Here is a 68,435-nt window from a genome sequence, read left to right on the forward strand (position 1 = left end):
TGGTGTACTGTATAACTAGAATTATAGTATATTTCTAATGTTTGAATACATAGACTATGGCTGATTGCACTGGCCAAGTAACTATGAGTATAATGACTTGGTTTTACTATTGAGTCTCCCTCCTTCCTTTCCGATCTCTCCCCCTCTCCTCTCTTTCTCCCCTCCATCGCACCCTCCCCCCTTCTCTCCACAGGTCGATGCCTGACTTACTGACTACAGGCGTGTGACTGACAGCTCGACTGTCGGCGGCATGCTCTCACGCTGTCCTGCTGTCAGTCACTCTGGAGATGGGTTCTGCGCCAAGGCGACCGGAGCAGCAACAGCGGAAAGGTAGATTTAATCAGATTTCTTCGTTTATATAATGTCTGTTTTGGGCTGTTGTTTCTGGTTTACTTTTTTTTGTCTATTTATTTGTAGGGACTATCTTTATTTTTAAAATATGTTTTAAAATCGAAGACAAGAGGCTACTTTTGGTTCGTCTCTACCTGTCTGTTTTTATTGAGCACATACTGTCATGTGAAACGTGTTTCTAGTCGCCGCTGTGTTGGACCCTGTAAACCATTCAGAGGTGCGCGTTCGGCCACGTCATTCTATTAATTTGCCATTCGGTTCACATTGCACGAAAAGTATTGATTCTTCGATTCTGCTTATTGATCAGTGGTTTGTAATTGCTTGGTTATTGTCTCGACATTCTATCTCGCGTGTAATGTAACCGGTGTGTCATCAGTGTATTCATTGTGACGTCAAAATCGATCATTTCTTTAAAGTACCTTATAGCCCTTTCCTGCACGAGGACAGAAATATATTTTTTTCATTATTGAGATACATTTTTGTTTGTCTTCTTTAATCTTTCCTGAATAAACCCAACAATTTAACCAATATTCTGTACCATTATCCATCCTGTGTTTATTAATTGAGTCAATTCAATACCTACATCATATTTGGTTTCTTATTAAAATTGGCAATTGTTTATTGGCAATGTTCTGAACATTCGCTCCACGGGACATTCCAATGTGCTCCTCTCTCCCGGTGTTGTGTGTCCTCTCTCCCGGTGTAGTGTGTCTTTCCGAACGGACGAGGCGCTGTTAAACACACACTCGATACTTAGCGCACACCGACCGTCATTCTCTCTCCCTCTCTGCTTGGAGTGTATTTGGAGACCTCCATGGCCACGGGGAGTTGAGAGGGCAAGACGGAAAGGCTTGTTGTCTTTCACGTTTTAATACTACCAAGTTGTCCTTATGCCGCGTTTCACACACTACTGTTCTCGCCACTATCCCCGATGCGGTGGAAAACGGGGTGCGGGCTTTCAGATACGGTAGGTTGTATACTTTCAGCCGCTAAAAACGGGATGTTTTGGTTTTATGTTTTTAGGTAGCTTGTTAGCCCTTTAGCCAAGCGGCGGGGGTGAAACGTGCCTTCGCTTTCTTCTTGTGTGTTTTGATCCGTGATCGAAGGGGCTGGTTGCGCTTTGATCGATCAAACGGCGTCGGGATGTTCGTATCCCGTCCGGGTTAGTTTAGTAATCTGGCTCATGTTTACTGTGTTAAAGTAGTGTGTTGCGGGCCACCTCAAGGGGCTGAGTGGAGGACTGGGAAGGCAGCAGGCCCGTCTTGTGTGGAGTTTGTTGCCTTGTACCCCCCTCTTCCACCGTCTTTCGGAGAGGCCGAGATGAATGGGATCTCACTTCAACGCGATGGGAGGGAGAGGCTTGCTACGGTATCGGAGGAAGCGAGAGGACTGGACTAACCGGCTGGCTACTGTACCGGAGGAAGCGAGATACTGTACCGGAGGAAGCGAGAGGACTGGACTAACCGGCTGGCTATTGTACCGGAGGAAGCGAGATACTGTACCGGAGGAAGCGAGAGGACTGGACTAACCGGCTGGCTATTGTACCGGAGGAAGCGAGATACTGTACCGGAGGAAGCGAGATACGGTACCGGAGGAAGCGAGAGGGCTGAACTAACCGGCTGGTTACTGTACCGGAGGATCAAGCTATGTTTTTTGTTAAACGGGCAGCGAACTAACTAACGCGTACCGGCGACGTTAATGTAACGAAGCTAACTAGCTATTAGCTAACGTTAGTTCTCCACTGTTCTCTTGTTTAATTAACCATAACTTCTGTTTTGATGAGCTATTTACGGTGCTACCAGACCAACAACTAACCGGTGGTTTATAATGACCGTATTTCCTAACCAGTCCGGTGATGATCCTTGCTGTTAGCCGTCATTGTGAAAGTTGAAAGCAGCATGGCTCTGCTAGAAGGTGCCAGGTACAACCTCTTTTTGACGAGTTAGCCAGTGTAGAAGTTATTAGCTTCAAAACATGTTCGTGTTGACCTTAATTCATTGTGTCTGTAGAAGGAAGACCAGCGGTTCCGTGTTTTACAGTATAAACATATCGCAGCTTATCGTCCTGAATCAACACGACAGGACATTCCTCCCTTGTTCCTCTTCTCTTCTGTCCTCTTTCTCTGACTCAGATAATAAGTATTCTTGTAGTTTCATAGTTTCACCTCTCCCATCCTCTTGTCTCTGTGCTCTTCCCTCTTTTCTCCCAGAGGGTCAATCTGTGGTCAGTATGTTCATTCTTTAGTTCAGCTCTGACCCTCTCAGGACCATCCCCCTCTCCTCTCTCTTCTGTCAGGTAGGACCATCCCCCTCCCCTCTCTCTTCTGTCAGGTAGGACCATCCCCCTCTTCTCCCCTCTCTCTTCTGTCAGGTAGGACCATCCCCCTCTTCTCCCCTCTCTCTTCTGTCAGGTAGGACCACCCCCCTCTTCTCTCCTCTCTCTTCTGTCAGGTAGGACCATCCCCCTCTTCTCTCCTCTCTCTTCTGTCAGGTAGGACCATCCCCCTCTTCTCTCCTCTCTCTTCTGTCAGGTAGGACCATCCCCCTCTTCTCTCCTCTCTCTTCTGTCAGGTAGGACCATCCCCCTCTTCTCTCCTCTCTCTTCTGTCAGGTAGGACCATCCCCCTCTTCTCTCCTCTCTCTTCTGTCAGGTAGGACCATTCCTCTCTAACTCATCCCCCTCTCCTCTCTCTTCTGTCAGGTAGGACCACCCCCCTCTTCTCTCCTCTCTCTTCTGTCAGGTAGGACCATCCCCCTCTTCTCTCCTCTCTCTTCTGTCAGGTAGGACCATTCCTCTCTAACTCATCCCCCTCTTCTCTCTCTTCTGTCAGGTAGGACCATTCCTCTCTAACTCATCCCCCTCTCCTCTCTCTTCTGTCAGGTAGGACCATTCCTCTCTAACTCATCCCCCTCTCCTCTCTCTTCTGTCAGGTAGGACCATCCCCCTCTTCTCTCCTCTCTCTTCTGTCAGGTAGGACCATCCCCCTCCCCTCTCTCTTCTGTCAGGTAGGACCATCCCCCTCTTCTCCCCTCTCTCTTCTGTCAGGTAGGACCATCCCCCTCTTCTCTCCTCTCTCTTCTGTCAGGTAGGACCATCCCCCTCTTCTCTCCTCTCTCCTCTGTCAGGTAGGACCATCCCCCTCTTCTCTCCTCTCTCTTCTGTCAGGTAGGACCATCCCCCTCTTCTCTCCTCTCTCTTCTGTCAGGTAGGACCATCCCCCTCTTCTCTCCTCTCTCTTCTGTCAGGTAGGACCATCCCCCTCTTCTCTCCTCTCTCTTCTGTCAGGTAGGACCATCCCCCTCTTCTCTCTCTCTCTTCTGTCAGGTAGGACCATCCCCCTCTTCTCTCCTCTCTCTTCTGTCAGGTAGGACCACCCCCTCTTCTCTCTCTCTCTTCTGTCAGGTAGGACCATCCCCCTCTTCTCTCCTCTCTCTTCTGTCAGGTAGGACCATCCCCCTCTTCTCTCCTCTCTCTTCTGTCAGGTAGGACCATCCCCCTCTTCTCTCTCTCTCTTCTGTCAGGTAGGACCATCCCCCTCTTCTCTCCTCTCTCTTCTGTCAGGTAGGACCATCCCCCTCTTCTCTCCTCTCTCTTCTGTCAGGTAGGACCATCCCCCTCTTCTCTCCTCTCTCTTCTGTCAGGTAGGACCATCCCCCTCTTCTCTCCTCTCTCTTCTGTCAGGTAGGACCATCCCCCTCTTCTCTCCTCTCTTCTGTCAGGTAGGACCAGCCCCCTCTTCTCTCCTCTCTCTTCTGTCAGGTAGGACCATTCCTCTCTTCTCTCCTCTCTCTTCTGTCAGGTAGGACCATTCCTCTCTTCTCTCCTCTCTCTTCTGTCAGGTAGGACCATCCCCCTCTTCTCTCCTCTCTTCTGTCAGGTAGGACCATCCCCCTCTTCTCTCCTCTCTCTTCTGTCAGGTAGGACCATCCCCCTCTTCTCTCCTCTCTCTTCTGTCAGGTAGGACCATCCCCCTCTTCTCCCCTCTCTCTTCTGTCAGGTAGGACCATCCCCCTCTTCTCTCCTCTCTCTTCTGTCAGGTAGGACCATCCCCCTCTTCTCTCCTCTCTCTTCTGTCAGGTAGGACCATTCCTCTCTAACTCATCCCCCTCTTCTCTCCTCTCTCTTCTGTCAGGTAGGACCATCCCCCTCTTCTCTCCTCTCTCTTCTGTCAGGTAGGACCATCCCCCTCTCCTCTCCTCTCTCTTCTGTCAGGTAGGACCATCCCCCTCTTCTCTCCTCTCTCTTCTGTCAGGTAGGACCATCCCCCTCTTCTCCTCTCTCTTCTGTCAGGTAGGACCATTCCTCTCTAACTCATCCCCCTCTCTCTTCTGTCAGGTAGGACCATTCCTCTCTAACTCATCCCCCTCTCCTCTCTCTTCTGTCAGGTAGGACCATTCCTCTCTAACTCACCCCCCTCTCCTCTTCTGTCAGGTAGGACCATTCGTCTCTAACTCATCCCCCTCTCCTCTTCTGTCAGGTAGGACCATTCCTCTCTAACTCATCCCCCTCTCCTCTCTCTCTCTTCTGTCAGGTAGGACCATTCCTCTCTTACTCATCCCCCTCTCCTCTCTCTTCTGTCAGGTAGGACCATTCCTCTCTAACTCATCCCCCTCTCCTCTCTCTCTCTTCTGTCAGGTAGGACCATTCCTCTCTAACTCATCCCCCTCTCCTCTCTCTCTCTTCTGTCAGGTAGGACCATTCCTCTCTAACTCATCCCCCTCTCCTCTCTCTTCTGTCAGGTAGGACCATTCCTCTCTTACTCATCCCCCTCTCCTCTCTCTTCTGTCAGGTAGGACCATTCCTCTCTAACTCATCCCCCTCTCCTCTCTCTTCTGTCAGGTAGGACCATTCCTCTCTTACTCATCCCCCTCTCCTCTCTCTTCTGTCAGGTAGGACCATTCCTCTCTAACTCATCCCCCTCTCCTCTCTCTTCTGTCAGGTAGGACCATTCCTCTCTAACTCATCCCCCTCTCCTCTCTCTTCTGTCAGGTAGGACCATTCCTCTCTAACTCATCCCCCTCTCCTCTCTCTTCTGTCAGGTAGGACCATTCCTCTCTAACTCATCCCCCTCTCCTCTCCCACTACAGGAAGAATCTCTCATCTTCAGCTGTTCTAGAGGTGTGGGTGTGACCGGTGCCCGACCCAGTGGTCCCCGACCAGAGACATGAGTGTGGTCCGAGACCCACAGGGGGCCTACAGGGGGGTGGGAGGGGGCGACCATCTGGGGGGTCTAGGGGTGGGGATGGGGGTGGACCCCCACAGCCACTTCACAGAGCACGCCCCTCGACCCCCTGTCCCTGGAGAAGAGGGGGACAACCGTGACCCCCACCAACTCCCCTCCAGCCATGGAGGCCGCGCCCCCACCCAGTCCACCTGCTACCCCCCCTCCAAAACAGACCCCTCCTTCCGTAGTAGCGAGTCCCCTTCCTCGGCCACCCCCAGGCGGCCGGACCTGGACCTAGGGTACGAGCCTGAGGGCAGCGCCTCCCCCACGCCTCCCTACCTGAAGTGGGCGGAGTCGCTCCACTCTCTCCTGGATGACCAGGAGGGCATCCAGCTGTTCAGGGGCTTCCTGAGACAGGAGGGCTGTGGGGACCAGCTGGACTTCTGGTTCGCCTGCTCCGGATTCAGGAAGAGCAGCCAGGAGAAGAGGCCCAAGCTGGCCAAGGCCATTTACAGGTAGGGATGACTCTTCTCTCTCTCATCTCGAGTCTTTCTTTCTCTCCTATTCTCTCTTTCTCTCTATTCTCTCTATTCTCTCTTTCTCTCTATTCTCTCTTTCTCTCTATTCTCTTTCTCTCTATTCTCTCTTTCTCTCTATTCTCTCTATTCTCTCTTTCTTTCTCTCTATTCTCTCTCATCTCTCTATTCTCTCTCATCTCTCTATTCTCTCTCATCTCTCTATTCTCTCATCTCTCTATTCTCTCATCTCTCTATTCTCTCATCTCTCTATTCTCTCATCTCTCTATTCTCTCATATCTCTCTATTCTCTCATCTCTCTATTCTCTAATCTCTCTATTCTCTCATCTCTATTCTCTCTGTTTCTCTCTATTCTCTCTTTCTCTCTATTCTCTCTCTCTATTCTCTCTCTCTCTATTCTCCCCCTCTCTCTCTCTCTCTCTCTATTCTCCCTCTCTCTCTCTCTATTCTCCCGCTCTCTCTCTATTCTCCCTCTCTCTCTCTCTCTATTCTCTCTCTCTCTCTCTATTCTCTCTCTCTCTCTCTCTCTCTATTCTCCCTCTCTCTCTCTCTATTCTCCCTCTCTCTCTCTCTTTCTCTCTTTCTCTCTATTCTCCCTCTTTCTCTCCTCTATTCTCTCTCTCATCTCTCTTCTCTCTCATCTCTATTCTCTCTCTCTATTTATCTCTATTCTCTCTATTCTCTCTCTCTCTTTCTCTCTATTCTCTCTCTCTTTCTCTCTATTCTCTCATCTCTTTATTCTCTCTCCCTTCTCCTCTCATCTCTCTTTTTTTCTATTCTCTCTCTTTCTATTCTCTCTCTTTCTTTCTATTCTCTCTCTCCCTCTTTCTCTCTCTCTATTCTCTCATCTCTATTATCTCTCTCTCTTTCTCTCTATTCTCTCTCATCTCAATTTGCTCTCTTTCTCTCTATTCTCTCTCTCTTTCTTCTCTCATCTCTCTATTCTCCATCATCTCTATTCTCTCTCTTTCTCTATTCTCTCTCTCTTTCTTCTTTCTCTCTTCTCTCTCTCTTTCTCTCTTTCTCTCTTCTCTCTTTCTCTCCTCTTTCTCTCTTCTCTCTTTCTCTCTCTCTCTTTCTCTCCTCTCTCTCTTTCTCTCTATTCTCTCTATTCTCTCTCTTCTCTCTATTCTCTCTCTTTCCCTCTTTCTCTCTATTCTCTCTCTCATCTCTGTATTCTCTCTCCTTCCAGGAAGTATATCCAGGATAGTAACGGCATCGTGTCGAGGCAGATTAAACCAGCTACTAAGAGCTTCATCAGAGACTGTGTGGTTCGACTGCATCTGGACCCTGCCATGTTCCAACAGGTAGCAATGCATCAACCAATCATTATGTGGTATTGGAATAGGTAGCAATGCATCAACCAATCATTATGTGATGTTGGAATAGGTAGCAATGCATCAAACTCTCTCTGTGTTTCTGCTGGTAGTGAACCCAGCTTCCCTCTCTCTGTGTTGCTGCTGGTGTGGAACCCAGCTTCCCTCTCTCTGTGTTCTGCTGGTGTAGAACCCAGCTTCCCTCTCTCTGTGTTGCTGCAGGTGAAGAACCCAGCTTCCCTCTCTCTGTGTTGCTGCTGGTGAAGAACCCAGCTTCCCTCTCTGGGATGTGTGTTGCTGCTGGTAGAGAACCCAGCTTCCCTCTCTGGGATGTGTGTTGCTGCTGGTGAAGAACCCAGCTTCCCTCTCTCTGTGTTGCTGCAGGTGTAGAACCCAGCTTCCCTCTCTCTGTGTTGCTGCAGGTGTAGAACCCAGCTTCCCTCTCTCTGTGTTGCTGCAGGAGTAGAACCCAGCTTCCCTCTCTGGGATGTGTGTTGCTGCAGGTGAAGAACCCAGCTTCCCTCTCTCTGTGTTGCTGCAGGTGTAGAACCCAGCTTCCCTCTCTGTGTTGCTGCAGGTGTAGAACCCAGCTTCCCCCTCTCTGTGTTGCTGCAGGTGTAGAACCCAGCTTCCCTCTCTCTGTGTTGCTGCTGGTGTAGAACCCAGCTTCCCTCTCTGTGTTGCTGCAGGTGTAGAACCCAGCTTCCCTCTCTCTGTGTTGCTGCAGGTGAAGAACCCAGCTTCCCTCTCTCTGTGTTGCTGCAGGTGTAGAACCCAGCTTCCCTCTCTCTGTGTTGCTGCTGGTGTAGAACCCAGCTTCCCTCTCTCTGTATTGCTGCAGGTGTAGAACCCAGCTTCCCTCTCTCTGTATTGCTGCAGGTGTAGAACCCAGCTTCCCTCTCTCTGTATTGCCGCAGGTGTAGAACCCAGCTTCCCTCTCTCTGTGTTGCTGCTGGTGTAGAACCCAGCTTCCCTCTCTCTGTATTGCTGCAGGTGTAGAACCCAGCTTCCCTCTCTGTGTTGCTGCAGGTGTAGAACCCAGCTTCCCTCTCTCTGTGTTGCTGCAGGTGTAGAACCCAGCTTCCCCTCATTTTTAGTCTCACTTTCGTTTTTTTTTTGTTTTCGTTTTTATAGCCCGAATGAACAATAAAGTTTTTGAAACTTTGTACTGAAGCGAAGTTGTCCCTGTCTTCCAGGCCCAGACGGAGATCCAGAGCACCATGGAGGAGAACACCTACCCTCTGTTTCTGAAGTCAGACACCTACCTGGATTACACCCAGACAGGGGAGGAGAGCCCCAAACCACCCAGCCACCACAGCTCCTCATCGGGTCCCGGGCAGCCTGGCTACCTGCCCACCCTCACAGAGGACGTAGAGTGGAGGTGTGTGTCTAGAGTGTATTGTGTTGTTGTCGTCAGCACCATGTCACCAGGTTAAACTCCTGGTCCATGTGACTGTAACTTGGTGAATTAAGGTGGTTGTGTTTCAGGTGCCGGGAGGAGGAAGAGGAGGAGGAGGAGGAAGAAGAGGAGAGCAGGGATACGCAGGCCAGCAGGCTGACCCAGAGGTTACTAATGGAGACGGCTCCTCACAGAGTGTCGACCAATCGGAGAGCAGGGGAAAGCCGAGAGTACAGGTAGGAGTCCAGAGAGAGTGTTTATGGATGTGTGTGTGTGTGTGTGTGTGTTTGGATGTGGATGTGTGTGTGTGTGTGTGTGTGTTTGGATGTGGATGTGTGTGTTTATGGATGTGTGTGTGTGTGTGTGTGGGGGGGGGTGTGTGTGTGTGGATGTGTGTGTGTTTGGATGTGGATGTGTGTGTTTATGGATGTGTGTGTGTGTGTGGGGGTGGGGGTGTGTGTGTTTGGATGTGGATGTGTGTGTTTGGATGTGGATGTGTGTGTTTATGGATGTGTGTGTGTTTGGATGTGGATGTGTGTGTGTGTGTGTGTGTGTGGATGTGTGTGTTTTTGGATGTGTGTGTTTGTTTGCGCCTGATTGTGTGAAATTCATGACTGTGTTTAGTATTTGTCCGAGTGGTTGCTATGCAGTTGTGCCTGTAGAGAATCTCTGTGTGTTTGTACGCGTCCTACGCCGGGATGATGCCCGTATCGCCGGGAGGACGCCCGTATCGCCGGGAGGATCCCCGTATCGCCGGGAGGTCGCCCGTATCGCCGGGAGGACGCCCGTATCGCCGGGAGGACGCCCGTATCGCCGGGAGGACGCCCGTATCGCCGGGAGGACGCCCGTATCGCCGGGAGGACGCCCGTATCGCCGCGAGGACGCCCGTATCGCCGCGAGGACGCCCGTATCGCCGCGAGGACGCCCGTATCGCCGCGAGGACGCCCGTATCGCCGCGAGGACGCCCGTATCGCCGGGAGGACGCCCGTATCGCCGGGAGGACGCCCGTATCGCCGGGAGGACGCCCGTATCGCCGGGAGGACGCCCGTATCGCCGGCAAGGCGAACAGCCATCATGTTGGAAACGGACATCATCACGCTGTCGTCCAGAGTCACGTTCATCTTCCAAGATTTAGCTTCAATAATTAACATACAACGAGTTTGATCTGCTTCCTGTTTTGATTTTTACCCTGGAAAAAAATATAGAGATACTGGTATCATCATAGCTGTAGTGTTGTCTGATGAGGGAATATATATATATATATATAACACACAATACTCTATAATGTAAAACAAAAACAGTTATTTATTTGACATTTATTAAAAATAAAAGACTGACATTTACGTAAGTATTCAAACCCTTTACTCAGCACTTTGTAGAAGTACTTTTGGCAGTGATTACAGCCTCAAGTCTTCTTGGGTATGACGCTACAAGCTTGGCACATCTGTATTTGGGGAGTTTCTCCCATTCTTCTCTGCAGTTCCTCTCAAGCTCTGTCAGGTTGGATGGGGAGCGTTGCTGCACAGCTATTTTCAGGTCTCTCCAGAGATGTTCGATTGGGTTTAAGTCCGGGCTCTGGCTGGGCCACTCAAGGACATTCAGAGACTTGTCCTGAAGCCACTCCTGCGTTGTCTTGGCTGTGTGCTTTAGGGTCGTTATCCTGTTGGAAGGTGAACCTTCGCCCCAGTCTGAGGTCCTGAGCATTCTGGAGAAGTTTTTCATCAAGGATCTCTCTGTACTTTGCTCTGTTCATCTTTCCCTCGATCCTGACTAGTCTCCCAGTCCCTGAAAAACATCCCCACAGCATGATGCTGCCACCACCATGCTTCACCGTAGGGATGCTGCCACCACCATGCTTCACCGTAGGGATGCTGCCAGATTATCTCCACACGCTTTGCATTCAGGCCAAAGAGTTCAGTCTTGGTTTCATCAGACCAGAGAACCTTGTTTCTCATGGTCTGAGAGTCTTTAGGTGCCTTTTGGCAAACTCCAAGCGGGCTGTCATGTTCCTTTTACTGAGGAGTGACTTCCGTCTGGCCACTCCACCATAAAGGCCTGATTGGTGGACTGCTGCAGAGATGGTTGTCCTTCTGGAAGGTTCTCCCATCTCCACAGAGGACCTCTGGAGCGCTGTCAGAGTGATCATCAGGTTCTTGGTTACCTCCCAGACCATGCCCCTTCTCCCCCGATTGCTCAGTTTGGCCGGGCGACCAGCTCTAGGAAGAGTCTTGGTGGTTCCAAACTTCTTCCATTTAAGAATGATGGAGGCCACTGTGTTCTTGGGGACCTTCAATGCTGCAGACATTGTTTGGTTCCCTTCCCTAGATCTGTGCCTTGACACAATCCTGTTTCGGAGATCTACAGACAATTCCTTCGACCTCATGTCTTGGTTTTTGCTCTGACATGCACTGTCAACTGTGGGACCAACACTATAGACAGGAGTGTGCCTTTCCAAATCATGTCCAATAGATTGATTTTACCACAGGTAAAATGTAGAAACATGTCAAAGCAAAGGGTCTGAATACAGTATTTATCTTTCTATAAAATCCTGTTTTCGCTTTTGTCATTGTGGGGCATTATGTGTTGATTGATGAGAATTGTGTTATTTAATCCATTTTAGAACAAGTAATGAAACGTAATAAAATGTGGAAAATGTGAAGGGGTCTGAATACATTCTGTGTGTGTGACCTCAGACCATGCAGAGAGCCAGTGGTTAACCCCTACTACATTCTGTGTGTGACCTCAGACCATGCAGAGAGCCGGTGGTTAACCCCTACTACATTCTGTGTGTGACCTCAGACCATGCAGAGAGCCAGCGGTTAACCCCTACTACATTCTGTGTGTGACCTCAGACCATGCAGAGAGCCAGCGGTTAACCCCTACTACATTCTGTGTGTGACCTCAGACCATGCAGAGAGCCGGTGGTTAACCCCTACTACATTCTGTGTGTGACCTCAGACCATGCAGAGAGCCGGTGGTTAACCCCTACTACATTCTGTGTGTGACCTCAGACCATGCAGAGAGCCAGTGGTTAACCCCTACTACATTCTGTGTGTGTGACCTCAGACCATGCAGAGGGCCAGTGGTTAACCTCTACTACATTCTGTGTGTGTGACCTCAGACCATGCAGAGGGCCAGTGGTTAACCCCTACTACATTCTGTGTGTGTGACCTCAGACCATGCAGAGGGCCAGTGGTTAACCTCTACTACATTATGTGTGTGTCCTCAGACCATGCAGAGGGCCGGTGGTTAACCCCTACTACATTCTGTGTGTGACCTCAGACCATGCAGAGAGCCGGTGGTTAACCTCTACTACATTCTGTGTGTGACCTCAGACCATGCAGAGAGCCAGTGGTTAACCCCTACTACATTCTGTGTGTGACCTCAGACCATGCAGAGGGCCAGTGGTTAACCCCTACTACATTCTGTGTGTGACCTCAGACCATGCAGAGAGCCGGTGGTTAACCTCTACTACATTCTGTGTGTGACCTCAGACCATGCAGAGGGCCGGTGGTTAACCTCTACTACATTCTGTGTGTGACCTCAGACCATGCAGAGGGCCAGTGGTTAACCTCTACTACATTCTGTGTGTGACCTCAGACCATGCAGAGGGCCAGTGGTTAACCTCTACTACATTCTGTGTGTGACCTCAGACCATGCAGAGGGCCAGTGGTTAACCCCTACTACATTCTGTGTGTGTGTGTGTGTGTGTGACCTCAGACCATGCAGAGGGCCAGTGGTTAACCCCTACTACATTCTGTGTGTGTGACCTCAGACCATGCAGAGGGCCAGTGGTTAACCCCTACTACATTCTGTGTGTGACCTCAGACCATGCAGAGGGCCAGTGGTTAACCCCTACTACATTCTGTGTGTGTGTGTGTGTGTGTGTGACCTCAGACCATGCAGAGAGCCAGTGGTTAACCCCTACTACATTCTGTGTGTGTGACCTCAGACCATGCAGAGGGCCAGTGGTTAACCCCTACTACATTCTGTGTGTGACCTCAGACCATGCAGAGGGCCAGTGGTTAACCCCTACTACATTCTGTGTGTGTGTGACCTCAGACCATGCAGAGAGCCGGTGGTTAACCCCTACTACATTCTGTGTGTGACCTCAGACCATGCAGAGAGCCAGTGGTTAACCCCTACTACATTCTGTGTGTGACCTCAGACCATGCAGAGAGCCAGTGGTTAACCCCTACTACATTCTGTGTGTGTGTGTGTGTGTGTGTGTGTGTGTGACCTCAGACCTTGCAGAGAGCCGGTGGTTAACCTCTACTACATTCTGTGTGTGTGTGTGTGTGTGTGTGACCTCAGACCATGCAGAGGGCCAGTGGTTAACCTCTACTACATTCTGTGTGTGTGTGTGTGTGTGTGTGTGTGTGTGTGTGTGTGTGTGTGTGTGTGTGTGTGTGTGTGACCTCAGACCTTGCAGAGAGCCGGTGGTTAACCCCTACTACATTCTGTGTGTGTGTGTGTGTGTGTGTGTGTGTGTGTGTGTGTGTGTCTGTGTGTGACCTCAGACCATGCAGGGAGCCAGTGGTTAACCCCTACTACATTCTGTGTGTGTGTGTCTGTGTGTGTGACCTCAGACCATGCAGGGAGCCAGTGGTTAACCTCTACTACATTCTGTGTGTGTGTGTGTGTGTGACCTCAGACCATGCAGAGAGCCAGTGGTTAACCCCTACTACGTGAACATGGGTTGTGCTCGCGCCCCGGCAACCAGCGCTAACGACAGTGAACAGCAGAGCATGTCCAGCGTCTCCGACGGCGACACACTCTCACTGACCGACAGCAGTGTGTGAGTACACACACACACACACACACACACACACACACACACACACACACACACACACACACACACACTCTCACTGACCGACAGCAGTGTGTGAGTACACACACACACACACACACACTCTCACTGACCGACAGCAGAAGCACACACACTGAAATACACACACGGAAATACACACGCTGAACTACACACGCTGAAATACACACACACACACACACACACACTCTCACTGAACGACAGCAGAAGCACACACACTGAAATACACACACTGAACTACACACACTGAAATACACACGCTGAAATACACACACACACACACACACACACTGAAAACACACACTGAAATACACACACTGAACTACACACGCTGAACTACACACGCTGAAATACACACGCTGAAATACACACACTGAAATACACACACTGAACTACACACACACTGAAAACACACACTGAAATACACACACACACACACACACACTGAAAACACACACTGAACTACACACACTGAACTACACACGCTGAACTACACACGCTGAACTACACACGCTGAAATACACACACACACACACACACTGAAAACACACACTGAAATACACACACACTGAAAACACACACTGAAATACACACACACACACACACACACTGAAAACACACACTGAAAACACACACTGAAATACACACACTGAAAACACACACTGAAATACACACACACACACATACACACTGAAATACACACACTGAAATACACACACTGAAATACACACACTGAAATACACACACACTGAAATACACACACACACACATACACACTGAAATACACACACACACACTGAAATACACACACTGAAATACACACACTGAAATACACACACACACACTGAAATACACACACACTGAAATACACACACACTGAAATACACACACTGAAATACACACACTGAAATACACACACACTGAAATACACACACACTGAAATACACACACACACACTGAAATACACACACACACACTGAAATACACACACACTGAAATACACACACACACACACTGAAATACACACACACACACTGAAATACACACACACACACTGAAATACACACACACACACTGAAATACACACACACTGAAATACACACACTGAAATACACACACACTGAAATACACACAGATCCTCTATCTCTCACACACTGTCATGGACTTTTTGCACAAATACACTGAAAGACATTCTTCTGAATACTAACGTGTGTGTGTGTGCGTGTGCGTGTGTGTGTTGCAGGGATGGTGTTCCACCCTACCGGTATCGTAAACAGCATCGTAGAGAGATGCATGAAAGTGCCAAAGCCAACGGACGTGTGCCCCTACCTCACATACCTGTAAGTAGAGTACACACTACACCCTACCTCACATACCTGTAAGTAGAGTACACACTACCCCCTACCTCACACTCTACCTCACACCCTACCTCACATACCTGTAAGTAGAGTACACACTACCCCCTACCTCACACTCTACCTCACACCCTACCTCACATACCTGTAAGTAGAGTACACACTACACCCTACCTCACCCCCTACCTCACATACCTGTAAGTAGAGTACACACTACACACTACACCCTACCTCACCCCCTACCTCACATACCTGTAAGTAGAGTACACACTACACCCTACCTCACACCCTACCTCACCCCCTACCTCACATACCTGTAAGTAGAGTACACACTACACCCTACCTCACACCCTACCTCATACCCTACCTCACACCCTACCTCACACCCTACCTCACACCCTACCTCACATACCTGTAAGTAGAGTACACACTACACCCTACCTCATACCCTACCTCACACCCTACCTCACACCCTACCTCACATACCTGTAAGTAAAGTACACACTACACCCTACCTCACATACCTGTAAGTAGAGTACACACTACACCCTACCTCACACCCTACCTCACATACCTGTAAGTAGAGTACACACTACACCCTACCTCACACCCTACCTCACATACCTGTAAGTAGAGTACACACTGCACCCTACCTCACACCCTACCTCACACCCTACCTCACATACCTGAAAGTAGAGTACACACTACACCCTACCTCACACCCTACCTCACACCCTACCTCACACCCTACCTCACATACCTGTAAGTAAAGTACACACTACACCCTACCTCACATACCTGTAAGTAGAGTACACACTACACCCTACCTCACACCCTACCTCACACCCTACCTCACATACCTGTAAGTAGAGTACACACTACACCCTACCTCACACCCTACCTCACACCCTACCTCACATACCTGTAAGTAGAGTACACACTACACTCTACCTCACATACCTGTAAGTAGAGTACACACTACACCCTACCTCACACCCTACCTCACATACCTGTAAGTAGAGTACACACTACACCCTACCTCACATACCTGTAAGTAGAGTACACACTACACCCTACCTCATACCCTACCTCACATACCTGTAAGTAGAGTACACACTATACCCTACCTCACACCCTACCGCATACCCTACCTCACATACCTGTAAGTAGAGTACACACTACACCCTACCTCACATACCTGTAAGTAGAGTACACACTACACCCTACCTCACACCCTACCTCACATACCTGTAAGTAGAGTACACACTATACCCTACCTCATACCCTACCTCACACCCTACCTCATACCCTACCTCACATACCTGTAAGTAGAGTACACACTATACCCTACCTCACACCCTACCTCACATACCTGTAAGTAGAGTACACATATACCTCGTACCCTACCTCACATACCTGTAAGTAGAGTACACACTACACCCTACCTCACACCCTACCTCACACCCTACCTCACATACCTGTAATTAGAGTACACCCTACCTCACACCCTACCTCACACCCTACCTCACACCCTACCTCACATACCTGTAATTAGAGTACACACTACACCCTACCTCACACACTACCTCACACCCTACCTCATACCCTACCTCATACCCTACCTCACATACCTGTAAGTAGAGTACACACTACACCCTACCTCACACCCTACCTCACACCCTACCTCACATACCTGTAAGTAGTATACACACTACACCCTACCTCACACCCTACCTCACATACCTGTAAGTAGTATACACACTACCTCACACCCTACCTCACATACCTGTAAGTAGTATACACACTACACCCTACCTCACACCCTACCTCACATTACTTTATACCCTAACTCATACCCTCTGATAGATGTTCTGTGGTCCTGGTAGATGTTCTGTGGTCCTGGTAGATGTTCTGTGGTCCTGGTAGATGTTCTGTGGTCCTGGTAGATGTTCTGTGGTCCTGGTAGATGTTCTGTGGTCCTGGTAGATGTTCTGTGGTCCTGGTAGATGTTCTGTGGTCCTGGTAGATGTTCTGTGGTCCTGGTAGATGTTCTGTGGTCCTTAACGGTAGACTCTGTGAATGATGTTGATCTGGTAGATGTTCTGTGTCTAGCGTGCGTACTGTGTACCAAAGGATGTCCACGTTGAGCCGGAGAGGTTTGCTGTTGACCTCATCAGTCGACTGGAGGCAGTTCTGAGAGAGAGAGAAGCACAGGAGAGACTGGAGGAGAGACTGAAGAGGGTCAGACGGGTACGTACTGGGAGGGGTGTGGCGTATCTGTGGCCTGTGCGTGGTTTGGATATGTGTGTGTGTGACGTATCTGTGACGTGTGCCTGGTTTGGATGTGAGTGTGTGTGTGTGTGACGTGTGCGTGGTTTGGATGTGTGTGTGTGTGCGTGGTTTGGATGGTAATCATCACACACATACACTAACCTGCTTCTCCTCTAACCCCGCCCCTTCTTTCCTCTCCTGCTCTGTGATAGGAGGAGGAGGGTGACGACGCCGACGTCTCCATGGTAAACTCCCTCCCCCCCTACGGCAACAAGCCCCTCCCCCCCTCCACCTCGTCCCTCTACCCCCACTACGGGTCCCGTTATTCAGAGACCTCGTACAACGGCGTTCTGGCGCTACAGGACGCGCACGAGGAGAACCCGGAGGCCATCTTGGACGAACACGTGCAGAGAGTGATGGAGACGCCGGGGTGTCAGTCACCAGGCACCGGGAGACACTCGCCCAAGTCCCGCTCCCCCGACGGAGGGGTGTACCCTCCACCTCACTCTGGAAGAACCCAGTGGCCTCCAGGGGTGAAAGGTCACAAGCCAGGAGCCAAGGGAGGGGACCCAACGGGGATGGGAGCAGGTATGTTGTTGTTGTCTTTATTTATCCAGGTTGGTCTCCATGATAAACATCTTCTAGTGTTGATGTTGTCTTTATTTATCCAGGTTGGTCTCAATGATAAACAGCTAGTGTTGTCTTTATTTAACCAGGTTGGTCTCAATGATAAACATCTTCTAGTGTTGATGTTGTCTTTATTTATCCAGGTTAGTCTCAATGATAAACATCTAGTGTTGTTGTCTTTATTTAACCAGGTTGGTCTCAATGATAAACATCTTCTAGTGTTGATGTTGTCTTTATTTATCCAGGTTAGACTCAATGATAAACATCTTCTCGTGTTGATGTTGTCTTTATTTATCCAGGTTGGTCTCAATGATAAACATCTTCTAGTGTTGATGTCGTCTTTATTTATCCAGGTTAGACTCAATTAGGGCAAACCCCATTTAGTCGACTGGTCGATAGGTTGTTGGTCGACCAAGATATTTTTTTTAGTCGAGCAGTGACAAATATATATATAAAAAATAAAATGTATGGCACACAAGACACCTGTCTGATTCACACCTGTCTGATTCACACCTGTCTGATTCACACCCGTCTGATTCACACCAGTCTGATTCACACCCGTCTGATTCACACCCGTCTGATTCACACCCGTCTGATTCACACCCGTCTGATTCACACCCGTCTGATTCACACCCGTCTGATTCACACCCGTCTGATTCACACCCGTCTGATTCACACCCGTCTGATTCACACCTGTCTGATTCACACCCGTCGGATTCACACCCGTCTGATTCACACCCGTCGGATTCACACCCGTCTGATTCACACCCGTCGGATTCACACCCGTCTGATTCACACCCGTCTGATTCACACCTGTCTGAGTGGACTGAAGAGGACTGGCCACCCCACATAGCCTGGTTCCTCTCTAGGTTTCTTTCTAGGTTCTGGCCTTTTTAGGGAGTTTTTGCCTAGCCACCGTGCTTCTACATCTGCATTGCTGTATGGGGTTTTAGGCTGGGTTTCTGTACAGCACTTTGAGTTATCAGCTGATGTAAGAAGGGCTTCATGAATAAATTTGATTGATTGACTAGTCCATTGCGGAGGCCCGTCTGGGTGGACTAGTCCATTGCGGAGGCCCGTCTGGGTGGACTAGTCCATTGCGGAGGCCCGTCTGGGTGGACTAGTCCATTGCGGAGGCCCGTCTGGGTGGACTAGTCCATTGCGGAGGCCCGTCTGGGTGGACTAGTCCATTGCGGAGGCCCGTCTGGGTGGACTAGTCCATTGAGGAGGCCCGTCTGGGTGGACTAGTCCATTGCGGAGGCCCGTCTGGGTGGACTAGTCCATTGCGGAGGCCCGTCTGGGTGGACTAGTCCATTGCGGAGGCCCGTCTGGGTGGACTAGACCATTGGCGGAGTCCCGTCTGGGTGGACTAGTCCATTGAGGAGGCCCGTCTGGGTGGACTAGACCATTGGCGAGGCCCGTCTGGGTGGACTAGACCATTGGCGGAGGCCCGTCTGGGTGGACTAGTCCAATGAGGAGGCCCGTCTGGGTGGACTAGACCAATGAGGAGGCCCGTCTGGGTGGACTAGTCCATTGGCGGAGGCCTGTCTGGGTGGACTAGTCCATTGGCGGAGGCCCGTCTGGGTGGACTAGTCCATTGAGGAGGCCCGTCTGGGTGGACTAGACTATTGGCGGAGGCCCGTCTGGGTGGACTAGTCCATTGAGGAGGCCTGTCTGGGTGGACTAGCCCATTGCGGAGGCCTGTCTGGGTGGACTAGTCCATTGTGGAGGCCTGTCTGGGTGGACTAGTCCATTCAGGAGGCCCGTCTGGGTGGACTAGCCCATTGAGGAGGCCCGTCTGGGTGGACTAGACCATTGAGGAGGCCTGTCTGGGTGGACTAGTCCATTGAGGCGGCCCGTCTGGGTGGACTAGTCCATTGAGGAGGCCCGTCTGGGTGGACTAGTCCATTGCGGAGGCCTGTCTGGGTGGACTAGTCCATTGCGGAGGCCTGTCTGGGTGGACTAGTCCATTGCGGAGGCCCGTCTGGGTGGACTAGTCCATTGAGGAGGCCTTTCTGGGTGGACTAGTCCATTGCGGAGGCCCGTCTGGGTGGACTAGTCCATTGCGGAGGCCCGTCTGGGTGGACTAGACCATTGGCGGAGTCCCGTCTGGGTGGACTAGTCCATTGAGGAGGCCCGTCTGGGTGGACTAGACCATTGGCGAGGCCCGTCTGGGTGGACTAGTCCATTGCGGAGGCCCGTCTGGGTGGACTAGTCCATTGCGGAGGCCCGTCTGGGTGGACTAGTCCATTGCGGAGGCCCGTCTGGGTGGACTAGTCCATTGCGGAGGCCCGTCTGGGTGGACTAGTCCATTGAGGAGGCCTTTCTGGGTGGACTAGTCCATTGCGGAGGCCCGTCTGGGTGGACTAGTCCATTGCGGAGGCCCGTCTGGGTGGACTAGTCCATTGCGGAGGCCCGTCTGGGTGGACTAGACCATTGGCGGAGTCCCGTCTGGGTGGACTAGTCCATTGAGGAGGCCCGTCTGGGTGGACTAGACCATTGGCGAGGCCCGTCTGGGTGGACTAGACCATTGGCGGAGGCCCGTCTGGGTGGACTAGTCCAATGAGGAGGCCCGTCTGGGTGGACTAGACCAATGAGGAGGCCCGTCTGGGTGGACTAGTCCATTGGCGGAGGCCCGTCTGGGTGGACTAGTCCATTGGCGGAGGCCCGTCTGGGTGGACTAGTCCATTGAGGAGGCCCGTCTGGGTGGACTAGACTATTGGCGGAGGCCCGTCTGGGTGGACTAGTCCATTGAGGAGGCCTGTCTGGGTGGACTAGTCCATTGAGGAGGCCTGTCTGGGTGGACTAGTCCATTGAGGAGGCCTGTCTGGGTGGACTAGTCCATTGGCGGAGGCCCGTCTGGGTGGACTAGTCCATTGAGGAGGCCCGTCTGGGTTGACTAGACCATTGGCGGAGGCCCGTCTGGGTGGACTAGACCATTGAGGAGGCCTGTCTGGGTGGACTAGACCATTGAGGAGGCCTGTCTGGGTGGACTAGTCCATTTGCGAAGGCCTATCTGGGTGGACTATTATTTCATTCCATTTACGAGTTCTCAATTAATTCATTGCCTTTTGTTTGTAGCGATCCTGTCAATCTTGAAATGACACACACCTGATTACACATAGTAGTAATCCTATAGGCTACCTGGCCTGATTAGTAGTAGTCCTATAGGCTACCTGGCCTGATTAGTAGTAGTCCTATAGGCTACCTGGCCTGATTAGTAGTAGTCCTATAGGCTACCTGGCCTGATTAGTAGTAGTCCTATAGACTACCTGGCCTGATTAGTAGTAGTCCTATAGGCTACCTGGCCTGATTACACATAGTAGTAGTCCTATAGGCTACCTGGCCTGATTAGTAGTAGTCCTATAGGCTACCTGGCCTGATTAGTAGTAATCCTATAGACTACCTGGCCTGATTACACATAGTAGTAGTCCTATAGGCTACCTGGCCTGATTAGTAGTAGTCCTATAGGCTACCTGGCCTGATTAGTAGTAGTCCTATAGACTACCTGGCCTGATTAGTAGTAGTCCTATAGGCTACCTGGCCTGATTAGTAGTAGTCCTATAGACTACCTGGCCTGATTAGTAGTAGTCCTATAGGCTACCTGGCCTGATTAGTAGTAGTCCTATAGACTACCTGGCCTGATTACACATAGTAGTAGTCCTATAGACTACCTGGCCTGATTACACATAGTAGTAGTCCTATAGGCTACCTGGCCTGATTAGTAGTAGTCCTATAGGCTACCTGGCCTGATTACACATAGTAGTAGTCCTATAGACTACCTGGCCTGATTACACATAGTAGTCCTATAGGCTACCTGGCCTGATTAGTAGTAGTCCTATAGACTACCTGGCCTGATTAGTAGTAGTCCTATAGGCTACCTGGCCTGATTAGTAGTAGTCCTGTAGGCTACCTGGCCTGATTAGTAGTAGTCCTATAGACTACCTGGCCTGATTAGTAGTAGTCCTATAGGCTACCTGGCCTGATTAGTAGTAGTCCTATAGGCTACCTGGCCTGATTAGTAGTAGTCCTATAGACTACCTGGTCTGATTACACATAGTAGTACCCCTATAGACTACCTGGCCTGATTACACATAGTAGTAGTCCTATAGGCTACCTGGCCTGATTAGTAGTAGTCCTATAGGCTACCTGGCCTGATTAGTAGTAGTCCTATAGGCTACCTGGCCTGATTACACATAGTAGTAGTCCTATAGACTACCTGGCCTGATTAGTAGTAGTCCTATAGACTACCTGGCCTGATTAGTAGTAGTCCTATAGGCTACCTGGCCTGATTAGTAGTAGTCCTATAGGCTACCTGGCCTGATTAGTAGTAGTCCTATAGACTACCTGGCCTGATTACACATAGTAGTAGTCCTATAGGCTACCTGGCCTGATTAGTAGTAGTCCTATAGGCTACCTGGCCTGATTAGTAGTAGTCCTATAGACTACCTGGCCTGATTACACATAGTAGTAGTCCTATAGGCTACCTGGCCTGATTACACATAGTAGTAGTCCTATAGGCTACCTGGCCTGATTAGTAGTAGTCCTATAGGCTACCTGGCCTGATTAGTAGTAATCCTATAGGCTACCTGGCCTGATTAGTAGTAGTCCTTTAGGCTACCTGGCCTGATTACACATAGTAGTAATCCTATAGGCTACCTGGCCTGATTAGTAGTAGTCCTATAGACTACCTGGCCTGATTAGTAGTAATCCTATAGGCTACCTGGCCTGATTAGTAGTAGTCCTATAGGCTACCTGGCCTGATTAGTAGTAGTCCTATAGGCTACCTGGCCTGATTAGTAGTAGTCCTATAGGCTACCTGGCCTGATTAGTAGTAGTCCTATAGACTACCTGGCTTATTAGTAGTAGTCCTATAGGCTACCTGGCCTGATTAGTAGTAGTCCTATAGACTACCTGGCCTGATTACACATAGTAGTAGTCCTATAGGCTACCTGGCCTGATTAGTAGTAGTCCTATAGGCTACCTGGCCTGATTAGTAGTAGTCCTATAGGCTACCTGGCCTGATTAGTAGTAGTCCTATAGACTACCTGGCCTGATTAGTAGTAGTCCTATAGACTACCTGGCCTGATTAGTAGTAGTCCTATAGACTACCTGGCCTGATTAGTAGTAGTCCTATAGACTACCTGGCCTGATTAGTAGTAGTCCTATAGGCTACCTGGCCTGATTAGTAGTAGTCCTATAGGCTACCTGGCCTGATTAGTAGTAGTCCTATAGGCTACCTGGCCTGATTAGTAGTAGTCCTATAGACTACCTGGCCTGATTAGTAGTAGTCCTATAGACTACCTGGCCTGATTAGTAGTAGTCCTATAGGCTACCTGGCCTGATTAGTAGTAGTCCTATAGACTACCTGGCCTGATTAGTAGTAATCCTATAGACTACCTGGCCTGATTAGTAGTAGTCCTATAGGCTACCTGGCCTGATTAGTAGTAGTCCTATAGGCTACCTGGCCTGATTAGTAGTAGTCCTATAGACTACCTGGCCTGATTAGTAGTAGTCCTATAGACTACCTGGCCTGATTAGTAGTAGTCCTATAGACTACCTGGCCTGATTACACATAGTAGTCCTATAGACTACCTGGCCTGATTAGTAGTAGTCCTATAGGCTACCTGGCCTGATTACACATAGTAGTCCTATAGGCTACCTGGCCTGATTAGTAGTAGTCCTATAGACTACCTGGCCTGATTACACATAGTAGTAGTCCTATAGGCTACCTGGCCTGATTAGTAGTAGTCCTATAGACTACCTGGCCTGATTACACATAGTAGTAGTCCTATAGGCTACCTGGCCTGATTACACATAGTAGTAGTCCTATAGGCTACCTGGCCTGATTAGTAGTAGTCCTATAGGCTACCTGGTCTGATTACACATAGTAGTAGTCCTATAGACTACCTGGCCTGATTAGTAGTAGTCCTATAGACTACCTGGCCTGATTAGTAGTAGTCCTATAGGCTACCTGGCCTGATTAGTAGTAGTCCTATAGGCTACCTGGCCTGATTAGTAGTAGTCCTATAGACTACCTGGCCTGATTAGTAGTAGTCCTATAGACTACCTGGCCTGATTAGTAGTAGTCCTATAGGCTACCTGGCCTGATTAGTAGTAGTCCTATAGACTACCTGGCCTGATTAGTAGTAGTCCTATAGACTACCTGGCCTGATTAGTAGTAGTCCTATAGGCTACCTGGCCTGATTAGTAGTAGTCCTATAGGCTACCTGGCCTGATTAGTAGTAGTCCTATAGGCTACCTGGCCTGATTAGTAGTAGTCCTATAGGCTACCTGGCCTGATTAGTAGTAGTCCTATAGACTACCTGGCCTGATTAGTAGTAGTCCTATAGGCTACCTGGTCTGATTAGTAGTAGTCCTATAGACTACCTGGCCTGATTAGTAGTAGTCCTGTAGCCTAGTGGTTAGAGTGTAGGGGCGGCGGGTAGCCTAGTGGTTAGAGTGTAGGGGCGGCGGGTAGCCTAGTGGTTAGAGTGTAGAGGCTTCAGGTAGCCTAGTGGTTAGAGTGTAGGGGTTTCAGGTAGCCTAGTGGTTAGAGTGTAGGGGCGGCGGGTAGCCTAGTGGTTAGAGTGTAGAGGCTTCAGGTAGCCTAGTGGTTAGAGTGTAGGGGCGGCAGGTAGCCTAGTGGTTAGAGTGTAGAGGCGGCAGGGTAGCCTAGTGGTTAGAGTGTAGGGGCGGCAGGTAGCCTAGTGGTTAGAGTGTAGGGGCGGCAGGTAGCCTAGTGGTTAGAGTGTAGGGGCGGCCTGTAGCCTAGTGGTTAGAGTGTAGGGGCGGCAGGTAGCCTAGTGGTTAGAGTGTAGGGGCGGCAGGTAGCCTAGTGGTTAGAGTGTTGGGGTGGCCTGTAGCCTAGTGGTTAGAGTGTAGGGGCGGCAGGTAGCCTAGTGGTTAGAGTGTAGAGGTGGCAGGTAGCCTAGTGGTGAGAGTGTAGGGGCGGCAGGGTAGCCTAGTGGTTAGAGTGTAGGGGCGGCAGGTAGCCTAGTGGTTAGAGTGTAGAGGTGGCAGGGTAGCCTAGTGGTTAGAGTGTAGAGGTGGCAGGGTAGCCTAGTGGTTAGAGTGTAGAGGGGGCAGGGTAGCCTAGTGGTTAGAGTGTAGAGGCGGCAGGTAGCCAAGTGGTTAGAGCGTTGGACTAGTAACCGGTAGGTTGCAAGTTCAAATCCCCGAGCTGACAAGGTACAAATCTGTCGTTCTGCCCGTGAACAGGCAGTTAACCCACTGTTCCTAGACCAGTTAACCCACTGTTCCTAGACCAGTTAACCCACTGTTCTTAGACCAGCTAACCCACTGTTCTTAGACCAGTTAACTCCACATGGAGAAGGTTTGTAGGATGACTTGGCACTCCACATGGAGAAGGTTGGTAGGATGACTTGGCACTCCACATGGAGAAGGTTGGTAGGATGACTTGGCACTCCACATGGAGAAGGTTGGTAGGATGGCTTGGCACTCCACATGGAGAAGGTTGGTAGGATAACTTGGCACTCCAACTCCACATGGAGAAGGTTGGTAGGATGACTTGGCACTCCACATGGAGAAGGTTGGTAGGATGACTTGGCACTCCACATGGAGAAGGTTGGTAGGATGACTTGGCACTCCACATGGAGAAGGTTGGTAGGATGACTTGGCACTCCACATGGAGAAGGTTGGTAGGATGACTTGGCACTCCACATGGAGAAGGTTGGTAGGATGACTTGGCACTCCACATGGAGAAGGTTGGTAGGATGACTTGGCACTCCACATGGAGAAGGTTGGTAGGATGACTTGGCACTCCACATGGAGAAGTTTGGTAGGATGACTTGGCACTCCACATGGAGAAGGTTGGTAGGATAACTTGGCACTCCAACTCCACATGGAGAAGGTTGGTAGGATGACTTGGCACTCCAACTCCACATGGAGAAGGTTGGTAGGATGACTTGGCACTCCACATGGAGAAGGTTGGTAGGATGACTTGGCACTCCAACTCCACATGGAGAAGGTTGGTAGGATGACTTGGCACTCCACATGGTGAAGGTTGGTAGGATGACTTGGCACTCCACATGGAGAAGGTTGGTAGGATGACTTGGCACTCCACATGGAGAAGGTTGGTAGGATGCCTTGGCACTCCACATGGTGAAGGTTGGTAGGATGACTTGGCACTCCACATGGAGAAGGTTGGTAGGATAACTTGGCACTCCACATGGAGAAGGTTGGTAGGATGACTTGGCACTCCAACTCCACATGGTGAAGGTTGGTAGGATAACTTGGCACTCCACATGGAGAAGGTTGGTAGGATGACTTGGCACTCCACATGGAGAAGGTTGGTAGGATAACTTGGCACTCCAACTCCACATGGTGAAGGTTGGTAGGATGACTTGGCACTCCACATGGAGAAGGTTGGTAGGATAACTTGGCACTCCACATGGAGAAGGTTGGTAGGATGACTTGGCACTCCACATGGAGAAGGTTGGTAGGATGACTTGGCACTCCACATGGAGAAGGTTGGTAGGATGGCTTGGCACTCCACATGGAGAAGGTTGGGAGGATGGCTTGGCACTCCACATGGAGAAGGTTGGTAGGATAACTTGGCACTCCAACTCCACATGGAGAAGGTTGGTAGGACGACTTGGCACTCCACATGGAGAAGGTTGGTAGGATAACTTGGCACTCCACATGGAGAAGGTTGGTAGGATGACTTGGCACTCCACATGGAGAAGGTTGGTAGGATGACTTGGCACTCCACATGGAGAAGGTTGGTAGGATGACTTGGCACTCCACATGGAGAAGGTTGGTAGGATGACTTGGCACTCCACATGGAGAAGGTTGGTAGGATGACTTGGCACTCCACATGGAGAAGGTTGGTAGGATGACTTGGCACTCCACATGGAGAAGGTTGGTAGGATGACTTGGCACTCCACATGGTGAAGGTTGGTAGGATGACTTGGCACTCCAACTCCACATGGTGAAGGTTGCCTACCGCTGGATCAGCCTGTTACCAGCAACTTCAGAATCATAATGGCTGAACCCGAGAAGACCTGCAGCGGGAGGGAACCGTTTTTTTCCCCTTCTGGTTAGGCTATGATGATCTCTAGCTCCCTCTTTAGTCATTTTTGGCGTCTTCATTAAAAACATTTATCTCCGTGCTTAAAGCATCAGACAAGCTCAGTAGTCTACGTATGTATAGTGTTGACGTTGTATAATCAATGTGATGGAGTGTATTCAACCAACAGAGCATCAGAGTAGGAGTGCTGTCCATAGAGTCATATTCTTTATGACTCTATGGATGACTTGGCACTCCACATGGTGAAGGTTGGTAGGATGACTTGGCACTCCACGTGGAGAAGGTTGGTAGGATGACTTGGCACTCCACGTGGAGAAGGTTGGTAGGATGACTTGGCACTCCACGTGGAGAAGGTTGGTAGGATAACTTGGCACTCCACGTGGAGAAGGTTGGTAGGATGACTTGGCACTCCACATGGAGAAAGTTGGTAGGATGACTTGGCACTCCACATGGAGAAGGTTGGTAGGATGATTTGGCACTCCACATGGAGAAGGTTGGTAGGATGACTTGGCACTCCACATGGAGAAGGTTGGTAGGATGACTTGGCACTCCACATGGAGAAGGTTGGTAGGATGATTTGGCACTCCACATGGAGAAGGTTGGTAGGATGACTTGGCACTCCACATGGAGAAAGTTGGTAGGATGACTTGGCACTCCAACTCCACATGGTGAAGGTTGGTAGGATGACTTGGCACTCCACATGGAGAAGGTTGGTAGGATGACTTGGCACTCCACATGGTGAAGGTTGGTAGGATGACTTGGCACTCCACATGGTGAAGGTTGGTAGGATGACTTGGCACTCCAACTCCACATGGTGAAGGTTGCCTACCGCTGGATCAGCCTGTTACCAGCTACTTCAGAATCATAATGGCTGAACCCGAGAACCTGCAGCGGGAGGGAACAGATTTTTTCCCCTTCTGGTTAGGCTATGATGATCTCTAGCTCCCTCTTTAGTCATTTTTGGCGTCTTCATTAAAAACATTTATCTCCGTGCTTAAAGCATCAGACAAGCTCAGTAGTTTACGTATGTATAGTGTTGACGTTGTATAATCAATGTGATGGAGTGTATTCAACCAACAGAGCATCAGAGTAGGAGTGCTGTCCATAGAGTCATATTCTTTATGATTTTAAAGGTCAATCTGATCCTAGATCAGCACTCCTACCCTGAGAGGCTTTATAAGTACAGGCCCAGGTACAGAGGTGAAATATACCAAAGACCAGTGCTAAACCAATCTCTTTTTGGATGTGTCCATAAAGGCTGTACCACTACCAGCATGGCTACCAGCATGGTTACCAGCATGGCTCCAAGCATGGCTACCAGCATGGCTCCAAGCATGGCTACCAGCATGGCTACCAGCATGGCTACCAGCATGGCTCCAAGCATGGCTACCAGCATGGCTCCAAGCATGGCTACCAGCATGGCTCCAAGCATGGCTACCAGCATGGCTCCAAGCATGGCTACCAGCATGGCTACAAGCATGGCTACCAGCATGGCTACCAGCATGGCTACCAGCATGGCTACAAGCATGGCTACCAGCATCTTTGTTGGGTTAAGAGGTAGAGTTCTAGTTATTTAACCTATATGTCTCTGTTCCCTCAGGTGTGTACCACCACAAGCATGGCTACCACTACCCTCCAGGGGGCACCAAGCCCAAAGAGCCCCAGATGGATGAGGTGGTGCTGGGTGGAGGAGGAGGAGGCTCCAGGACCCAGGGGAGCGGCCTGTGGAATGGGGAGGCCCACCACTACTCTACCGGGAAGGGACGCAACTACGCAGATGGGGCTGGGACCATGGACGCAATGGGTTATAGGTTAGTACCTGGGGGGTGTTTATGTGTTATCAGTGTTGTCGTACTTGAGGCTAGGACTCGAACTAGACTCGGACTCAAGTCACGATTTTCATGACTAGAACAGTGCAGCCGCACTAATGTTGAACTCTGTCCACTAGCTAGTCTTACTGATGTAGAATACTGTCCACTAGCTAGTTTTACTAATGTAGAACACTGTCCACTAGCTAGTCTTACTGATGTAGAACACTGTCCACTAGCGAGTCTCACTAATGTAGAACACTGTCCACTAGCTAGTCTCACTGATGTAGAACGCTGTCCACTAGCTAGTCTTACTAATGTAGAACACTGTCCACTAGCTAGTCTCACTGATGTAGAACGCTGTCCACTAGCTAGTCTTACTAATGTAGAACACTGTCCACTAGCTAGTTTTACTAATGTAGAACGCTGTCCACTAGCTAGTCTTACTAATGTAGAACACTGTCCACTAGCTAGTCTCACTAATGTAGAACACTGTCCACTAGCTAGTCTTACTAATGTAGAACACTGTCCACTAGCTAGTCTCACTGATGTAGAACGCTGTCCACTAGCTAGTCTTACTAATGTAGAACACTGTCCACTAGCTAGTTTTACTAATGTAGAACGCTGTCCACTAGCTAGTCTTACTGATGTAGAACACTGTCCACTAGCTAGTCTTACTGATGTAGAACACTGTCCACTAGCGAGTCTCACTAATGTAGAACACTGTCCACTAGCTAGTCTCACTGATGTAGAACGCTGTCCACTAGCTAGTCTTACTAATGTAGAACACTGTCCACTAGCTAGTCTCACTGATGTAGAACGCTGTCCACTAGCTAGTCTCACTAATGTAGAACGCTGTCCACTAGCTAGTCTTAATCATGTGGACCATTACCATTCTGACCTGTGTGTGTGTGTGTTCCCTGCACCCCAGCAGTAAGGGTAGCACCCTATCGAAGCGTGGCTCTAAGAAGGGGGCGGAGCCGACAGGTAAAGGTGATGAGGGGCGTGTCCAGGAGGCCCAGGTACCGCTGGAGGACCTGGAGAGAAACCACAAGATACTGCAGTGGATGATGGAGGGGGAGGCACTACGACACAAGAAGAACACTCACGGGTAACACACACACACATACACACACATACACATACACACACCCACACACACACACACACACACACACCGTAGGACGCACTCTCTCAGTCCCTCACTTACTCCTCTTTCTCTCTCCCCATTCCCCTCTCTTTCTCTCGCCTTCTCTTTTTTCTCTCTCCCCCCTCCCCCCTCCCCCCCTCGGTTTCTTTCTCTCTCTCTCTCTCTCTCTCTCTCTCTCTCTCTCCCCTCTAGGAGTACCACAGGCTCCAGGAAGACCCAGGGGAGTGTGGAGCTGTTGAGACCCAGCTCTGTGGAGCGTCCTGGGGCAGTGCACCCCTGGGTGAGCGCCCAGCTGCGGAACAACGTGCAGCCCTCCCACCCCTTCATCCAGGACCCCACCATGCCTCCCAATCCCGCACCCAACCCCCTCACTCAGTTAGAGGAGGCCCGGAGGAGACTGGAGGAGGAGAGGAGGAGAGCCGCCCTGCTGCAGGCTAAACAGAGGTAAGAGGAGGAAGGGTTGAGGTTGGAACGAGGGGTTAGTGTTGATTAGGATCAGGGGGGTTCGAGCAGGAGGCCTTTAAGTCTCTAAGCAGTGCTGTCTGTCTCCTCTCCTCTAGACAGAAGTCTCTAAGCAGTGCTGTCTGTCTCCTCTCCTCCAGCCAGAAGTCTCTCAGCAGTGCTGTCGGTCTCCTCTCCTCCAGACAGAAGTCTCTAAGCAGTGCTGTCTGTCTCCTCTCCTCTAGACAGAAGTCTCTAAGCAGTGCTGTCTGTCTGTCTCCTCTCCTCTAGACAGAAGTCTCTAAGCAGTGCTGTCTGTCTCCTCTCCTCCAGACAGAAGTCTCTAAGCAGTGCTGTCTGTCTCCTCTCCTCCAGACAGAAGTCTCTAAGCAGTGCTGTCTGTCTCCTCTCCTCCAGACAGAAGTCTCTAAGCAGTGCTGTCTGTCTCCTCTCCTCCAGACAGAAGTCTCTAAGCAGTGCTGTCTGTCTCCTCTCCTCTAGACAGAAGTCTCTAAGCAGTGCTGTCTGTCTCCTCTCCTCCAGACAGAAGTCTCTAAGCAGTGCTGTCTGTCTCCTCTAGACAGAAGTCTCTAAGCAGTGCTGTCTGTCTGTCTCCTCTAGACAGAAGTCTCTAAGCAGTGCTGTCTGTCTCCTCTCCTTTAGACATAAGTCTCTAAGCAGTGCTGTCTGTCTCCTCTAGACAGAAGTCTCTAAGCAGTGCTGTCTGTCTCCTCTCCTCCAGACATAAGTCTCTAAGCAGTGCTGTCTGTCTCCTCTCCTCCAGACAGAAGTCTCTAAGCAGTGCTGTCTGTCTCCTCCAGACAGAAGTCTCTAAGCAGTGCTGTCTGTCTCCTCTCCTCCAGACAGAAGTCTCTAAGCAGTGCTGTCTGTCTCCTCTCCTCTAGACAGAAGTCTCTAAGCAGTGCTGTCTGTCTCCTCTCCTCTAGACAGAAGTCTCTAAGCAGTGCGGTCTGTCTCCTCTCCTCTAGACAGAAGTCTCTAAGCAGTGCTGTCTGTCTCCTCTAGACAGAAGTCTCTAAGCAGTGCTGTCTGTCTCCTCTCCTCCAGACATAAGTCTCTAAGCAGTGCTGTCTGTCTCCTCTCCTCCAGACAGAAGTCTCTAAGCAGTGCTGTCTGTCTCCTCTCCTCTAGACAGAAGTCTCTAAGCAGTGCTGTCTGTCTCCTCTCCTCCAGACAGAAGTCTCTAAGCAGTGCTGTCTGTCTCCTCTCCTCTAGACAGAAGTCTCTAAGCAGTGCTGTCTGTCTCCTCTCCTCTAGACAGAAGTCTCTAAGCAGTGCTGTCTGTCTCCTCTCCTCTAGACAGAAGTCTCTAAGCAGTGCTGTCTGTCTCCTCTCCTCTAGACAGAAGTCTCTAAGCAGTAAGAAGCAGGGGTCACAGTGTGAGAACGTAACTGTGGCGTACTACTTCTGTGGCGAGCCAATCCCCTACCGCACCACGGCCAAAGGTCGCGTGGTGACCCTGGGACAGTTCAAGGAGCTACTCACCAAGAAGGGCTTCTACAGGTGAGAGGTCGTCGCCGTGGAGATTAAGCTCTGGAGACCATGGTGGTGTCCCACATGGCGTCCTGTTCCCTACGTAGGGCACTACTTGTGTGTTTATTCACTGTGTGTGTGTGTGTGTGTGTGTGTGTGTGTGTGTGTGTGTGTGTGTGTGTGTGTGTGTGTGTGTGTGTGTGTGTGTGTGTGTGTGTGTGTGTGTGTGTGTAGATTCACTGTGTGTGTGTGTGTGTGTGTGTGTAGATTCACTGTGTGTGTAGATTCACTGTGTGTGTGTGTAGATTCACTGTGTGTGTGTGTGTGTAGATTCACTGTGTGTGTGTGTGTGTAGATTCACTGTGTGTGTGTGTAGATTCACTGTGTGTGTGTGTGTGTGTGTGTGTGTGTGTTGATTCACTGTGTGTGTGTGTGTTGATTCACTGTGTGTGTGTGTGTGTTGATTCACTGTGTGTGTTGATTCACTGTGTGTGTGTGTGTGTTGATTCACTGTGTGTGTGTGTGTGTTGATTCACTGTGTGTGTGTGTGTGTGTGTGTGTGTGTTGATTCACTGTGTGTGTGTGTGTGTGTTGATTCACTGTGTGTGTGTCTTCTAGGTTCTACTTTAAGAAGGTGAGTGATGAGTTTGACTGTGGCGTGGTGTTTGAAGAAGTCAAAGAGGACGACGCCGTCCTGCCCATCTACGAGGAGAAGATCATCGGTAAGGTGGAGAAGGTGGACTGAAACAGGAAGTGGAGCCGGGAGGAAGTAGGAGGTGGAGGAAGGAACAATGACGCAGAGAAAAGACTGAACCGAACCGGATGAAGAGGAGGTGGAGAGAGTGGTTCTGGAAGAGGAGGGGGGGATGAAGAGGAGGTGGAGAGAGTGGTTTTGGAAGAGGAGGAGCGGAGGGGGGGTGAAGAGGAGGTGGAGAGAGTGGTTTTGGAAGAGGAGGAGCGGAGGGGGGGGGGTGAAGAGGAGGTGGAGAGAGTGGTTTTGGAAGAGGAGGAGCGGAGGGGGGGGGGTGAAGAGGAGGTGGAGAGAGTGGTTTTGGAAGAGGAGGGGGTGAAGAGGAGGTGGAGAGAGTGGTTTTGGAAGAGGAGGAGCGGAGGGGGGGTGAAGAGGAGGTGGAGAGAGTGCTTTTGGAAGAGGAGGGGGGGATGAAGAGGAGGGGGTGAAGAGGAGGTGGAGAGAGTGGTTCTGGAAGAGGAGGGGGGGATGAAGAGGAGGGGGTGAAGAGGAGGTGGAGAGAGTGCTTTTGGAAGAGGAGGAGCGGAGGGGGGGGTGAAGAGGAGGTGGAGAGAGTGCTTTTGGAAGAGGAGGAGCGGAGGGGGGGGGTGAAGAGGAGGGGGAGAGAGTGCTTTTGGAAGAGGAGGGGGGGTGAAGAGGAGGTGGAGAGAGTGCTTTTGGAAGAGGAGGAGCGGAGGGGGGGTGAAGAGGAGGTGGAGAGAGTGCTTTTGGAAGAGGAGGGGGGGTGAAGAGGAGTTGGAGAGAGTGCTTTTGGAAGAGGAGGAGCGGGTGAAGAGGAGGTGGAGAGAGTGCTTTTGGAAGAGGAGGAGCGGAGGGGGGGGGTGAAGAGGAGTTGGAGAGAGTGATTTTGGAAGAGGAGGGGGTGAAGAGGAGTTGGAGAGAGTGCTTTTGGAAGAGGAGGGGGTGAAGAGGAGTTGGAGAGAGTGCTTTTGGAAGAGGAGGAGCGGAGGGGGGGTGAAGAGGAGGTGGAGAGAGTGCTTTTGGAAGAGGAGGAGCGGAGGGGGGGTGAAGAGGAGGTGGAGAGAGTGCTTTTGGAAGAGGAGGGGGGGTGAAGAGGAGTTGGAGAGAGTGCTTTTGGAAGAGGAGGAGCGGAGGGGGGGGGTGAAGAGGAGGTGGAGAGAGTGCTTTTGGAAGAGGAGGGGGGGTGAAGAGGAGTTGGAGAGAGTGCTTTTGGAAGAGGAGGAGCGGGTGAAGAGGAGGTGGAGAGAGTGCTTTTGGAAGAGGAGGAGCGGAGGGGGGGGGGGTGAAGAGGAGTTGGAGAGAGTGATTTTGGAAGAGGAGGGGGGGTGAAGAGGAGTTGGAGAGAGTGCTTTTGGAAGAGGAGGGGGGGTGAAGAGGAGTTGGAGAGAGTGCTTTTGGAAGAGGAGGAGCGGATGGGGGGGGGTGAAGAGGAGGTGGAGAGAGTGATTTTGGAAGAGGAGGAGCGGAGGGGGGGTGAAGAGGAGTTGGAGAGAGTGCTTTTGGAAGAGGAGGGGGGGTGAAGGGGAGTTGGAGAGAGTGTTTTTGGAAAAGGAGGAGCGGAGGGGGGGGGTGAAGAGGAGTTGGAGAGAGTGCTTTTGGAAGAGGAGGGGGGGGGTGAAGAGGAGTTGGAGAGAGTGCTTTTGGAAGAGGAGGAGCGGAGGGGTGGGGGGGTGAGACAGAAGAATGGAATGGTACAGAATGTCACTGCCTCCTGGCTCCAGCGTAGAGGAACACGTGTTTGGAAACGAGGATGAGACAGAAGGATGAAGGGATGAACAAGGTGTCAAGCCGTTCTAAACAGTCTTCCTGTCCTGCTCTGGGGGAGGAGTCGTTGTTCTCCTTCCAGAACCAGCTGCTGCTAAGTTGCCATGGAGACGTCATGGTGCTCGGAACAGGATGACGGCTGAGTTCCATTCCGGAATCTCACTCCCTTCAGTCCCTAGACTCGTCACTGAGGGGGCAGAGGGGATTAATGCGGCCCAACTAGCACCCTGGACCCCAGTGATCATCATCTAGATTCAACCACAGGCGGATTTTTTAATTTTCTCGAGTGGCTGGTCAGGGGACCTGAATATAATTACATATCATTTGTGGAATGCAAATTGACTGCAACAAGCCCAAACAAAGAGAGAATTTGACTAAAACATCATAATTTCAAACCTTGCTTACATTTGTATACAATCACATATCTATACATTATGCCTGGGAATACTTATGGAATAGCGAAATTAAAATCATTTGGAGCTGAGAGACGGTGTTTTTTTTTTTTACAAGCTTTTGTGTTCCAAAATAAAAGCCCTACGGTCCCTGGTCACTATAGGGAATAGGCTGCTGTTTGGGACGTGAAACGATGAGGTGAGGATTTTCACCGTGGAGCGGGAGGCCTTCATCTCCTCAACACAATAGCATCATCATGACATCATAATGACGACATAATGACGTCATAAAGAACCTTCACGCTCCCTCCTGTGATGTCACCTAGTGATGTCAAAGCATTCTGTTCAAACAAACACGGTTGTATAAAACCTGTTTACTGCTGTATGTTTTTGACACAACGCTACGCCGACGGACATAAAAGGAGAAGTAGTCTGTTTACCTGTAGACGTTATTCGTATTTTTTTCTGGCTGGGTAATGTACAGGTACTAGTAGGTTTTAACACATGTACAGGCTGGGGGGAGAGTCCCAAATTGTACCCTATTCCCTTTCTAGTGCACTACTTTTTAACCAGAGACCTTTGGCAAATGGCACCCTATTCCCTTTCTAGTGCACTACTTTTAACCAGAGCCTATAGGGCTAATGGCACCCTATTCCCTTTCTAGTGCACTACTTTTAACCAGAGCCCTTTGGCTAATGGCACCCTATTCCCTTTCTAGCGCACTACTTTTAACCAGAGCCCTTTGGCTAATGGCACCCTATTCCCTTTCTAGTGCACTACTTTTAACCAGAGCCTATAGGGCAAATGGCATCCAATTCCCTTTCTAGTGCACTACTTTTAACCAGAGCCCTTTGGCTAATGGCACCCTATTCCCTTTCTAGTGCACTACTTTTAACCAGAGCCTATAGGGCTAATGGCACCCTATTCCCTTTCTAGTGCACTACTTTTAACCAGAGCCCTTTGGCTAATGGCACCCTATTCCCTTTCTAGTGCACTACTTTTAACCAGAGCCTATAGGGCTAATGGCACCCTATTCCCTTTCTAGTGCACTACTTTTAACCAGAGCCCTTTGGCTAATGGCACCCTATTCCCTTTCTAGTGCACTACTTTTAACCAGAGCCCTTTGGCTAATGGCACCCTATTCCCTTTCTATTGCACTACTTTTAACCAGAGCCCTTTGGCTAATGGCACCCTATTCCCTTTCTAGTGCACTACTTTTAACCAGAGCCTATAGGGCAAATGGCACTCTATTCCCTTTCTAGTGCACTACTTTTAACCAGAGGCTATAGGGCTAATGGCACCCTATTCCCTTTCTAGTGCACTACTTTTAACCAGAGCCCTTTGGCTAATGGCACCCTATTCCCTTTCTAGTGCACTACTTTTAACCAGAGCCTATAGGGCTAATGGCACCCTATTCCCTTTCTAGTGCACTACTTTTAACCAGAGCCCTTTGGCTAATGGCACCCTATTCCCTTTCTAGTGCACTACTTTTAACCAGAGCCTATAGGGCTAATGGCACCCTATTCCCTTTGTAGTGCACTACTTTTAACCAGAGCCTATAGGGCTAATGGCACCCTATTCTTTTTCTAGTGCACTACTTTTAACCAGAGCCTATAGGGCTAATGGCACCCTATTCCCTTTGTAGTGCACTACTTTTAACCAGAGCCTATAGGGCAAATGGCACCCTATTCCCTTTCTAGTGCACTACTTTTAACCAGAGCCTATAGGGCAAATGGCACCCTATTCCCTTTGTAGTGCACTACTTTTAACCAGAGCCTATAGGGCAAATGGCACCCTATTCCCTTTGTAGTGCACTACTTTTAACCAGAGCCTATAGGGCTAATGGCACCCTATTCACTTTCTAGTGCACTACTTTTAACCAGAGCCTATAGGGCTAATGGCACCCTATTCCCTTTCTAGTGCACTACTTTTAACCAGAGCCTATAGGGCTAATGGCACCCTATTCCCTTTCTAGTGCACTACTTTTAACCAGAGCCTATAGGGCTAATGGCACCCTATTCCCTTTCTAGTGCACTACTTTTAACCAGAGCCTATAGGGTAGGAGTCCACTCTGTGAAATAGGGTGCCATTTGGAATGCTGCCAGTGTGTTTCTAAACCATCAAAGCTTGGGCTTGTCCCAAATTACACCCCATTTCCCCCAGCTAGTGCACTACGTGGGGGGGGAGAGGGTGCGTTAGGGTGTGGTTTGGGACTCCTTGTGTTTTTATATGTAAAGGTAGATATTTGAAAGCCAGATGGCTGAGTCCTGTGAGGGCTGTCTTCATGTTTTTCCGGGCAGTCCAGACGTCTTCTCCAGGAGACGCTTCATGTCTATTGTCCTGTTCAACTGCCTCTGGCTGTTTGTCCCAAAGGGCACCCTATGTAGTGTGATACGTTTGAACAGGGTTCATAGAGTTCTGGTCAGAAGTAGTGCACTATATAGGGTATTGTGTGCCCTTTGGGACATAGCTTCTTACTTATGTCTAGCCCTAACCCCCAACACTCTAGGTTGAAACCCCCTACACTCTAGGTTGAAACCCCTCTACACTCTAGGTTGAACCCCCTACACTCTAGGTTGAACCCTAACCCCTACACTCTAGGTTGAATCCCCTACACTCTAGGTTGAATCCCCTACACTCTAGGTTGAATCCCCTACACTCTAGGTTGAAACCCCTACACTCTAGGTTGAAACCCCTACACTCTAGGTTGAAACCCCTACACTCTAGGTTGAAACCCCTACACTCTAGGTTGAAACCCCTACACTCTAGGTTGAAACCCCTACACTCTAGGTTGAACCCCCCCCTACACTCTAGGTTGAACCCCCCTACACTCTAGGTTGAAACCCCTACACTCTAGGTTGAAACCCCTACACTCTAGGTTGAACCCCCCCCTACACTCTAGGTTGAAACCCCTACACTCTAGGTTGAAACCCCTACACTCTAGGTTGAACCCCTCTACACTCTAGGTTGAAACCCCTACACTCTAGGTTGAACCCTAACCCCCTACACTCTAGGTTGAACCCTAACCCCCTACACTCTAGGTTGAACCCTAACCCCCTACACTCTAGGTTGAACCCTAACCCCCTACACTCTAGGTTGAACCCTAACCCCCTACACTCTAGGTTGAACCCTAACCCCCTACACCCAAGATTTGGAGTGGGGGCTAGGAATCGGTTTGGAATTTGAAAACTGTCTGTCGATCATTAATGTACTGCAGCTCTCCCCAACTTCTCCCCTCAGACACCCAGGGCCTGTATCTGTTTCAGATCGAAGCTGCTCCATAGCAGAGCACAGATCTGGGATCAGTTTACCCCTAACCCTGTCATGTGTCTCAAGTGACACCCTATTCCCTATATAGTGCACTACTTTTCACCAGGTTTCATAGGGCTGTGGTCAGAAGTAGTGCGTGATATAGGGAATAAGGTGTCACTCTCCGGAGAGGAAACTGTCTTAGGATCTGTTTTTATTTTTATTTTACTCCAAGGTTCCTGGACTATGTGTATGTGTTCTATGTACTACGTTGTATTTCTACAATGAACTGATCTACGGTGCGTGGATCTATGTAAAGCCAAAGAACATTCGTAACCTGTCTGTGTCTGGACACTGTCTGTACATCTGTCTGTACATCTGTCTCTGTCCGTACAGTTAGTCCCGTTGTGAAATATCTTGTTTTATTGTATATCTGTCTGTTTGGCAGAAATTAACTTAGTTATCCCAATGTCCCTCAATAGTCCAGTCTATAATGTGGAGTTAAATGTATTTGGTTTTAAATCAACTTCTGGAGAAACAGTGCCTGAAGGTGACTTGTACTCAGATCTGGTCGAAGAGGGTAAATACACAATAGGAATATTTCATCCCCAAAAAATCCAAGATGGTGACCCACTCTAAATCCAAGATGGTGACCCACTCTAAATCCAAGATGGTGACCCACTCTAAATCCAAGATGGTGACCCACTCTAAATTCAAGATGGTGACCCACTCTAAATTCAAGATGGTGACCCACTCTAAATCCAAGATGGTGACCCACTCTAAATCCAAGATGGTGACCCACTCTAAATCCAAGATGGTGACCCACTCTAAATTCAAGATGGTGACCCACTCTAAATTCAAGATGGTGACCCACTCTAAATCCAAGATGGTGACCCACTCTAAATTCAAGATGGTGGTTCCACTATCTCCCCCTCTGAATTATAACGTTTTAGATGAGAAAATGTTGTTTTTCTGTCCAATAAATCGGCAAGCATGTTCTCATTTTATATAAAATATATTTTACGATTATACGTTGGATTATACCTGATTTTAGTTTTAAACTACATTGCCCCTTCTGAATGGTATTTAATGCTGTGTTATTGGAAGTATTGGGGGGGGGTGTATCCTGGGTGTGTGCCTTTTTAATCCCAATCACTGATTGTCATAACCTGTCATTACATGCATTAGCCTCTCGGTGCTGTTGTTTTTTAAATCACTGTCATTTCATTTATTATTTTCAACCAACAATTACGCTGTGTCGGTCTCGACGAGCTCTTCACTATGTAAATATGTACATTGTCATATTTCCTATGTTTCAGTCGTCAACCCGCTGCCAGCCAGCCAGTCTCTGAGGTTTATAAACTACAGATGACACAGATTGCTGGATTCACTTTGTACAGTTCTTTTTAAAAAGGTACTTCGTCAATAAATACATTGAATAAAACATGACCCCTGTCCGTGTTGATGGAGTCGTAGAGCATCATTCTGTTGTCGACGAGGGCCGTCGCTATGCCGTCGACGAGGGCCGTCGCTATGCCGTCGACGAGGGCCGTCGCTATGCCGTCGACGAGGGCCGTCGCTATGCCGTCGACGAGGGCCGTCGGGATTTATGTGAAAAGGATCTAGTGACGCTCTAGAACACCTAAACATTGACTGGGAGTCACTTCTACCAATCTGTACATGGAGCCTGCTAAAGGTATCAATTAGGGAAGCGCGATATATCGGTAAGCATATCGGAATCGTCCGGGATTGGCTAAAAATGGCAACATAGGCATCGGCCCGATGTCTAGTTTAACGCTGATGTGCATACCAATATAACGTAGGTAGATGATGTAATGACGCCACAAATTATAACGCTACACGTACAACGCAGCATTCCTAACCTCGCCCACAATGTCTGCTGTGCATCGAGCAGTCAACAAGTCCAGCAGTCATTTGAAAAAGTTAGAACATTTCCGCAAGACAACTTAAAAGACTAAATCCATTAACGCCAAGATAATAGAATTCATTGCCCTTGACAATCAACCGTTCTCTGTCGTGGATGATGTTGGCTCTCAGCCGACTGGTCGAGCACCTCGAGCCCCAGTTCACACTACTAAGTAGGCACTATTTTTTTCAGATGTTGCCCTACCGGAGTTACACAGTATTGTTGAAACGCACATCCATGAGCTACTTGCTACGGGCGTCACTGCTATTAGCTTCACGACTGACATTTGGACCAGCGATGTCAACCCCATGAGCATACAGAGTCTGACAGCACAGCGGGTCGACCAGGATGTCCTATTCCACTGTGCTATGGGCGTCACGACTGACATTTGGACCAGCGATGTCAGCCCCATGAGCATACAGAGTCTGACAGCACAGCGGGTCGACCAGGATGTCCTATTCCACTGTGCTATGGGCGTCACGACTGACATTTGGACCAGCGATGTCAGCCCCATGAGCATATAGAGTCTGACAGCACAGCGGGTCGACCAGGATGTCCTACTGAGGAAAGCCGTATTGCTCCAGAATGTGCTGGTTCTCATACCGCTGCTGCCATTTCAATGGCATTTGAGAACATGTTTGAAACATGAACACCCTCCTAGCGCCATTCAAACAACTGACTGGAGAAATAAGCTCATCGCCTGTGTCTGCAGCAGACGTGATCCCCTCTGTCATGGCATTGATACGCCTGCTCAACAAAACAGCAGACGTGATCCCCTCTGTCATGGCAGTGAAGAGCCTGCTCAACAAAACAGCAGACGTGATCCCCTCTGTCATGGCAGTGAAGAGCCTGCTCAACAAAACAGCAGACGTGATCCCCTCTGTCATGGCAGTGAAGAGTCTGCTCAACAAAACAGCAGACGTGATCCCCTCTGTCATGGCAGTGAAGAGCCTGCTCAACAAAACAGCAGACGTGATCCCCTCTGTCATGGCAGTGAAACACCTGCTCAACAAAACAGCAGACGTGATCCCCTCTGTCATGGCAGTGAAGAGCCTGCTCAACAAAACAGCAGACGTGATCCCCTCTGTCATGGCAGTGAAGAGTCTGCTCAACAAAACAGCAGACGTGATCCCCTCTGTCATGGCAGTGAAGGGCCTGCTCAACAAAACAGCAGACGTGATCCCCTCTGTCATGGCAGTGAAGAGCCTGCTCAACAAAACAGCAGACGTGATCCCCTCTGTCATGGCAGTGAAGAGCCTGCTCAACAAAACAGCAGACGTGATACCCTCTGTCATGGCAGTGAAGAGCCTGCTCAACAAAACAGCAGACGTGATCCCCTCTGTCATGGCAGTGAAGAGCCTGCTCAACAAAACAGCAGACGTGATCCCCTCTGTCATGGCAGTGAAGGGCCTGCTCAACAAAACAGCAGACGTGATCCCCTCTGTCATGGCAGTGAAGGGCCTGCTCAACAAAACAGCAGACGTGATCCCCTCTGTCATGGCAGTGAAGCGCCTGCTCAACAAAACAGCCGACACAGACCGTGGGGTTAACTTGGAAAAGTACTCTACAGAGGCTGTGATACAAGCGATTCGGTGGCATTCTCTCTGAGCCTCTTTACTGTGTCGTCACCCTGCTCGATGCTAGGTACCCACTACTTCTTCAAAAGGCATTCTCTCTGAGCCTCTATACTGTGTTGCCACCCTGCTCGATGCTAGGTACAAGGACCGCTACTTCGATGCAGACGGGAAACAGGGTTTACGTGAAATGTTACAATACACAGCTGGATAACATGGAAACAGACACAGTGACATGATGAAATCCTGGTTGAGAATGAAATGACTGAACAAAACAGCACAGCAAGTGAAAGAAATAGGTTTTGATAATGTTTTACTGGTAATGGGGACATGCTTAAATGCTCCCCAAAAAATAACTTTTTTGCTGTGTGTAAACTATTTAACTTCTAGAATGTTGAAAAGGCCGCTAACATTTTTTTATATCGGTATCGGGTTTTTGGCAAGGAAAATATTGGATATCAGCCAAATATGTAATATCAGTGCATCCCTACTACCAATCTAATGCATATTAGGGCGGCAGGGTAGCCTAGTGGTTAGAGCGTTGGACTAGTAATCGGAAGGTTGCAAGTTCTAACCCCTGAGCAGACAAGGTACAAATCTGTCGTTCTGCCCCTGAACAGGCAGTTAACCCACTGTTCCTAGGCCGTCATTGAAAATAAGAATTTGTTCTTAACTGACTTGGCTAGTAAAATAAAAAACTAGTCTGCATCCCTAGGGACAGTTCCTATTGAACAATCCTCATATTTGTTTCCTTCACTTTATTTTTATTTATTTTATTTTACCTTTATTTAACCTTTTTTTTTTTACCTTTATGTAACCTTTCGGTTACAAGTCCAAATCCCCGAGCTGACAAGTCCAACGCTCTAACCACTAGGCTACCCTGCCGCCCCACTTTAAGGACAGTCCCGAGCTATTCCGCAGCATATTGTAACGACCCTGGCTCAGCCCTTTAATATCAGGAGTTGGATGCAATAACGTTTGTTGATTTCAGTTTATTGCCCTCAATGAATTGTTGTGACGATGACTATACAGTTTCCGTTTTGATGTTTACAGGTAAATGTGAGTAGGACGCCATCTTGTGGAACATTGGGAAATGTCCTCCAGGAGACTCGACGGTTCGAGTGACGCGGAATGACGTACAGCACAAGGTCAAAGTTTACACGTGCAACGTCACGATAGGAACACAGTTGGAACGTTAGCTTCCAAAGAAAACATACATTTCTGCGTGAAATGTGCTTGATTTAACGTTTAATTCAGCGGTTTTAATTAAACAGGACACAATGCAGATGCTTTGAATGCATATCGAACGGTACAGTAGTAGTTGGTCATTTTTTAAACTTTTGAGTTACGAATTTGCAGCGGAGCTAGTGAGCTAACGTTAGTTTGCTAGACATGGATCCGCTAGACATAGTAACGGACGAAGTGGCGTTGGAGGGACTGGACGGGGTTACTATCCCCTCTCTGTGGATTCGGTTGGAAAAGAGGAACCCCGCTTTCCCACGGAATCTTGACTCGTGTACTAAAGAGTTCATTTGGAAATCCTTGGTCTCGAACCACGAAGTCGACTTCTTCGAGCTGCCGCAAGAGAGAGCGGACGTCGTGCTCGTCGACCGGTAGGTTGGAGTTGTCTTCCGCGTCGATCACACGTACAGTGTCAGTACGAAAAAATGGGACGGAGCATCATCTGGATATGTGTGCAACAAAAGTTCATCATTTACCTAATGCTACCATTTCTGTCAAGCTGTTTACGCGTACAGTTTGACGCATATTTGAGATAAATCCAACGTACGTACCACACAGAACGCTCTGCAACGCTATGTTGCAAGGCAACCGTTGCGTTAAATTGGAATGAATGTACTTCTTCTGGTCGACCAAAATGCATTGACACTTGTCGGCGTGATCTAGCCGTCACTTGTCAAGCTACTTCAGTACGTTCAAAACAAATGAGAAATTGGAGAGAAAAAACTAGCTCCAACTACAAAAATTTGTTTTGAACTTGGATTTCCCAGTTCCCAACAACAGTCCTGCTATACATTTTCCCTATGTCATACATTTGTAGCGTTATGGCATTGTTTGATAGCCTATGAATTTGAAACAAAATATCTAACTAGCTAGTAAAATCATTCAGTTAGTAGTGTCACCAAAGCTGACACTACTAACTAGTTAACTAACCTTGATGGCTAAATATCTAGTGCCAAATGTTCAACTAGCTACATGCAAGTTGCCAACGCCACTGTCCCTCTCCATGCCGTATGTCTGTTCTTCAGGTTTGCAGACATAGATCCAGACACGGGGATTCAGGAAGCATCCCATTGGGACAGAGTGGACTCCTACCCTGTCCAGATCTTATTGGAGGATAAGAGTGGAATCCAGGGCTCGTGTGTCTTCTTCAAGGAGAGGAGAAACGTCACCCCAATCATCCGCACCACCAACCTGACGCCATGTGTAACGTTAGAGGACGCCTTCAAAAGGTGTGTGTCTGTGTGTGTGTGTGTGTGTGTGTGTGTGTGTGTGTGTGTGTCTGTGTGTGTGTCTGTGTCTGTGTGTGTATTGAAGATGGGGCGGCAGGGTAGCCTAGTGGTTAGAGCGCTGGAGTAGTAACCGGAAGGTTGCAAGTTCAAATCCCCGAGCTGTCGTTCTGTCGTACTGGCCCTGAACAGACAGTTAACCCACTGTTCCTCGGTAGGCCGTGATTGAAAATAAGAATTGGTTCTTAACTGACTTGCCTAGTTAAATAAAGGTAAAATAAAAAAGATATCTCTAACACATTCATATCCAGCTGGTCCCAATTCCTCCACCTCTCCTTGGCTGTTACTCAGGCTGGTATGTTTCGGCTGTAATCAAGAAGTTTGATCTTAACAAGTTAGCAAACGCATAGCTGTATCCCTGAGCTGGATCTAATTTGACACTTATAGTTATACTCCGTTATCAGCGGTGGCGGAGCGCGAAGGCGATATTGAAAATCACACCATCGGTGTTTCGAAATGCCCCCGTATGCTATATAAATGGTATATCGCCCACTTCAATGTTTGTAGATCTGTAAGGTGGAAGCAATAAACTGGTGCGTGTTGGAAACGGTGGTGTTGTAAACGGTGGTGCTGGAAACGGTGGCGCACGGTGGTGTTGGAAACGGTGGTGTTGGAAACGGTGGTGCTGGAAACGGTGGCGCACGGTGGTGTTGGAAACGATGGTGTTGTAAACGGTGGTGCACGTTGGTGTTGTAAACGGTGGTGTTGTAAATGGTGTTGTTGTAAACGGTGGTGCACGTTGGTGTTGTAAACGGTGGTGCACGTTGGTGTTGTAAACGGTGGTTTTGGAAACGGTGGTGCACGTTGGTGTTGTAAACGGTGGTGCACGTTGGTGTTGTAAACGGTGGTGCACGTTGGTGTTGTAAACGGTGGTGCACGTTGGTGTTGTAAACGGTGGTGCACGTTGGTGTTGTAAACGGTGGTGTTGTAAACGGTGGCGCACGTTGGTGTTGTAAACGGTGGTGTTGTAAATGGTGGTGTTGTAAACGGTGTTGCACGTTGGTGTTGTAAACGGTGGTGCGCGTTGGTGTTGTAAACGGTGGTGCACGTTGGTGTTGTAAACGGTGGTGCACGTTGGTGTTGTAAACGGTGGTGCACGTTGGTGTTGTAAACGGTGGTGCACGTTGGTGTTGTAAACGGTGGTGCACGTTGGTGTTGTAAACGGTGGTGCCCATTGGTGTTGTAAACGGTGGTGTTGTAAACGGTGGCGCACGTTGGTGTTGTAAACGGTGGTGTTGTAAACGGTGGGGCACGTTGGTGTTGTAAACGGTGGCGCACGGTGTTGTTGTAAACGGTGGTGTACGGTGGTGTTGTAAACGGTGGCGCACGGTGGTGTTGTAAACGGTGGCGCACGGTGGTGTTGTAAACGGTGGCGCACGGTGGTGTTGTAAACGGTGGTGTTGTAAACGGTGGTGTTGTAAACGGTGGCTCACGGTGTTGTTGTAAACGGTGGCGTTGTAAACGGTGGCGTTGTAAACGGTGGTGTTGTAAACGGTGGTGTACGGTGGTGTTGTAAACGATGGCGCACGGTGGTGTTGTAAACGGTGGCGCACGGTGGTGTTGTAAATGGTGGCGCACGTTGGTGTTGTAAACGGTGGTGTTGTAAACGGTGGCTCACGGTGTTGTTGTAAACGGTGGCGTTGTAAACGGTGGTGTTGTAAACGGTGGTGTACGGTGGTGTTGTAAACGATGGCGCACGGTGGTGTTGTAAACGGTGGCGCACGGTGTTGTTGTAAACGGTGGTGTTGTAAACGGTGGTGTTGTAAACGGTGGCGCACGTTGGTGTTGGAAACGGTGATATGCTGTTCCACTGGATGTCATAAGGTGAATTCACCAATTTGTAAGTCGCTCTGGATAAGAGCGTCTGCCAAATGACTTAAATGTAATGTAAATGTAATATGGGACCGGCTGTTAACATTACATTAGCTGATAACCTCTCCTCCAGGTAGAATCAATCCACAACTTGTCATCGACTAGTCAGGTAGATACTCAGAATGGTCCTAAAACAACCCCTAACCCATGATGACCTCTCCTCCTCCAGGTGGGGGAGGAAGCTGGTAATGGTGGCCTCCCAGAGGTTAAGGTTCAGGGTGTTAATAGGTGACGGAGGAGACCCGGACTTGAAGCTGACTGACCACTCATACTGTATCCTGGAGAGGGTGGGGAGGGCCCGCTGGCAGGGAGAGCTACAGCGAGACCTGCACTCCTGCTCATTCAAGTAGGAAAACACATTGCTACCTCTTTAGCTACTCCCGCTCATTCAAGTAGGAAAACACATTGCTACCTCTTTAGCTACTCCTGCTCATTCAAGTAGGAAAACACATTGCTACCTCTTTAGCTACTGAGAGACCTGTGCTCCTGCTCATTCAAGTAGGAAAACACATTGCTACCTCTTTAGCTACTCCTGCTCATTCAAGTAGGAAAACACATTGCTACCTCTTTAGCTACTGAGAGACCTGTGCTCCTGCTCATTCAAGTAGGAAAACACATTGCTACCTCTTTAGCTACTCCTGCTCATTCAAGTAGGAAAACACATTGCTACCTCTTTAGCTACTGAGAGACCTGCACTCCTGCTCATTCAAGTAGGAAAAAACACATCTCTACCTCTTTAGCTACTCCTGCTCATTCAAGTAGGAAAACACATTGCTACCTCTTTAGCTACTCCCGCTCATTCAAGTAGGAAAACACATTGCTACCTCTTTAGCTACTCCTGCTCATTCAAGTAGGAAAACGCATTGCTACCTCTTTAGCTACTCCTGCTCATTCAAGTAGGAAAAACACATTGCTACCTCTTTAGCTACTCCTGCTCATTCAAGTAGGAAAACACATTGCTACCTCTTTAGCTACTCCTGCTCATTCAAGTAGGAAAACACATCTCTACCTCTTTAGCTACTGAGAGACGTGTACTCCTGCTCATTCAAGTAGGAAAACACATTGCTACCTCTTTAGCTACTGAGAGACGTGTACTCCTGCTCATTCAAGTAGGATAACACATTGCTACCTCTTTAGCTACTCCTGCTCATTCAAGTAGGAGAACACATTGCTACCTCTTTAGCTACTCCTGCTCATTCAAGTAGGAAAACACATTGCTACCTCTTTAGCTACTCCTGCTCATTCAAGTAGGAAAACACATTGCTACCTCTTTAGCTACTCCTGCTCATTCAAGTAGGAAAACGCATTGCTACCTCTTTAGCTACTCCTGCTCATTCAAGTAGGAAAACACATAGCTACCTCTTTAGCTACTGAGACCTGCACTCCTGCTCATTCAAGTAGGAAAACACATTGCTACCTCTTTAGCTACTCCTGCTCATTCAAGTAGGAAAACACATCGCTACCTCTTTAGCTACTGAGAGACCTGCACTCCTGCTCATTCAAGTAGGAAACACATTGCTACCTCTTTAGCTACTGAGAGACCTGCACTCCTGCTCATTCAAGTAGGAAAACACATTGCTACCTCTTTAGCTACTCCTGCTCATTCAAGTAGGAAAACACATTGCTACCTCTTTAGCTACTCCTGCTCATTCAAGTAGGAAAGTGTTTATCTACCAGTGTTTATCTACCAGCATGCTCTCTGTCACTTTCTCATCTCTGCAAAGTATACCACTTATTGTCTGTTCTGATTGGTCACTCTATGTAATAAGCTGCGTTGTGATTGGTGCAGGACGGACCCGAGGAAGATGCACTACTTGAGGAAGTCTCTGACACAGAATGATCTGATCACCATGCAGTCTCATGTCCTCAGACTGGCCAGCGGAGCACAGCAACACTCCATACTGCTCCTGCTCAAACGCTTCCACGTCGACCGGTCAGTACACACTCTCTAACCTGATTCAGTTCTAAACCTGATTCAGTTCTAGACCTGATTCACACTCTAACCTGATTCAGTTCTAAACCTGATTCACTCTCTAACCTGATTCAGTTCTAAACCTGATTCACACTCTAACCTGATTCAGTTCTAAACCTGATTCACACTCTAACCTGATTCAGTTCTAAACCTGATTCACACTCTAACCTGATTCAGTTCTAAACCTGATTCACTCTCTAACCTGATTCAGTTCTAAACCTGATTCACTCTCTAACCTGATTCAGTTCTAAACCTGATTCAGTTCTAAACCTGATTCAGTTCTAAACCTGATTCACTCTCTAACCTGATTGCAATGTAAGGCAGGTGGTTACAGCGTTGGACTAGTTAACTGTAAGGTTGCAAGATTGAATCCCCGAGCTGACAAGGTAAAAATCTGTCGCTGTGCCCCTGAACAAGGCAGTTTAACCCACCGTTCCTAGTCCATCATTTAAAATAAGAATGTGTTCTTCACTGACTTGCCTAGTTAAATAAAGGTGTAACATTTTTTGGGGGGGCCCAAATCGGTGTCCAAAAATACCAATTGTTATGAATAATTAAGGCCGATTTCAAGTTATCTGCCATTCCGATTAATCGGTCGACCTCTAGTATTTACAATGGTGTTTGTTCTTCACTGGTTGCCCTTTTCTCGTGGCAACAGGTCACACATCTTGCTGCTGTGATGGCACACTGTGGTATTTCACCCAGTAGATATGGGAGTTTATCAAAATTGGGTTTGTTTTTGAATTCTTTGTGGGTCTGTGTAATCTGAGGGAAATATGTCTCTCTAATATGGTCATACATTGGGCAGGAGGTTAGGAAGTGCAGCTCAGTTTCCACCTCATTTTGTGGGCAGTGTGCACATAGCCTGTCTTCTCTTGAGAGCCATGTCTGCCTTCGGCGGACTTTCTCAATAGCAAGGCTATGCTCGCTGAGTCTGTACATAGTCAAAGCTTTCCTTAATTTTGGGTCAGTCACAGTGGTTAGGTATTCTGCCACTCTGTACTCTCTGTTTAGGGTCAGTCACAGTGGTCAGGTATTCTGCCACTCTGTACTCTCTGTTTAGGGTCAGTCACAGTGGTCAGGTATTCTGCCGCTGTGTACTCTCTGTTTAGGGCCAAATAGCATTCTAGTTTGCTCTGTTTTTTTGTTAATTCTTTCCAATGTGTCAAGTAATTATCTTTTTGTTTTCTCATGATTTGGTTGGGTCTCTCTGTCTCTCCAGGCGTAGTAAGTATGATATCCTGATGGAGTTGACCTCTAACCTCCTGTCAGAGGCGCCCAACCACACAGCCTCCATGATCACACTACGAGACCAACTGGTGAGACCTCTGTGTTCCAGTCAACATTGCATCGTTGAGCGGACCTTGTATGCATGTGTACCAGGACATGCAGTGTGTGGTTAGAGAGAGTGTACCAGGACATGCAGTGTGTGGTTAGAGAGTGTGTATCAGCAGTGTGTGGTTTGAGAGTGTGTATCAGCAGTGTGTGGTTAGAGAGTGTGTACCAGGACATGCAGTGTGTGGTTAGAGAGTGTGTATCAGCAGTGTGTGGTTTGAGAGTGTGTATCAGCAGTGTGTGGTTAGAGAGTGTGTATCAGGACAGTGTGTGGTTAGAGTGTACCAGGACAGTGTGTGGTTAGTGTACCAGGACAGTGTGTGGTTAGAGAGAGTGTACCAGGACATGCAGTGTGTGGTTAGAGAGTGTGTATCAGCAGTGTGTGGTTAGAGAGTGTGTATCAGCAGTGTGTGGTTAGAGAGTGTGTATCAGGACAGTGTGTGGTTAGAGAGTGTGTATCAGCAGTGTGTGGTTAGAGAGTGTGTATCAGCAGTGTGTGGTTAGAGAGTGTGCATCAGGACAGTGTGTGGTTAGAGAGTGTACCAGGACATGCAGTGTGTGGTTAGAGAGTGTGTATCAGGACAGTGTGTGGTTAGAGAGTGTACCAGGACATGCAGTGTGTGGTTAGAGAGTGTGTATCAGCAGTGTGTGGTTAGAGAGTGTGTATCAGGACAGTGTGTGGTTAGAGAGTGTGTATCAGCAGTGTGTGGTTAGAGAGTGTGTATCAGCAGTGTGTGGTTAGAGAGTGTGCATCAGGACAGTGTGTGGTTAGAGAGTGTACCAGGACATGCAGTGTGTGGTTAGAGAGTGTGTATCAGGACAGTGTGTGGTTAGAGAGTGTACCAGGACATGCAGTGTGTGGTTAGAGAGTGTGTATCAGCAGTGTGTGGTTAGAGAGTGTGTATCAGCAGTGTGTGGTTAGAGAGTGTGTATCAGGACAGTGTGTGGTTAGAGAGTGTGTATCAGCAGTGTGTGGTTAGAGAGTGTGTATCTGCAGTGTGTGGTTAGAGAGTGTGTATCAGGACAGTGTGAGGTTAGAGAGTGTGTATCAGGACAGTGTGTGGTTAGAGAGTGTGTATCAGCAGTGTGTGGTTAGAGAGTGTGTATCTGCAGTGTGTGGTTAGAGAGTGTGTATCAGGACAGTGTGAGGTTAGAGAGTGTGTATCAGGACAGTGTGTGGTTAGAGAGTGTGTATCAGGACAGTGTGTGGTTAGAGTGTGTGTATCAGGACAGTGTGTGGTTAGAGTGTGTGTATCAGGACAGTGTGTGGTTAGAGAGTGTGTATCAGGACAGTGTGTGGTTAGAGAGTGTGTATCAGCAGTGTGTGGTTAGAGAGTGTGTATCAGGACAGTGTGTGGTTAGAGAGAGTACCAGGACATGCAGTGTGTGGTTAGAGAGAGTACCAGGACATGCAGTGTGTGGTTAGAGAGAGTACCAGGACATGCAGTGTGTGGTTAGAGAGTGTACCAGGACATGCAGTGTGTGGTTAGAGAGAGTACCAGGACATGCAGTGTGAGGTTAGAGAGTGTACCAGGACATGCAGTGTGTGGTTAGAGAGTGTGTACCAGGACATGCAGTGTGTGGTTAGAGAGTGTGTATCAGGACAGTGTGTGGTTAGAGAGTGTGTATCAGGACAGTGTGTGGTTAGAGAGTGTGTATCAGGACAGTGTGTGGTTAGAGAGTGTGTATCAGGACAGTGTGTGGTTAGAGAGTGTGTATCAGGACAGTGTGTGGTTAGAGAGTGTGTATCAGGACAGTGTGTGGTTAGAGAGTGTGTATCAGGACAGTGTGTGGTTAGAGAGTGTGTATCAGGACAGTGTGTGGTTAGAGAGTGTGTATCAGGACAGTGTGTGGTTAGAGAGTGTGCATCAGGACAGTGTGTGGTTAGAGAGTGTACCAGGACATGCAGTGTGTGGTTAGAGAGTGTACCAGGACATGCAGTGTGTGGTTAGAGAGAGTACCAGGACATGCAGTGTGTGATTAGAGACTGTACCAGGACATGCAGTGTGTGGTTAGAGAGTGTGTACCAGGACATGCAGTGTGTGGTTAGAGAGTGTGTATCAGCAGTGTGTGGTTAGAGAGTGTGTATCAGCAGTGTGTGGTTAGAGAGTGTGCATCAGGACAGTGTGTGGTTAGAGAGTGTGTATCTGCAGTGTGTGGTTAGAGAGTGTGTATCAGGACAGTGTGTGGTTAGAGAGTGTACCAGGACATGCAGTGTGTGGTTAGAGAGTGTGTATCAGGACAGTGTGTGGTTAGAGAGTGTGCATCAGGACAGTGTGTGGTTAGAGAGTGTACCAGGACATGCAGTGTGTGGTTAGAGAGTGTGTATCAGGACAGTGTGTATCAGCAGTGTGTGGTTAGAGAGTGTGTATCAGGACAGTGTGTGGTTAGAGAGTGTGTATCAGGACAGTGTGTGGTTAGAGAGTGTGTATCAGGACAGTGTGTGGTTAGAGAGTGTGTATCAGGACAGTGTGTGGTTAGAGAGTGTGTATCAGGACAGTGTGTGGTTAGAGAGTGTGCATCAGGACAGTGTGTGGTTAGAGAGTGTACCAGGACATGCAGTGTGTGGTTAGAGAGTGTACCAGGACATGCAGTGTGTGGTTAGAGAGAGTACCAGGACATGCAGTGTGTGATTAGAGACTGTACCAGGACATGCAGTGTGTGGTTAGAGAGTGTGTACCAGGACATGCAGTGTGTGGTTAGAGAGTGTGTATCAGCAGTGTGTGGTTAGAGAGTGTGTATCAGCAGTGTGTGGTTAGAGAGTGTGTATCTGCAGTGTGAGGTTAGAGAGTGTACCAGGACATGCAGTGTGTGGTTAGAGAGTGTGTATCAGCAGTGTGTGGTTAGAGAGTGTGTATCAGCAGTGTGTGGTTAGAGAGTGTGCATCAGGACAGTGTGTGGTTAGAGAGTGTACCAGGACATGCAGTGTGTGGTTAGAGAGTGTGTATCAGGACAGTGTGTGGTTAGAGAGTGTGTATCAGCAGTGTGTGGTTAGAGAGTGTGTATCAGCAGTGTGTGGTTAGAGAGTGTGTATCTGCAGTGTGTGGTTAGAGTGTGTATCAGGACAGTGTGTATCAGCAGTGTGTGGTTAGAGAGTGTGTATCAGGACAGAGTGTGTATCAGGGCAGTGTGTATCAGGGCAGTGTGTGGTTAGAGAGTGTGTATCAGGACAGTGTGTGGTTAGAGAGTGTGTATCTGCAGTGTGTGGTTAGAGAGTGTGTATCAGCAGTGTGTGGTTAGAGAGTGTGTATCAGCAGTGTGTGGTTAGAGAGTGTGTATCAGGGCAGTGTGTATCAGGACAGAGTGTGTATCAGGGCAGTGTGTGGTTAGAGAGTGTGTATCAGGACAGTGTGAGGTTAGAGAGTGTGTATCAGGACAGTGTGTGGTTAGAGAGTGTGTATCAGGACAGTGTGTGGTTAGAGAGTGTGTATCTGCAGTGTGTGGTTAGAGTGTGTATCAGGACAGTGTGTATCAGCAGTGTGTGGTTAGAGAGTGTGTATCAGGACAGAGTGTGTATCAGGGCAGTGTGTATCAGGGCAGTGTGTGGTTAGAGAGTGTGTATCAGGACAGTGTGTGGTTAGAGAGTGTGTATCTGCAGTGTGTGGTTAGAGAGTGTGTATCAGCAGTGTGTGGTTAGAGAGTGTGTATCAGCAGTGTGTGGTTAGAGAGTGTGTATCAGGGCAGTGTGTATCAGGACAGAGTGTGTATCAGGGCAGTGTGTGGTTAGAGAGTGTGTATCAGGACAGTGTGAGGTTAGAGAGTGTGTATCAGGACAGTGTGTGGTTAGAGAGTGTGTATCAGGACAGTGTGTGGTTAGAGAGTGTGTATCTGCAGTGTGTGGTTAGAGAGTGTGTATCAGGACAGTGTGTGGTTAGAGTGTGTATCAGGACAGTGTGTGGTTAGAGAGTGTATCAGGACAGTGTGTGGTTAGAGTGTGTGTATCAGGACAGTGTGTGGTTAGAGAGTGTGTATCTGCAGTGTGTGGTTAGAGAGTGTGTATCAGGACAGTGTGTGGTTAGAGAGTGTGTATCAGGACAGTGTGTGGTTAGAGAGTGTGTATCAGGGCAGTGTGTGGTTAGAGAGTGTGTATCAGGACAGTGTGTGGTTAGAGAGTGTGTATCTGCAGTGTGTGGTTAGAGAGTGTGTATCAGGACAGTGTGTGGTTAGAGTGTGTATCAGGACAGTGTGTGGTTAGAGAGTGTATCAGGACAGTGTGTGGTTAGAGTGTGTGTATCAGGACAGTGTGTGGTTAGAGAGTGTGTATCAGGACAGTGTGTGGTTAGAGAGTGTGTATCAGCAGTGTGTGGTTAGAGAGTGTGTATCAGGACAGTGTGTGGTTAGAGAGTGTGTATCAGGACAGTGTGTGGTTAGAGAGTGTGTATCAGCAGTGTGTGGTTAGTGTGTGTATCAGGACAGTGTGTGGTTAGAGTGTGTGTATCAGGACAGTGTGTGGTTAGAGAGTGTGTATCAGGACAGTGTGTGGTTAGAGAGTGTGTATCAGGACAGTGTGTGGTTAGAGAGTGTGTATCAGGACAGTGTGTGGTTAGAGAGTGTGTATCAGGACAGTGTGTGGTTAGAGAGTGTGTATCAGGACAGTGTGTGGTTAGAGAGTGTGTATCAGGACAGTGTGTGGTTAGAGAGTGTGTATCAGGACAGTGTGTGGTTAGAGAGTGTGTATCAGGACAGTGTGTGGTTAGAGAGTGTGTATCAGGACAGTGTGTGGTTAGAGTGTGTACCAGGACATGCAGTGTGTGGTTAGAGAGTGTACCAGGACATGCAGTGTGTGATTAAAGAGTGTGTATCTGCAGTGTGTGGTTAGAGAGTGTGTATCTGCAGTGTGTGGTTAGAGAGTGTGTATCTGCAGTGTGTGGTTAGAGAGTGTGTATCTGCAGTGTGTGGTTAGAGAGTGTGTATCAGCAGTGTGTGGTTAGAGAGTGTGTATCAGCAGTGTGTGGTTAGAGAGTGTGTATCAGGACAGTGTGTGGTTAGAGAGTGTGTATCAGCAGTGTGTGGTTAGTGTGTGTATCAGGACAGTGTGTGGTTAGAGAGTGTGTATCAGGACAGTGTGTGGTTAGAGAGTGTGTATCAGGACAGTGTGTGGTTAGAGAGTGTGTATCAGGACAGTGTGTGGTTAGAGAGTGTGTATCAGGACAGTGTGTGGTTAGAGAGTGTGTATCTGCAGTGTGTGGTTAGAGAGTGTGTATCAGGACAGTGTGTGGTTAGAGTGTGTGTATCAGGACAGGGTGTGGTTAGAGAGTGTGTATCAGGACAGTGTGTGGTTAGAGAGTGTGTATCAGGACAGTGTGTGGTTAGAGAGTGTGTATCTGCAGTGTGTGGTTAGAGAGTGTGTATCAGCAGTGTGTGGTTAGAGAGTGTGTATCAGCAGTGTGTGGTTAGTGTGTGTATCAGGACAGTGTGTGGTTAGAGAGTGTGTATCAGGACAGTGTGTGGTTAGAGAGTGTGTATCAGGACAGTGTGTGGTTAGAGAGTGTGTATCAGGACAGTGTGTGGTTAGAGAGTGTGTATCAGGACAGTGTGTGGTTAGAGAGTGTGTATCAGGACAGTGTGTGGTTAGAGAGTGTGTATCAGGACAGTGTGAGGTTAGAGAGTGTGTATCAGGACAGTGTGTGGTTAGAGAGTGTGTATCAGGACAGTGTGTGGTTAGAGAGTGTGTATCAGGACAGTGTGTGGTTAGAGAGTGTGTATCTGCAGTGTGTGGTTAGAGAGTGTGTATCAGGACAGTGTGTGGTTAGAGAGTGTGTATCTGCAGTGTGTGGTTAGAGAGTGTGTATCAGCAGTGTGTGGTTAGTGTGTGTATCAGGACAGTGTGTGGTTAGAGAGTGTGTATCAGCAGTGTGTGGTTAGAGAGTGTGTATCAGGACAGTGTGAGGTTAGAGAGTGTGTATCAGCAGTGTGTGGTTAGAGAGTGTGTATCAGGACAGTGTGTGGTTAGAGAGTGTGTATCAGCAGTGTGTGGTTAGAGAGTGTGTATCAGGACAGTGTGTGGTTAGAGAGTGTGTATCAGGACAGTGTGTGGTTAGAGAGTGTGTATCAGGACAGTGTGTGGTTAGAGAGTGTGTATCAGGACAGTGTGTGGTTAGAGAGTGTGTATCAGGACAGTGTGTGGTTAGAGAGTGTGTATCAGGACAGTGTGTGGTTAGAGAGTGTGTATCAGCAGTGTGTGGTTAGAGAGTGTGTATCAGCAGTGTGTGGTTAGAGAGTGTGTATCAGCAGTGTGTGGTTAGAGAGTGTGTATCAGCAGTGTGTGGTTAGAGAGTGTGTATCAGCAGTGTGTGGTTAGAGAGTGTGTATCAGCAGTGTGTGGTTAGAGAGTGTGAGGTTAGAGTGTGTATCAGGACAGTGTGTGGTTAGAGTGTGTATCAGGACAGTGTGTGGTTAGAGAGTGTGTATCAGGGCAGTGTGTGGTTAGAGAGTGTGTATCAGCAGTGTGTGGTTAGAGAGTGTGTATCAGGACAGTGTGTGGTTAGAGAGTGTGTATCAGGACAGTGTGTGGTTAGAGAGTGTGTATCTGCAGTGTGTGGTTAGAGAGTGTGTATCTGCAGTGTGTGGTTAGAGAGTGTGTATCTGCAGTGTGTGGTTAGAGAGTGTGTATCTGCAGTGTGTGGTTAGAGAGTGTGTATCTGCAGTGTGTGGTTAGAGAGTGTGTATCTGCAGTGTGTGGTTAGAGAGTGTGTATCAGGACAGTGTGTGGTTAGAGAGTGTGTATCAGGACAGTGTGTGGTTAGAGAGTGTGTATCAGGACAGTGTGTGGTTAGAGTGTGTGTATCCGCAGTGTGTGGTTAGAGAGTGTGTATCAGCAGTGTGTGGTTAGAGAGTGTGTATCAGCAGTGTGAGGTTAGAGTGTGTATCAGGACAGTGTGTGGTTAGAGAGTGTGTATCAGGACAGTGTGTGGTTAGAGTGTGTATCAGGACAGTGTGTGGTTAGAGAGTGTGTATCAGCAGTGTGAGGTTAGAGTGTGTATCAGGACAGTGTGTGGTTAGAGAGTGTGTATCAGCAGTGTGTGGTTAGAGTGTGTGTATCAGCAGTGTGTGGTTAGAGAGTGTGTATCAGGACAGTGTGTGGTTAGAGAGTGTGTATCAGGACAGTGTGTGGTTAGAGTGTGTGTATCCGCAGTGTGTGGTTAGAGAGTGTGTATCAGCAGTGTGTGGTTAGAGTGTGTGTATCAGGACAGTGTGTGGTTAGAGTGTGTGTATCCGCAGTGTGTGGTTAGAGAGTGTGTATCAGCAGTGTGTGGTTAGAGAGTGTGTATCAGCAGTGTGAGGTTAGAGTGTGTATCAGGACAGTGTGTGGTTAGAGAGTGTGTATCAGCAGTGTGAGGTTAGAGAGAGTGTGTATCAGGACAGTGTGTGGTTAGAGAGTGTGTATCAGGACAGTGTGTGGTTAGAGAGTGTGTATCAGCAGTGTGTGGTTAGAGTGTGTATCAGGACAGTGTGTGGTTAGAGAGTGTGTATCAGGACAGTGTGTGGTTAGAGAGTGTGTATCAGGACAGTGTGTGGTTAGAGAGTGTGTATCAGGACAGTGTGTGGTTAGAGAGTGTGTATCAGCAGTGTGTGGTTAGAGAGTGTGTATCAGGACAGTGTGTGGTTAGAGAGTGTGTATCAGGACAGTGTGTGGTTAGAGAGTGTGTATCAGCAGTGTGAGGTTAGAGAGTGTGTATCAGGACATGCAGTGTGAGGTTAGAGAGTGTGTATCAGCAGTGTGTGGTTAGAGTGTGTGTATCAGGACAGTGTGAGGTTAGAGAGTGTGTATCAGGACAGTGTGAGGTTAGAGAGTGTGTATCAGCAGTGTGTGGTTAGAGAGTGTGTACCAGGACAGTGTGTGGTTAGAGAGTTTGTATCAGGACAGTGTGTGGTTAGAGAGTGTGTATCAGGACAGTGTGTGGTTAGAGAGTGTGTATCAGGACAGTGTGTGGTCAGAGAGTGTGTGGTTAGTGTGTGTATCAGGACAGTGTGTGGTTAGAGAGTGTGTATCAGGACAGTGTGTGGTTAGAGAGTGTGTATCAGCAGTGTGTGGTTAGAGAGTGTGTATCAGGACAGTGTGTGGTTAGAGAGTGTGTATCTGCAGTGTGTGGTTAGAGAGTGTGTATCAGGACAGTGTGTGGTTAGAGAGTGTGTATCAGGACAGTGTGTGGTTAGAGAGTGTGTATCAGGACAGTGTGTGGTTAGAGAGTGTGTATCAGGACAGTGTGTGGTTAGAGAGTGTGTATCAGGACAGTGTGTGGTTAGAGAGTGTGTATCAGGACAGTGTGTGGTTAGAGAGTGTGTATCTGCAGTGTGTGGTTAGAGAGTGTGTATCAGGACAGTGTGTGGTTAGAGAGTGTGTATCAGGACAGTGTGTGGTTAGAGTGTGTGTATCAGGACAGTGTGTGGTTAGTGAGTGTGTATCAGCAGTGTGTGGTTAGAGAGTGTGTATCAGGACAGTGTGTGGTTAGAGAGTGTGTATCAGGACAGTGTGTGGTTAGAGAGTGTGTATCAGGACAGTGTGTGGTTAGAGAGTGTGTATCAGCAGTGTGTGGTTAGAGAGTGTGTATCAGGACAGTGAGTGGTTAGAGAGTGTGTATCAGGACAGTGTGTGGTTAGAGAGTGTGTATCAGCAGTGTGTGGTTAGAGAGTGTGTATCAGGACAGTGTGTGGTTAGAGAGTGTGTATCAGCAGTGTGTGGTTAGAGAGTGTGTATCAGGACAGTGTGTGGTTAGAGAGTGTGTATCAGGACAGTGTGTGGTTAGAGAGTGTGTATCAGCAGTGTGAGGTTAGAGAGTGTGTATCAGGACATGCAGTGTGAGGTTAGAGAGTGTGTATCAGCAGTGTGTGGTTAGAGTGTGTGTATCAGGACAGTGTGAGGTTAGAGAGTGTGTATCAGGACAGTGTGAGGTTAGAGAGTGTGTATCAGCAGTGTGTGGTTAGAGAGTGTGTACCAGGACAGTGTGTGGTTAGAGAGTTTGTATCAGGACAGTGTGTGGTTAGAGAGTGTGTATCAGGACAGTGTGTGGTTAGAGAGTGTGTATCAGGACAGTGTGTGGTTAGAGAGTGTGTATCAGGACAGTGTGTGGTTAGAGAGTGTGTATCAGGACAGTGTGTGGTTAGAGTGTGTATCAGGACAGTGTGTGGTTAGAGTGTGTGTATCAGGACAGTGTGTGGTTAGAGAGTGTGTATCAGGACAGTGTGTGGTTAGAGAGTGTGTATCAGGACAGTGTGTGGTTAGAGAGTGTGTATCAGGACAGTGTGTGGTTAGAGTGTGTATCAGGACAGTGTGTGGTTAGAGAGTGTGTATCAGCAGTGTGTGGTTAGAGAGTGTGTATCAGGACAGTGCGTGGTTAGAGTGTGTATCTGCAGTGTGTGGTTAGAGAGTGTGTATCAGCAGTGTGTGGTTAGAGAGTGTGTATCAGGACAGTGTGTGGTTAGAGTGTGTATCTGCAGTGTGTGGTTAGAGAGTGTGTATCAGGACAGTGTGTGGTTAGAGTGTGTGTATCAGGACAGTGTGTGGTTAGAGAGTGTGTATCAGGACAGTGTGTGGTTAGAGAGTGTGTATCAGAACAGTGTGTGGTTAGTGTGTGTATCAGGACAGTGTGTGGTTAGTGAGTGTGTATCAGCAGTGTGTGGTTAGAGAGTGTGTATCAGGACAGTGTGTGGTTAGAGAGTGTGTATCAGGACAGTGTGTGGTTAGAGAGTGTGTATCAGCAGTGTGTGGTTAGAGAGTGTGTATCAGGGCAGTGTGTGGTTAGAGAGTGTGTATCAGCAGTGTGTGGTTAGAGAGTGTGTATCAGCAGTGTGTGGTTAGAGAGTGTGTATCAGCAGTGTGTGGTTAGAGAGAATGTATCAGGACAGTGTGTGGTTAGTGTGTGTATCAGGACAGTGTGTGGTTAGAGAGTGTGTATCAGGACAGTGTGTGGTTAGAGTGTGTGTATCAGCAGTGTGTGGTTAGAGAGTGTGTATCAGGACAGTGTGTGGTTAGAGAGTGTGTATCAGGACAGTGTGTGGTTAGAGAGTGTGTATCAGCAGTGTGTGGTTAGAGAGTGTGTATCAGGACAGTGTGTGGTTAGAGAGTGTGTATCAGCAGTGTGTGGTTAGAGAGTGTGTATCAGCAGTGTGTGGTTAGAGAGTGTGTATCAGCAGTGTGTGGTTAGAGAGAGTGTATCAGGACAGTGTGTGGTTAGTGTGTGTATCAGCAGTGTGTGGTTAGAGAGTGTGTATCAGGACAGTGTGAGGTTAGAGAGTGTGTATCAGGACAGTGTGTGGTTAGAGAGTGTGTATCTGCAGTGTGTGGTTAGAGAGTGTGTATCTGCAGTGTGTGGTTAGAGAGTGTGTATCTGCAGTGTGTGGTTAGAGAGTGTGTATCAGGACAGTGTGTGGTTAGAGAGTGTGTATCAGGACAGTGTGTGGTTAGAGAGTGTGTATCAGGACAGTGTGTGGTTAGAGAGTGTGTATCAGGACAGTGTGTGGTTAGAGAGTGTGTATCAGGACAGTGTGTGGTTAGAGAGTGTGTATCAGGACAGTGTGTGGTTAGAGAGTGTGTATCAGGACAGTGTGTGGTTAGAGAGTGTGTATCAGGACAGTGTGTGGTTAGAGAGTGTGTATCAGGACAGTGTGTGGTTAGAGAGTGTATCAGGGCAGTGTGTATCAGGGCAGTGTGTATCAGGGCAGTGTGAGGTTAGAGTGTGTATCAGGGCAGTGTGTATCAGGGCAGTGTGTATCAGGGCAGTGTGTATCAGGGCAGTGTGAGGTTAGAGTGTGTATCAGGGCAGTGTGTATCAGGGCAGTGTGTGGTTAGAGTGTGTATCAGGGCAGTGTGTATCAGGGCAGTGTGTATCAGGGCAGTGTGTGGTTAGAGTGTGTATCAGGGCAGTGTGTATCAGGGCAGTGTGTGGTTAGAGTGTGTATCAGGACAGTGTGTGGTTAGAGTGTGTATCAGGGCAGTGTGTATCAGGGCAGTGTGTGGTTAGAGAGTGTGTATCAGGACAGTGTGTGGTTAGAGTGTGTATCAGGACAGTGTGTGGTTAGAGTGTGTATCAGGGCAGTGTGTATCAGGGCAGTGTGTATCAGGGCAGTGTGTATCAGGGCAGTGTGTATCAGGGCAGTGTGTATCAGGGCAGTGTGTATCAGGGCAGTGTGTGGTTAGAGTGTGTATCAGGGCAGTGTGTATCAGGGCAGTGTGTATCAGGGCAGTGTGAGGTTATAGTGTGTATCAGGGCAGTGTGTATCAGGGCAGTGTGTATCAGGGCAGTGTGTATCAGGGCAGTGTGTATCAGGGCAGTGTGTGGTTAGAGTGTGTATCAGGGCAGTGTGTATCAGGGCAGTGTGTATCAGGGCAGTGTGTGGTTAGAGTGTGTATCAGGGCAGTGTGTATCAGAGCAGTGTGTATCAGAGCAGTGTGTATCAGGGCAGTGTGTATCAGGGCAGTGTGTATCAGGGCAGTGTGTATCAGGGCAGTGTGTATCAGAGCAGTGTGTATCAGAGCAGTGTGTATCAGAGCAGTGTGTATCAGGGCAGTGTGTATCAGGGCAGTGTGTATCAGGGCAGTGTGTATCAGGGCAGTGTGTATCAGGGCAGTGTGTATCAGGGCAGTGTGTATCAGGGCAGTGTGTATCAGGGCAGTGTGTGGTTAGAGAGTGTGTATCAGGACAGTGTGTGGTTAGAGAGTGTGTATCAGGACAGTGTGAGGTTAGAGAGTGTATCAGGGCAGTGTGTATCAGGGCAGTGTGTATCAGGGCAGTGTGTATCAGGGCAGTGTGTATCAGGGCAGTGTGTATCAGGGCAGTGTGTATCAGGGCAGTGTGTATCAGGGCAGTGTGTATCAGGGCAGTGTGTGTATCAGGGCAGTGTGTATCAGGGCAGTGTGTATCAGGGCAGTGTGTGGTTAGAGTGTGTATCAGGACAGTGTGTGGTTAGAGTGTGTATCAGGACAGTGTGAGGTTAGAGAGTGTATCAGGGCAGTGTGTGGTTAGAGAGTGTATCAGGGCAGTGTGTATCAGGGCAGTGTGTATCAGGGCAGTGTGTATCAGGGCAGTGTGTATCAGGGCAGTGTGTATCAGGGCAGTGTGTATCAGGGCAGTGTGTATCAGGGCAGTGTGTATCAGGGCAGTGTGTATCAGGGCAGTGTGTATCAGGGCAGTGTGTATCAGGGCAGTGTGTATCAGGGCAGTGTGTATCAGGGCAGTGTGTATCAGGGCAGTGTGTATCAGGGCAGTGTGTATCAGGGCAGTGTGTATCAGGGCAGTGTGAGGTTAGAGTGTGTATCAGGGCAGTGTGAGGTTAGAGTGTGTATCAGAGCAGTGTGTATCAGGGCAGTGTGTATCAGGGCAGTGTGTATCAGGGCAGTGTGTATCAGGGCAGTGTGTATCAGGGCAGTGTGTATCAGGGCAGTGTGTATCAGGGCAGTGTGTATCAGGGCAGTGTGTATCAGGGCAGTGTGAGGTTAGAGTGTGTATCAGGGCAGTGTGTATCAGGGCAGTGTGTATCAGGGCAGTGTGTATCAGGGCAGTGTGTATCAGGGCAGTGTGTATCAGGGCAGTGTGTATCAGGGCAGTGTGTATCAGGGCAGTGTGAGGTTAGAGTGTGTATCAGGGCAGTGTGTATCAGGGCAGTGTGAGGTTAGAGTGTGTATCAGGGCAGTGTGTATCAGGACAGTGTGTATCAGGACAGTGTGAGGTTAGAGAGTGTGTATCAGGGCAGTGTGTGGTTAGAGAGTGTGTATCTGCAGTGTGTGGTTAGAGAGTGTGTATCAGGACAGTGTGTGGTTAGAGTGTGTATCAGGACAGTGTGAGGTTAGAGTGTGTATCAGGGCAGTGTGTATCAGGGCAGTGTGTGGTTAGAGTGTGTATCAGGGCAGTGTGAGGTTAGAGTGTGTATCAGGACAGTGTGAGGTTAGAGTGTGTATCAGGACAGTGTGTGGTTAGAGTGTGTATCAGGACAGTGTGTGGTTAGAGTGTGTATCAGGACAGTGTGAGGTTAGAGTGTGTATCAGGGCAGTGTGTGGTTAGAGTGTGTGTATCAGGACAGTGTGTGGTTAGAGTGTGTATCAGGGCAGTGTGTATCAGAGCAGTGTGTATCAGGGCAGTGTGTATCAGGGCAGTGTGTATCAGGGCAGTGTGTGGTTAGAGAGTGTGTATCAGGACAGTGTGTGGTTAGAGAGTGTATCAGGGCAGTGTGTATCAGGGCAGTGTGTATCAGGGCAGTGTGTATCAGGGCAGTGTGTATCAGAGCAGTGTGTATCAGGGCAGTGTGTATCAGGGCAGTGTGTATCAGGGCAGTGTGTATCAGGGCAGTGTGTATCAGGGCAGTGTGTATCAGGGCAGTGTGTATCAGGGCAGTGTGTATCAGGGCAGTGTGTATCAGGGCAGTGTGTATCAGGGCAGTGTGTATCAGGGCAGTGTGTATCAGGGCAGTGTGTATCAGGGCAGTGTGTATCAGGGCAGTGTGTATCAGGGCAGTGTGTATCAGGGCAGTGTGTATCAGGGCAGAGTGTATCAGGGCAGTGTGTATCAGGGCAGTGTGTATCAGGGCAGTGTGTATCAGGGCAGTGTGTATCAGGGCAGTGTGTATCAGGGCAGTGTGTATCAGGGCAGTGTGTATCAGGGCAGTGTGTGGTTAAAGAGTGTGTATCAGGACAGTGTGTATCAGGGCAGTGTGTATCAGGGCAGTGTGTATCAGGGCAGTGTGAGGTTAGAGTGTGTATCAGGGCAGTGTGTATCAGGGCAGTGTGAGGTTAGAGTGTGTATCAGGGCAGTGTGTATCAGGGCAGTGTGTATTAGGGCAGTGTGTATCAGGGCAGTGTGTATCAGGGCAGTGTGTATCAGGGCAGTGTGTGGTTAGAGAGTGTGTATCAGGGCAGTGTGTATCAGGACAGTGTGTATCAGGGCAGTGTGTGGTTAGAGAGTGTGTATCAGGACAGTGTGTGGTTAGAGTGTGTATCAGGACAGTGTGAGGTTAGAGTGTGTATCAGGGCAGTGTGTATCAGGGCAGTGTGTGGTTAGAGTGTGTATCAGGACAGTGTGAGGTTAGAGTGTGTATCAGGACAGTGTGTGGTTAGAGTGTGTATCAGGACAGTGTGTGGTTAGAGAGTGTATCAGGACAGTGTGTGGTTAGAGTGTGTATCAGGACAGTGTGAGGTTAGAGTGTGTATCAGGGCAGTGTGTGGTTAGAGTGTGTATCAGGACAGTGTGTGGTTAGAGTGTGTATCAGGACAGTGTGAGGTTAGAGTGTGTATCAGGACAGTGTGAGGTTAGAGAGTGTGTATCAGGACAGTGTGTGGTTAGAGAGTGTGTATCTGCAGTGTGTGGTTAGAGAGTGTGTATCTGCAGTGTGTGGTTAGAGAGTGTGTATCTGCAGTGTGTGGTTAGAGAGTGTGTATCTGCAGTGTGTGGTTAGAGAGTGTGTATCTGCAGTGTGTGGTTAGAGAGTGTGTATCTGCAGTGTGTGGTTAGAGAGTGTGTATCAGGACAGTGTGTGGTTAGAGAGTGTGTATCAGGACAGTGTGTGGTTAGAGAGTGTGTATCAGGACAATGTGTGGTTAGAGAGTGTGTATCTGCAGTGTGTGGTTAGAGAGTGTGTATCAGGACAGTGTGTGGTTAGAGAGTGTGTATCAGGACAGTGTGTGGTTAGAGAGTGTGTATCAGGACAGTGTGTGGTTAGAGAGTGTGTATCAGGACAGTGTGTGGTTAGAGAGTGTGTATCAGGACAGTGTGTGGTTAGAGAGTGTGTATCAGGACAGTGTGTGGTTAGAGAGTGTATCAGGGCAGTGTGTATCAGGGCAGTGTGTATCAGGGCAGTGTGAGGTTAGAGTGTGTATCAGGGCAGTGTGTATCAGGGCAGTGTGTATCAGGGCAGTGTGTATCAGGGCAGTGTGAGGTTAGAGTGTGTATCAGGGCAGTGTGTATCAGGGCAGTGTGTGGTTAGAGTGTGTATCAGGGCAGTGTGTATCAGGGCAGTGTGTATCAGGGCAGTGTGTGGTTAGAGTGTGTATCAGGGCAGTGTGTATCAGGGCAGTGTGTATCAGGGCAGTGTGTATCAGGGCAGTGTGAGGTTAGAGTGTGTATCAGGGCAGTGTGTATCAGGGCAGTGTGTGGTTAGAGTGTGTATCAGGGCAGTGTGTATCAGGGCAGTGTGTATCAGGGCAGTGTGTGGTTAGAGTGTGTATCAGGGCAGTGTGTATCAGGGCAGTGTGTGGTTAGAGTGTGTATCAGGACAGTGTGTGGTTAGAGTGTGTATCAGGGCAGTGTGTATCAGGGCAGTGTGTGGTTAGAGAGTGTGTATCAGGACAGTGTGTGGTTAGAGTGTGTATCAGGACAGTGTGTGGTTAGAGTGTGTATCAGGGCAGTGTGTATCAGGGCAGTGTGTATCAGGGCAGTGTGTATCAGGGCAGTGTGTATCAGGGCAGTGTGTATCAGGGCAGTGTGTATCAGGGCAGTGTGTGGTTAGAGTGTGTATCAGGGCAGTGTGTATCAGGGCAGTGTGTATCAGGGCAGTGTGAGGTTATAGTGTGTATCAGGGCAGTGTGTATCAGGGCAGTGTGTATCAGGGCAGTGTGTATCAGGGCAGTGTGTATCAGGGCAGTGTGTGGTTAGAGTGTGTATCAGGGCAGTGTGTATCAGGGCAGTGTGTATCAGGGCAGTGTGTGGTTAGAGTGTGTATCAGGGCAGTGTGTATCAGAGCAGTGTGTATCAGAGCAGTGTGTATCAGGGCAGTGTGTATCAGGGCAGTGTGTATCAGGGCAGTGTGTATCAGGGCAGTGTGTATCAGAGCAGTGTGTATCAGAGCAGTGTGTATCAGGGCAGTGTGAGCAGTGTGTATCAGGGCAGTGTGTATCAGGGCAGTGTGTATCAGGGCAGTGTGTATCAGGGCAGTGTGTATCAGGGCAGTGTGTATCAGGGCAGTGTGTATCAGGGCAGTGTGTATCAGGGCAGTGTGTGGTTAGAGAGTGTGTATCAGGACAGTGTGTGGTTAGAGAGTGTGTATCAGGACAGTGTGAGGTTAGAGAGTGTATCAGGGCAGTGTGTATCAGGGCAGTGTGTATCAGGGCAGTGTGTATCAGGGCAGTGTGTATCAGGGCAGTGTGTATCAGGGCAGTGTGTATCAGGGCAGTGTGTATCAGGGCAGTGTGTATCAGGGCAGTGTGTATCAGGGCAGTGTGTATCAGGGCAGTGTGTATCAGGGCAGTGTGTGGTTAGAGTGTGTATCAGGACAGTGTGTGGTTAGAGTGTGTATCAGGACAGTGTGAGGTTAGAGAGTGTATCAGGGCAGTGTGTGGTTAGAGAGTGTATCAGGGCAGTGTGTATCAGGGCAGTGTGTATCAGGGCAGTGTGTATCAGGGCAGTGTGTATCAGGGCAGTGTGTATCAGGGCAGTGTGTATCAGGGCAGTGTGTATCAGGGCAGTGTGTATCAGGGCAGTGTGTATCAGGGCAGTGTGTATCAGGGCAGTGTGTATCAGGGCAGTGTGTATCAGGGCAGTGTGTATCAGGGCAGTGTGTATCAGGGCAGTGTGTATCAGGGCAGTGTGAGGTTAGAGTGTGTATCAGGGCAGTGTGAGGTTAGAGTGTGTATCAGAGCAGTGTGTATCAGGGCAGTGTGTATCAGGGCAGTGTGTATCAGGGCAGTGTGTATCAGGGCAGTGTGTATCAGGGCAGTGTGTATCAGGGCAGTGTGTATCAGGGCAGTGTGTATCAGGGCAGTGTGTATCAGGGCAGTGTGAGGTTAGAGTGTGTATCAGGGCAGTGTGTATCAGGGCAGTGTGTATCAGGGCAGTGTGTATCAGGGCAGTGTGTATCAGGGCAGTGTGTATCAGGGCAGTGTGTATCAGGTCAGTGTGAGGTTAGAGTGTGTATCAGGGCAGTGTGTATCAGGGCAGTGTGAGGTTAGAGTGTGTATCAGGGCAGTGTGTATCAGGACAGTGTGTATCAGGACAGTGTGAGGTTAGAGTGTGTATCAGGGCAGTGTGTGGTTAGAGAGTGTGTATCTGCAGTGTGTGGTTAGAGAGTGTGTATCAGGACAGTGTGTGGTTAGAGTGTGTATCAGGACAGTGTGAGGTTAGAGTGTGTATCAGGGCAGTGTGTATCAGGGCAGTGTGTGGTTAGAGTGTGTATCAGGGCAGTGTGAGGTTAGAGTGTGTATCAGGACAGTGTGAGGTTAGAGTGTGTATCAGGACAGTGTGTGGTTAGAGTGTGTATCAGGACAGTGTGTGGTTAGAGTGTGTATCAGGACAGTGTGAGGTTAGAGTGTGTATCAGGGCAGTGTGTGGTTAGAGTGTGTGTATCAGGACAGTGTGTGGTTAGAGTGTGTATCAGGGCAGTGTGTATCAGAGCAGTGTGTATCAGGGCAGTGTGTATCAGGGCAGTGTGTATCAGGGCAGTGTGTGGTTAGAGAGTGTGTATCAGGACAGTGTGTGGTTAGAGAGTGTATCAGGGCAGTGTGTATCAGGGCAGTGTGTATCAGGGCAGTGTGTATCAGGGCAGTGTGTATCAGGGCAGTGTGTATCAGGGCAGTGTGTATCAGGGCAGTGTGTATCAGGGCAGTGTGTATCAGGGCAGTGTGTATCAGGGCAGTGTGTATCAGGGCAGTGTGTATCAGGGCAGTGTGTATCAGGGCAGTGTGTATCAGGGCAGTGTGTATCAGGGCAGTGTGTATCAGGGCAGTGTGTATCAGGGCAGTGTGTATCAGGGCAGTGTGTATCAGGGCAGTGTGTATCAGGGCAGTGTGTATCAGGGCAGAGTGTATCAGGGCAGTGTGTATCAGGGCAGTGTGTATCAGGGCAGTGTGTATCAGGGCAGTGTGTATCAGGGCAGTGTGTATCAGGGCAGTGTGTATCAGGGCAGTGTGTATCAGGGCAGTGTGTGGTTAAAGAGTGTGTATCAGGACAGTGTGTATCAGGGCAGTGTGTATCAGGGCAGTGTGTATCAGGGCAGTGTGAGGTTAGAGTGTGTATCAGGGCAGTGTGTATCAGGGCAGTGTGAGGTTAGAGTGTGTATCAGGGCAGTGTGTATCAGGGCAGTGTGTATCAGGGCAGTGTGTATCAGGGCAGTGTGTATCAGGGCAGTGTGTATCAGGGCAGTGTGTGGTTAGAGAGTGTGTATCAGGGCAGTGTGTATCAGGACAGTGTGTATCAGGGCAGTGTGTGGTTAGAGAGTGTGTATCAGGACAGTGTGTGGTTAGAGTGTGTATCAGGACAGTGTGAGGTTAGAGTGTGTATCAGGGCAGTGTGTATCAGGGCAGTGTGTGGTTAGAGTGTGTATCAGGACAGTGTGAGGTTAGAGTGTGTATCAGGACAGTGTGTGGTTAGAGTGTGTATCAGGACAGTGTGTGGTTAGAGAGTGTATCAGGACAGTGTGTGGTTAGAGTGTGTATCAGGACAGTGTGAGGTTAGAGTGTGTATCAGGGCAGTGTGTGGTTAGAGTGTGTATCAGGACAGTGTGTGGTTAGAGTGTGTATCAGGACAGTGTGAGGTTAGAGTGTGTATCAGGACAGTGTGAGGTTAGAGAGTGTGTATCAGGACAGTGTGTGGTTAGAGAGTGTGTATCTGCAGTGTGTGGTTAGAGTGTGTATCTGACAGTGTGTGGTTAGAGAGTGTGTATCTGCAGTGTGTGTTTAGAGAGTGTGTATCAGGACAGTGTGTGGTTAGAGAGTGTGTATCAGGACAGTGTGTGGTTAGAGAGTGTGTATCAGGACAGTGTGTGGTTAGAGAGTGTGTATCAGGACAGTGTGTGGTTAGAGAGTGGTATCAGCAGAGTGTGTATCAGGACAGTGTGTGGTTAGAGAGTGTGTATCAGGACAGTGTGTGGTTAGTGTGTATCCAGGGCAGTGTGAGCAGTGTGTATCAGGACAGTGTGTGGTTAGAGAGTGTGTATCAGGACAGTGGTTAGAGAGTGTGTATCAGGACAGTGTGTGGTTAGAGAGTGTATCAGGGCAGTGTGTATCAGGGCAGTGTGTATCAGGGCAGTGTGTGAGGTTAGAGTGTGTATCAGGGCAGTGTGTATCAGGGCAGTGTGTATCAGGGCAGTGTGTATCAGGGCAGTGTGAGGTTAGAGTGTGTATCAGTGTGGGCAGTGTGTATCAGGGCAGTGTGTGGTTAGAGTGTGTATCAGGGCAGTGTGTATCAGGGCAGTGTGTATCAGGGCAGTGTGTGGTTAGAGTGTGTATCAGGGCAGTGTGTATCAGGGCAGTGTGTGGTTAGAGTGTGTATCAGGACAGTGTGTGGTTAGAGTGTGTATCAGTGTGGGCAGTGTGTATCAGGGCAGTGTGTGGTTAGAGAGTATATCAGGACAGTGTGTGGTTAGAGAGTGTGTATCAGGACAGTGTGTGGTTAGA

At 48.9% G+C, this 68,435-nt stretch overlaps 2 protein-coding genes and 1 long non-coding RNA gene across 6 annotated transcripts; all 3 read left to right on the forward strand.

The window, feature by feature from the left end:
- Positions 1 to 211: 211 nt before the first annotated feature.
- Positions 212 to 32,667, forward strand: LOC135529499 (axin-1-like). 4 transcript variants are annotated; one of them, XM_064958191.1, is made up of 14 exons: positions 212 to 330; positions 5,439 to 6,030; positions 7,244 to 7,358; positions 8,564 to 8,748; positions 8,856 to 9,002; positions 13,421 to 13,564; positions 14,841 to 14,937; positions 17,065 to 17,202; positions 17,436 to 17,811; positions 28,503 to 28,713; positions 29,642 to 29,821; positions 30,053 to 30,304; positions 31,664 to 31,825; positions 32,414 to 32,667. In XM_064958191.1, the coding sequence occupies exons 2-14, from the start codon at positions 5,516 to 5,518 to the stop codon at positions 32,538 to 32,540; spliced, it is 2,649 nt and encodes an 882-aa protein (XP_064814263.1). In that variant the 5' UTR covers positions 212 to 330; positions 5,439 to 5,515; the 3' UTR covers positions 32,541 to 32,667. The 4 variants fall into 4 exon arrangements, with proteins under 4 accessions (XP_064814263.1, XP_064814262.1, XP_064814264.1 ...); XM_064958190.1 differs by lacking the exon at positions 212 to 330 and adding an exon at positions 1,120 to 1,318; XM_064958192.1 differs by lacking the exon at positions 212 to 330 and adding an exon at positions 1,120 to 1,318 and having other exon boundaries at positions 29,645 to 29,821.
- Positions 32,668 to 34,166: 1,499 nt separating this feature from the next.
- On the forward strand, positions 34,167 to 39,361 carry LOC135529500 (uncharacterized). The gene is made up of 2 exons (XR_010453705.1): positions 34,167 to 37,453; positions 37,500 to 39,361. It is a non-coding gene; the product is annotated as an uncharacterized LOC135529500 (long non-coding RNA).
- Positions 39,362 to 42,570: 3,209 nt separating this feature from the next.
- Positions 42,571 to 49,104, forward strand: LOC135529495 (general transcription factor 3C polypeptide 1-like; the record flags this gene model as incomplete). Its single annotated transcript, XM_064958185.1, has 5 exons — positions 42,571 to 43,026; positions 43,681 to 43,884; positions 45,983 to 46,159; positions 47,603 to 47,746; positions 49,008 to 49,104. Coding segments are annotated over exons 1-5 (843 nt in total), but the record flags the coding sequence as incomplete, so codon positions are not given.
- Positions 49,105 to 68,435: the final 19,331 nt, after the last annotated feature.

Source organism: Oncorhynchus masou, unplaced genomic scaffold (genome assembly GCF_036934945.1).
Source record: "Oncorhynchus masou masou isolate Uvic2021 unplaced genomic scaffold, UVic_Omas_1.1 unplaced_scaffold_1165, whole genome shotgun sequence".
In the NCBI taxonomy this organism is placed as follows: Eukaryota; Metazoa; Chordata; class Actinopteri; order Salmoniformes; family Salmonidae; genus Oncorhynchus; species Oncorhynchus masou.

Excerpts from the sequence above, each read along its gene's own strand:
- LOC135529499 (XM_064958191.1), top strand. The coding sequence starts at position 5,516 with ATGAGTGTGGTCCGAGACCCACAGGGGGCCTACAGGGGGGTGGGAGGG. Across the intron at positions 6,031-7,243 it reads CTGGCCAAGGCCATTTACAG|GAAGTATATCCAGGATAGTA; the intron begins GTAGGGATGACT and ends CTCTCCTTCCAG. Across the intron at positions 17,203-17,435 it reads GACTGAAGAGGGTCAGACGG|GAGGAGGAGGGTGACGACGC; the intron begins GTACGTACTGGG and ends GCTCTGTGATAG.